Source organism: Euphorbia lathyris, chromosome 6, assembly GCF_963576675.1.
Source record: "Euphorbia lathyris chromosome 6, ddEupLath1.1, whole genome shotgun sequence".
Taxonomy (NCBI): domain Eukaryota; kingdom Viridiplantae; phylum Streptophyta; class Magnoliopsida; order Malpighiales; family Euphorbiaceae; genus Euphorbia; species Euphorbia lathyris.
The window spans coordinates 32,925,802-32,997,890 of record NC_088915.1 but is presented as its reverse complement, the minus strand read 5'-3'; the positions used below and the strand labels follow the sequence as shown (position 1 = coordinate 32,997,890).

At 37.3% G+C, this 72,089-nt stretch overlaps 2 protein-coding genes, 1 long non-coding RNA gene and 1 other non-coding gene across 4 annotated transcripts; 2 read left to right on the top strand and 2 right to left on the bottom strand.

Moving 5' to 3' along the window:
- Positions 1–33,775: 33,775 nt before the first annotated feature.
- LOC136234216 (serine/threonine-protein kinase OXI1-like) lies at positions 33,776–35,544 on the top strand. The gene is made up of 2 exons (XM_066024008.1): positions 33,776–34,314; positions 34,407–35,544. The coding sequence occupies exons 1-2, from the start codon at positions 33,938–33,940 to the stop codon at positions 35,299–35,301; spliced, it is 1,272 nt and encodes a 423-aa protein (XP_065880080.1). The 5' UTR covers positions 33,776–33,937; the 3' UTR covers positions 35,302–35,544.
- A 2,523-nt stretch (positions 35,545–38,067) lies between these two features.
- On the top strand, positions 38,068–40,014 carry LOC136233644 (omega-3 fatty acid desaturase, endoplasmic reticulum-like). The gene is made up of 7 exons (XM_066023366.1): positions 38,068–38,351; positions 38,430–38,519; positions 38,637–38,703; positions 38,796–38,888; positions 39,215–39,400; positions 39,476–39,694; positions 39,779–40,014. The coding sequence occupies exons 1-7, from the start codon at positions 38,068–38,070 to the stop codon at positions 39,968–39,970; spliced, it is 1,131 nt and encodes a 376-aa protein (XP_065879438.1). The 3' UTR covers positions 39,971–40,014.
- Positions 40,015–40,748: 734 nt separating this feature from the next.
- Positions 40,749–41,449, bottom strand: LOC136231990 (uncharacterized). Its single transcript, XR_010690219.1, has 2 exons — positions 41,316–41,449; positions 40,749–40,957 (listed from the first exon to the last, which is right to left on the bottom strand). It is a non-coding gene; the product is annotated as an uncharacterized lncRNA (long non-coding RNA).
- Positions 41,450–45,052: 3,603 nt separating this feature from the next.
- On the bottom strand, positions 45,053–45,159 carry LOC136234368 (small nucleolar RNA R71). The gene has a single exon (XR_010691254.1). It is a non-coding gene; the product is annotated as a small nucleolar RNA R71 (small nucleolar RNA).
- Between the last annotated feature and the right edge of the window lie 26,930 nt (positions 45,160–72,089).

Here is a 72,089-nt window from a genome sequence, read left to right as displayed (position 1 = left end):
CGCTACCCGACGCGACTAAGCATGATTGGTCACTGGTGTCAAGCTTGTTTTTGATGAAGTATCGAAGAGACCAAATACGGGCCGGGGAATATAGCGCAATGCAAATTGGGCCTATCAAACGTCCGTTTCCGACTGTCAGCAAGTATAATGAAGGGAAGGACCCCATGGAGCACTTACATTTTTATCTGTCGGCTATGGGTCCTCTAGGTTTCAAAGAGGGGGAGATCACGAGCTTGTTTTGCAACTCACTGGCAGGAGAGTCACTAGTGTGGTACATGTCTCTTCCAATGCACGTTAAAGTAGATTGGGCAAAAATGACTAAGAGATTCATCAAGAAATACGCCGCACGGGAATGTCCAGAGGAAATGCCTGCATTATCCGAAAAGGAGACGCCTGAAGCAGTAACAGCCATGTCTAAGTATAAGGGAGATGAGAACCCCATTGATCACATAAACCGTTTCCGTACCTACATGTTTGACGCGGGACTCTACCGAAGTGAGTTAGTCCAGCATTTTCCAAAGACACTCATAGGAGAAGCTTTGATGTGGCACCGAATGCTCGCGGCAAAGACAAAAGGGGACTGGGGATCCCTCATGGAGGCCTTTGTGCAGAGGTATGAGAGGTACATTCCGTGGATAGGGTCGTTGGAAGATTTAGAAAGGATCAGGCAATTCCCCAAGGAACCATTTGTGGATTATGCTAGAAGATGGAGGTTCAAGTATGCCTCGTGTCGGGTCACCTTGAGCGATCAGGAGCAACTCATGTGCATCTGGAAGGGTGCTATTCCACTCGTGGCTAGAAGAATGAATGGAGTGTTCCTCAAGGACTATGAAGAACTGATAGGCTGGGCTTGGTATGGATCATCGGACCCTTCCTACATAAATTCGAATGTCCCTCACATAATGGATCTGATGGTCGTGGACGTTTGGGGAAGTTCCTCCGACGAGGAAGGTATCAATCAGAGGGTTTCGATCAACATCTGGGATGAGTCTGATGATGAGTCGGAAGTGGCTGTTAGCGCCGAAGGAAAGATTCTGCCAGGATTTGAGATCTTTGATGATGTTGCCGACTGGGGCAGTGGAAAAGCGAGCTGCTTTGTCGAGGAGATTATGATGTTAGACTTGAATGCCAAGGAGCATGTCGTTACTATTGAAGCAACTGCAGGAGCGGGAGATGAGCCTAGTACCTCCAAAATTCATGAGAAGTCCGAAGACCCTGAGGATGAAAATTGTATTACTGCTTTGTTTGAATCAGATGATGTAATCACCCATGCTATCAATGAAATGAATTCTGATTTTGCTTACTTGCTTGATGTTGATCATGATCATTCCATGCATTCTCATTCATATAACATGCCTACATTTGAAATCAATACAATAGAAATGTCAACTTTCAATCTTGGTACGGATGAAAATCCTAAACTTATACAAATTGCTCAAGAATTAACTATTGAAGAGAGAAAAGAATTTGAGAGAATAATTAAAAAATACGAAATAGTGTTTGCTTGGACATACGAAGACATGCATGGAATTGATCAATCTATCGTAACTCACCGCATTCCAACTTACCCCGAAGCAAAGCCCGTAAAGCAGAAGCTCCGACGTATGAGACCAGAATGGGCAGATAAGATCAAAGAGGAGGTGAAGAAGCAGTTAGAAGCAGGATTCATCGAAGTGATCGACTATCCCCCTTGGGTCGCAAATGTGGTGCCAATCGCAAAAAAGGACGGCAAAGTGAGGATGTGCGTCGATTACAGAGATCTTAACAAGGCATGCCCCAAGGATGAGTTCGCATTGCCTCATATCGACGTATTGATCGACAGTGCAGCGTCAAGTGTATTACACACGAATGTGGATGGTTTCATGGGCTACATGCAAGTTCAGATGGCCGAAAAACACAAAGCAAAAACCTCGTTCACAACTGAGTGGGGGACATACTGTTACAGAGTAATGCCGTTTGGTTTGAAAAATGCCGGGACAACTTACCAGCGAATGGCCACAGCACTGTTCCATGATATGATACACAAGGAGGTAGAAGTCTATGTGGACGATATGATGGTCAAATCAGAGACAAGAGAAGGGCATTTTGCCGCGCTCGAGAAGTTTTTGGCCCGAATTGCAGAATTCAAGCTAAGGTTAAACCCGAAGAAGTGCTTTTTCGGCGTTTCGTCGGGGAAAATCTTAGGCTATGTAATCGGAAATAAGGGAATCGAGGTAGATCCTGATAAAGTGAAGGCTATACAGGAGATGCCGGCACCGAAAAATGAGAAAGAAGTGAGAGGGTTTCTGAGGCAGGTTCAATATATCAGTCGGTTCATAGCGAGACTCACCGCAATCTGCGAGCCAATCTTTAAGTTGTTAAGGAAAGACCAGCCCACCATCTGGAATGATAAGTGTCAACAAGCTTTGGAGAGCGTCCGGAACTATTTGTCTAATCCGCCAGTGCTGAGACCGCCTAAACTAGGGAAGCCGCTTCTCCTCTATGTAGCGATCGAGGAGCGATCTATTGGGGCAATGTTGGCTCAAGAGGGAGACACCGGTGTGGAGCACGCGGTGTATTATTTGAGTAAGAAGTTCCTGGAGTACGAGCTCAAGTACAACATGATCGAAAAGACATGTGTGGCAGTAGTATGGTTGACAAAGAAACTACGGCATTATTTTCAATCGTATAAAGTGATCATTATTTCTCGGATGGACCCCGTGAAGTATTTGTACCGAACTCCATCCTTGACAGGGAAGTTAGCCCGATGGTTGTTGCTTCTATCCGAGTTTGACATTGAATATGTGACGAAGAAGGTTATCAAAGGAAGGGCCGTGGCAGAGTTTCTGGCTAACCAACCCCTGAATGCAGAAGAGGAAGAAGAGATAAGCTATGATTTCCCCGATGAACACTTGAACGCAATCGAAGTTATACCGTGGAAAATGTTCTTCGACGGAGCAGTTAATTCGAATGGAGCTGGAGTAGGAGTACTACTCACCTCACCAGAGGGAGAAAGGATCCCGATGGCCAAGAAGTTGTCGTTCCCTCTTACCAATAATATGGCCGAGTATGAAGCATGCATTTATGGGTTAGAGTCATTAGCGGCACTGGGAGCATCATATGTCGAAATTTGGGGTGACTCAAAGTTGATCATTGAACATGCACAAGGAAACTGGGAGGTAAGAGAAGAAAGGCTACGTCCATATCTAGATCAGCTAGAAGGGTTGGCACAAAGATTCAAGGAGTGTCGTTTCTATCACATTCCTCGAGCGCAGAACCAGGCGGCGGATGCTTTGGCCACTTTGGTGTCAGTTTGGGACAACCCCCGGAACCTTGCCTCGAAACCGTTGGTATTAAGGAGATCTCACAAACCATGCTACGAAGACGTAATGCTGTTAGGGGCAGATGAAAAACTGTGGTATTTCGATATCGTGAACTTCATGAAGCATGGAACATATCCGGCAGAGTCAGAACCTAGGGATCAAGCTGTGATTAGAAGGCTAGCTCGTCAGTTCGTCATCCATAACGACTTGCTTTACAAAAGGCACATTGATGGATTACAACTAAGATGCTTGGATGCGGGAGAAGCCCGCGAGGCAATGGAACCAGTACATTCAGGAATTTGTGGAGCCCATATGGGGGGAGCAGTACTAGCTAAGAAAATTATTAGGCAAGGCTTCTATTGGCTCACCATGGAAAGAGATTGTAACGAGTATGCGAAGAAATGTCATGATTGTCAAATCCACGGCGATTGCAGTCATCTTCCGGCCATGGAATTACATGTGTTAGCACCTATTTGGCCATTCGCTGCCTGGGGCATTGACATCATCGGCGAAGTAAGGCCTAACGCTTCAAATGGACATAAGTTTATTGCAGTCGCCATCGATTACTTCACCAAGTGGGTAGAAGCAGAGTCGTTTAGCAAACTGGGATCCAAGTAGATGAGAAAGTTCATTGAAAACACTTGATCACCAGGTTCGGAGTGCCTCATCACATGATTACGGATAACGGGGTCCAGTTTCAGGGGGAAGTAATGAATCTTTTCCAAGAATATGACATTGAACATCACAGATCTTCTCCGTACCGTCCACAGGCTAATGGAGCAGTAGAAGCAGCTAATAAGAACCTTAAGAGGATTCTCGTAAAAACGGTGGAATCACATCGGAATTGGCATGAGCAGCTCCCACTCGCATTATGGGCTTATCGCACGACAATTAGAACCTCAACTGGGGCAACGCCATTCTCTTTGGTGTATGGAACAGAAGCAGTCCTGCCGATTGAGATCGAAAAGCGATCGTTGAGAATCGCAGTGGAGGCAGAAATTCCCGAGGCGGAATGGGCGAAGAAGCGATGTGAGCAGTTGGCTCTAGTTGACGAAAAAAGGATGGAAGCGCTTTACCATGTACAGTTATATCAAAGAAGGATGGCTCGGGCTTTCAATAAAAAGGTCAAGACCAGTCCTATCAAAGAAGGAGATTTGGTGCTGAAACAGATCCGTGTGACGCTCACCGACCCGAGGGGGAAGTTCAGGCCTAACTGGGAAGGACCATTCGTCGTGAAGAAGATACTAAGCAAAGGAGCGGTGAAGTTAACCACAATGGACGGCATGGAATTCTCCGAACCTACCAACCTGGATAGGCTTAAGAAATACTTTTCGTAAAGAAAAAAAAAGAAAAATTCCCGATAGGTTGAAAACCCGCAAAGGGCGACCTATGCAACAATAAGGGAAATCCCAATGGGTGAAAACCCGAAAGGGCACTCATTTAAAAATTCCGGGATAGTAAAAGGAGAGGAGAAAAATCGTCGGGATCCGAAAACCGAAAGGCGGGTCCTGGTAACAATAGTTATGACTTGAGCAATTATAAAAACAATGTATAAGAGACTAAGTATTTCTGTTGTTTGTAAATAAATAAAGGCATGAATATATTTGACGAGAATGATTGGAATCATCATAATCTACTGAATGCATGGTAATATGAATCACGAGTTATACATTTCCTATCCTACTTTTCACAAAAAGCCTACCTACTATACACCCCACTCCCTATACATCAGCTATACATCGGGGAAACTCTAATAAAAGCTACAAAGCAATAATGAAAGCTACAAAGCAATACATAACGAGCCTAATACGGAGGGAAGTCCCAATAGTCCTCAAAATCTCTCAGGTGTGATGCCCGCTCCGCAGATAGTGCCTCCTCGGCAGCACGCGCTCTCTCATCAGAAACTCGCGCTCTCTCATCAGAGGCGCGTGCTCTCTCATCAGCAGCTCGTGCTCTCTCCTCTGCAGCAAGGCGCCTGATCGACTCATCACGCGCCCTCTCCTCGACGGCGAGGCGACCCTCAGTCTCCCATCGCATCATCCCTGACCAGTGATCATTTCTCTCCTGATACACCTGACCAACCCGGGCGTCGGCCTCCCGCACCAACTCGCTCTGCCTCCGCTCGTGGGCATGCAGATCACTCTACAGAAAAAGAAAAAAAAAAGAACAGATAAAAAGCAGCATAGGCCAAAAACATAAATCATACATACATGCATACATTCCACTACACTAAAGTAAAGTAATGATACATACCAGGTGATCGATGCAGCGCAAGCTGAGGCGATCTCGTAGGTAACCAGACAGCCCCACGTAATCCGTACAAGTCTCCCTCGTGGTCAGAGAAGCGTCTGAGGGATCAAATGGGACCCTCGAGGAGAAGATAGGAGGAGCCGCCTCGAATCCCGCATAAGCTGTCCCGGACTCGTCATAGCAAATCGTGGCATAATCTCTCCCGTAGTCTGGTAGGGGCACGCCTAGGGAAGACCTCTCCGGTCGGGCAGCGCTGGAGGACTCGCCGACGTAGTAGGGCTGCTCGCACACAGACGTCTGAGCTCGAGTACCGTCAAAGAAATCAGATAAATGGGCACTCCTCCAGGACCCCTCCTGTAAAAAAAAAACACAATAAAAATCTCATGAATGAAAGGTAAAATAAGAAGGGGGTGGAACCACTTACCGGGACCTCCTCCTGACCGAAGACTGCCGCGACAGCCTCCCTCGAAAATACATCTGCCACCGGATCCACCTCCATCGCTGCCACCGGGGCATCCCTCGCGCTCAGCTGAGTAGATAAGTAAGGCTCACGGCCCCCGGCGTGAATTCACACCGCTCTACCAACAAACCGACGGGCCAAGTCCCGACGAACGGTCGATAAGGGCATGGTCCGCACCGCGAACATAGAGACGGGGATCTCACCCGGTGTCCAGTGAGCATCCCTAACTCCAGTGATGCCTCGATCCCCTAAATACCATGCCCGCACGCAGGGGCCGTGTTGGAAATAGGGCTAAGGTATAGCAGCGGAAATATAAAAATTTTAGGCTACTTCCTTTTAACCATAGGATCCGTTAATCGTTATTTCATATAAAGAGGGATAAGAAGATATACCTTTCGATGATCAATCTACCGTTGCAAACGAAGTGCCCATAACTTCAAAGGAGATGTAAACTGTTTACCAATCTGCCCCTATTCGAAATAGACCTTCCAGACCTCCGAACTACGATCCCTTCGGTGAAAACGTGGAAGAATGTGTCTAGAAGCTACTGTCCAAAAATCGCAACGATCCGACGATTCAATCTCCGGGAATCCTCGAAATAGTGAACTGACCTGATGTAGGCGAAGAAAAACGAATTTCTCCCTTTTGATTGTTTTTCTTCTTTCGTGAACACGGTGAGGTTAAATTAGAATCAACCCTTATGAGATGTAACCAAAATAGATTACCTCTAATTAACCAACATAAGATCAAGGAGAAAGAGGGATGAATTAGATTAATCAATCGATGGAATACCGAATGAATTCTTGTCCACGAACTTGGGGATGGAATTCACTTTCTCTCTCTAGCTAGTAGATTTCGAAAATCACAAGGGGTGGGGCTAGAGTGTGTGTCGAAATTCACTAGGTAAGGGGTATATATATTATCTTGTCTCTAAACCCTAGTTAGATAGGATTAGGTTACTTAATAGCAATCCAATTCGGAATAGGATTTCTAATTATTATCTTACTATATATCTAATATAATTAGGATAATAATAAGTAACCTAGTTAGATAATAATATGAGGACATTAATCCAATTAATAACTCCTAACTTGATTATCTCTTAATTAATTTAATTTCACAATCCTAATCCAATTAGGAAGAGTGGAATAAATTAATTCCCTTCCTTTAATACATATAATTTCGACCCCCTTTATCCATGGGCCTTACTGGGCTCAACTGGGCTTCCATCTATTAATCAGATCCATCTCTCTTTTGTTTCCAAGTCTTATGTGTGATCCATTAGGTCCTTACTACTTCTGACCGTATGCAACTATTAAATTAATTTCTTCAAGAATTATATTTAATCCTTGCATAACGGAATGATGAACAGAGCATGTTATCGGCATGTCCGTAATCATTCCCCCAGAGTCCGTTAAGAAGACAGGTTGATTCTGCCGTTAACCCTTCCGTATTAGTTACGGTATAATACGATCCTTTATCAACTACATCCTTGAACTGAATCTTATGACTATGGATAATGTCAAGTCACATATAGCGAGACGTTCATTTTACTTGTTATTGGCTGAGTCAACTCAAAAGATAGGTTAAGTGAAATCCGAATTTCTACTCTTAAGCTATCACCTTACAAGGGTTTAGAGTCGAGTCTTCCACAAGCGATCCTTGGATGTATCTCTCATTCATCGGGAGTGATAAATGCTCAATCCAATGTATAACTACCCTGACATTACCTCCTGTGACACCCAACCTTTGCAGTTCACACCCCAGAGTCATCTCTGTTAAGGATCGTGGGACCACGCGATCAAAGTCTCACATTCAGTAATTCAGGATGACCAATTAACATTCCTTTGAGTCTGAGGATTAGTTATACCTATTAATACCAATGAGATGAACAGATGACAAGGATGAATCTACCCATCCTGTTATCTCAAGTCGGATCCCCAATCCTAATGAACAACGTTTCACCGGATCTATGTAACTGTCCAGATATCTATATATGTGAAGCTTATGAGATCAGCTTTCTGTCAGACAGAAGACATTGTTACATACAAGTCTCAACTGTGATATATCAATCCCAAATATATCACTTGACTTGGGGTGGTTTTAAGTTTATTAGTTTATTATAAAGTTTTGTCTCACTTCATGCTTGTATGAACACTTTATAATCACTTTAAACAAACTTACGGATTTCCTTTTATTAGACTTTATTTAGTGCTTAAAAGGGATTGCCTTTATATAGTTATAAAACATATATCTCATTAAAACAAATGATATAAAGAACAATTCATTTACAATAAGTTTGTATCCTGCAACAATTGACTATAGGACACAAAACCCCAACATACTCCCACTTGGACTAAAGCCAATTGTTTCTAAAACTTATCCCAGTAGAAGTTAAATGACGATCATGTACTTTCTGGGTTAAAGGCTTTGTCAACGGATCTGCAACGTCGTCCTCTGTAGGTACTCTTTCTATTCTCACATCTCCTCTAGCCACAATCTCTCTAATGATGTGGTATCGCTTTAGGTAGTGTTTGGATGCATTATGAGACCGTGGTTCCTTTGCTTGGACAATGGCTCCATTGTTATCACAGTACAGAGTAATGGGATTGACAATGTCAGGCACCACTCCTAGTTCTGTAATGAACTTTCTAATCCAAACCGCTTCATTTGCCGCTTCCGCAGCAGCGATGTACTCTGACTCGGTCGTAGAGAAAGCCACGCTTCCCTACTTGGAACTCTTCCAACTGACCGCGCCCCCATTCAAGATAAACAGGTATCCTGATTGGGATTTAAAATCATTCTCATCTGTGAGATGACTAGCGTCTGAAAATCCTTCAATTTTCAGATCTCCTTCTCCGTACACTAGGAAAATATCTTTAGTCCTTCTCAAGTACTTAAGAATGTTCTTGACGGCAATCCAATGCTCGTCTCCCGGATTCCCTTGGTAACGACTCGTTACTGATAACGCGAACGCTACGTCAGGTCTAGTGCATAGCATAGCATACATAATCGAACCGATCGCGCTGGCATATGGGACTACAGCCATGCGTCGTTTGTCATCATCAGTTTTAGGACATTGATGATTGTTTAACTTCACTCCATGCACCATGGGTAAGTTACCTCGTTTCGATTCAAGCATGCTAAACCGATTTAGCACCTTTTCAATGTATGTAGCCTGTGAAAGACCAAGCACTCTACGCGATCTATCTCTATAGATCTTTATACCAAGTATATAGGCTGCTTCACTAAGGTCTTTCATTGAGAAGTTACCGGATAACCAAACTTTCACCGATTGTAATAGAGCAATGTCATTTCCCATTAACAGTATATCGTCCACATATAGTATGAGAAAAGCTATAGAGCTCCCATTTGCTTTCTTGTAAATGCAAGCTTCCTCGCAATTTTGTTCGAAATCAAATTGTTTTATGGTTTCGTCAAAACGCTTATTCCAGCTTCTAGATGCTTGCTTGAGTCCATAAATGGATCTCTGAAGTTTGCAAACTTTATTTGCATCCTTTGATATGAAACCTTCAGGTTGCATCATGTATACATCCTCAAGCAGGTTTCCGTTTAGGAAAGCTGTTTTCACATCCATTTGCCAAATCTCATAATCAAAATGAGCAGCAATTGCAAGCATGATTCTGATTGATTTGGACATAGCAACGGGAGAGAAGGTTTTGTCATAATCAACGCCTTGTTTTTGACGATATCCTTTCGCTACCAACCTAGCTTTGTAGGTGCTAACCTTTCCATCCATGTCAGTCTTCCTTTTGAAGATCCACCTGCACCCAATGGGTTTTATCCCCTCGGGTGGATCAACCAAAGTCCACACTTGGTTAGTATACATGGAATCCATTTCAGAATCCATGGCCTCAAGCCATGCTTTAGAATCTGGACTAGTAAGAGCCTCTTCGTAGTTTTCGGGTTCGTCGTCTAACACGGGAACCTCGTCATCATTTCCCACTAGAAAACCATATCTAACTGGGAGTTCACGAACTCTTCGTGATCTACGAATAGGTGCCACTGGAGTCTCATCTAATGGGACTTCTTTGGGTACTTCAACCGCTTCCGTTGTTTCAGCCGACGTCTCTTCCTCTTGAACTTCGTCGAGTTCAATCACGCTTCCCTTTTGTGTTTCTTCGAGAAACTCTTTCTCTAAGAAGGTTGCGTATCTGGATACTATTACTTTCTGATCATCTGGATGATAGAAGTAATACCCTACGGTCTCTTTGGGATATCCAATGAAGAAACATTTATCAGATTTAGAATCTAATTTGTCGGACGCAATGCGTTTGACATATACCGAACAACCCCATACTCTCATAAATGAGAACACAGGTTTCCTACCAACGAACAATTCATACGGTGTGGAACTAGCGGATTTAGTTGGTACTCGATTTAGGGTGAAGAGGGCAGTTTCTAAGGCATAGCCCCAGAACATCTTTGGAAGTAAGGCCATGCTCATCATGGACCGTACCATATCTAATAGGGTATGATTTCTCCTCTCGGATACACCATTGTGTTGTGGTGTATAGGGAGGTGTCCATTGCGAGCATATCCCACATTCAGTTAGATAATTCAGAAAATTATCAGAAAGATATTCGCCTCCTCGATCGGATCGAAGCGTCTTTATTTTCTTTCCTAATTGATTTTCTACTTCATTCTTGAAGCATTTGAACTTGTCAAAGGCTTCTGATTTGTGCCTCATCAAGTAGATATAACCATAGCGAGTATGGTCATCTATGAAGCTAATGAAGTATCTGAATCCTCCTCTTGCTTGGACTGACATAGGACCGCATACATCTGAATGAATGAGTCTTAGAGTGTCTGATACACGCTCACCTTTATTGCTAAAGGGTGTCTTTGTCATTTTACCTTTTAAACATGATTCGCATGTTTCCAATGATTCCGAATCAATTGAATCTATAAGCCCATCTGAATGTAGCTTTAGCATGCGTCTCTCGTTTATATGACAATGCCACAAGTAAGTTGAATTATCTAGCTTATGTCTTTTGGTATCAATTGCGAAAACAGAAATCTAACACATAAATCCCATTTTGTGATATTCCTGAAAAAATAGAAAATCCCATCTCTATAAAAATCACAATGTTTGTTCTTTATCGAAATATAGAACATACCAGATGTTTGGAGTACCGGCTTTTCCCTTCTGGAGGGTAGCTCGGTACAAAGAACAATTTCTCTTCCAATGCCCCATGTCACCACAATAGTGGTACTTTCTTTTAGGCTTCTTAACTTCCTTTCCCTTGGACACATCTTTCTTACCTTTCTTGGGATGTTTAGAATTGGGAAATTTCCCTTTTCTTTTCTATGATCCCTCTATGACAATAGCCGGTATTGCCTTGTCTTTCTGAATATTGGGCTCAACTAACTTGAGCATATTTGCAAGCTCTTCAAGAGAGGTTTGCAAGTCATTCATCTGATAGTTCATGATGAACTATGAATAACTCTTTGGGAGGGATTGACGAATTAAGTCTACACTTAGTTCGTTATCCATCGCGAATCCAATACTAGAAAGTTTGGTAATATAGCCAATCATCTTGACATAATGTGTCATGATTGATGTGCCCTCTTGCATCCTGCAACGATATAACCATTTGGATATCTCGTAGCGTTTGCACCTGGTTTGTTTCCCAAACAATTCCTTTAGGCGCATGATGATGGAACAGGCATAGTTGCCTTTGTAATTCCAATGTCATCGATGCAAGTATGATGCATCCGACATGATCGCCATCAGCCTTGTGCTTCTTGTAAGCATCGATTTCCTCGATTTGGAGCATCATAATTAGGGATAGGGGGTATCGATGTATCAAATACATACCCTATTTTATCGAACTTCAAAACAATTTTGAGGTTGCGATACCAGTCGGTGAAGTTTAAACTATTCAACTTGTTATCGGTAAATGTGTTTTGCAGATTGGTGTTAGTCATGATTTTAAGAGTGTTTCATTAAACTGAGAGTGAGAAAGAGTAAACGTATGTTATTCATTTGCTTTAAAGTATAACAATCTAAAATTATAGGCCTTTTAATTTATTTCAGATTGCTCCCACTATTTTGCCAAATTAATAACCCTCCATATTAATTCGAAGAATTTCATAAATCCTTTAGTGAGCTAGGATCCTAACTCCTGAGATTTCGCCTTAACTTTAGCCAACAAACTAGTCTCATTCATTAGGTAGATTCATTCAATCAATCACATCTCGAATGTGACTCCTAGGTTATTGGGTTACTAACCACATTAGTAACTAATATGTCATTCATATTAATCCCAACCATTTTGCCCATTAGTGTATGAACAACATGACTTTTGCCAACCAATTGTCATACTCTAATTTAAGTATTACCCCATATTCATGAAATAACTATTTTCGATAATCCAGGTGTTACCATAAGACCCCGAGCTTGACTTTTGCCAACAACCCAAAGGCCCCCAGTACTGCCGGCTGAATTATAATATTAGGGAGGGGCAACCGATTTTAATAACTTATTTATTTACTTAACTTTTTAATGAGGGATTTTTATTTAAGTCTCATAATCTAACTTAGTCTTGATTTGCTTTAGCATACATCAGACATACATTCACACATACATTGACGTTATGGACATATCATCTAAATTATTCCGTCGAGCCAGAGACGGAATAAAAAGGGCAAACCTAAGGAAATACTAACTATTACATATTTCTCTTTAGGTCCTCCGTCTTCTCCATGGCGCCTTGAAATTACATATTAATTTCTATACTACTAAAAGAAAACTTCAATTGAATTGAAGGGAATCAGATAAGAGGAGAAATTACAATAGATAGTAGAAAGGCAGGACGCGCAGGCCCTATTTCAAAAATACCAAAAGACTAAAAGAGGGTCCAAATATGTCCATAACTCCAAACATGCAAAGACTCAATTAAATAAATTTAATTGGTTGATTACATAACTGTCTTATGTAATATTTAGGTTAATCACATTAACTTATCAAATTAACTTTCATCCAATTTTACTTCTAATCGTTTTATATCTTTATATTAATTCTTAGATTAATATAACCATACAAAACGTTGATTATGCATGTCCCAATTATTTTGATTTCAATTCATTTAACGCTTTGATTTACAACTTGGTAAAAATAAACTTTTAAACGAATTTTCATTTGATAATCAAAATAGAAAACTATTAATTTCCGAAACATGTATATATATTTTATATTCAAAACTAATTTTAAACACATATATATCAGTTTTTCAAAACGGTTGAAAAGCGATTTTCAAAAATAGGAAAAACTACAATAGATTTCCGTTTTATCTTTAGAATCAATAAAACTAATTTTATTAATCTAACCATAAAACTAATAGATTTTGTTATAATGATTATCAACCGAAATAATTAGGAACATAAGCATAATCAGTTTTAATTAACAATTAATCAAAACTTTATTTATCTTTAGAATTAATCAATCAATACTATTTGTCAATTAATCCTAACCATAAATATTTATTCAATCCTATTGAAAACTTCTATATTTCCATATATGAAATAACGGATTTAACGATGGCTCTGATACCACTGTTGGAAATAGGGCTAAGGTATAGCAGCGGAAATATAAAAATTTTAGCCTACTTCCTTTTAACCATAGGATCCGTTAATCGTTATTTCATATAAAGAGGGATAAGAAGATATACCTTTCGATGATCAATCTACCGTTGCAAACGAAGTGCCCACAACTTCAAAGGAGATGTAAACTGTTTACCAATCTGCCCCTATTCGAAATAGACCTTCTAGACCTCCGACGGACGATCCCTTCGGTGGAAACGTGGAAGAATGTGTCTAGAAGCTACTGTCCCAAAATCGCGACGATCCGACGGTTCAATCTCCGGAAATCCTCGAAATAGTGAACTGACCTGATGTATGCGAAGAAAAACGAATTTCTCCCTTTTGATTGTTTTTCTTCTTTCGTGAACACGGTGAGGTTAAATTAGAATCAACCCTTATGAGATGTAACCAAAATAGATTACCTCTAATTAACCAACACAAGATCAAGGAGAAAGAGAGATGAATTAGATTAATCAATCGATGGAATGCCGAATGAATTCTTGTCCACGAACTTGGGGATGGAATTCACTTTCTCTCTCTAGCTAGTAGATTTCGAAAATCACAAGGGGTGGGGCTAGAGTGTGTGTCGAAATTCACTAGGTAAGGGGTATATATATTATCTTGTCTCTAAACCCTAGTTAGATAGGATTAGGTTACTTAATAGCAATCCAATTCGGAATAGGATTTCTAATTATTATCTTACTATATATCTAATATAATTAGGATAATAATAAGTAACCTAGTTAGATAATAATAGGAGGACATTAATCCAATTAATAACTCCTAACTTGATTATCTCTTAATTAATTTAATTTCACAATCCTAATCCAATTAGGAAGAGTGGAATAAATTAATTCCCTTCCTTTAATACATATAATTTCGACCCCCTTTATCCATGGGCCTTACTGGGCTCAACTGGGCTTCCATCTATTAATCAGATACATCTCTCTTTTGTTTCCAAGTCTTATGTGTGATCCATTAGGTTCTTACTACTTCTGGCCGTATGCAACTATTAAATTAATTTCTTCAAGAATTATATTTAATCCTTGCATAACGGAATGATGAACAGAGCATGTTATCGGCATGTCCGTAATCATTCCCCCAGAGTCCGTTAAGAAGACAGGTTGATTCTGCCGTTAACCCTTCCGTATTAGTTACGGTATAATACGATCCTTTATCAACTACATCCTTGAACTGAATCTTATGACTATGGGTAATGTCAAGTCATATATAGCGAGACGTTCATTTTACTTGTTATTGGCCGAGTCAACTCAAAAGATAGGTTAAGTGAAATCCGAATTTCTACTCTTAAGCTATCACCTTGCAAGGGTTTAGAGTCGAGTCTTCCACAAGCGATCCTTGGATGTATCTCTCATTCATCGGGAGTGATAAATGCTCAATCCAATATATAACTACCCTGACATTACCTCCTGTGACACCCAACCTTTGCAGTTCACACCCCAGAGTCATCTCTGTTAAGGATCGTGGGACCACGCGATCAAAGTCTCACATTCAGTAATTCAGGATGACCAATTAACATTCCTTTGAGTCTGAGGATTAGTTATACCTATTAATACCAATGAGATGAACAGGTGACAAGGATGAATCTACCCATCCTGTTATCTCAAGTCGGATCCCCAATCCTAATGAACAACGTTTCACCGGATCTATGTAACTGTCCAGATATCTATATATATGAAGCTTGTGAGATCATCTTTCTGTCGGACAGAAGACATTGTTACATACAAGTCTCAACTGTGATATATCAATCCTAAATATATCACTTGACTTGGGGTGGTTTTAAGTTTATTAGTTTATTATAAAGTTTTGTCTCACTTCATGCTTGTATGAACACTTTATAATCACTTTAAACAAACTTACGGATTTCCTTTTATTAGACTTTATTTAGTGCTTAAAAGGGATTGCCTTTATATAGTTATAAAACATATATCTCATTATAACAAATGATATAAAGAACAATTCATTTACAATAAGTTTGTATCCTGCAACAATTGACTATAGGACACAAAACCCCAACAGGCCGGTGAGCACACACTGCTGCTCCTGGATCATCGATACATATGTATAATCGGGGCCGAAGTCGAGGTTGTCCCATCTGAACTTAATCTAAAAAATGCACAAAGAGAAAGTCAGAAAGACTCAAACAAAAACCGAGCATGATTAGGCAAAATCTACCCGTGTGAGGGTCAGCGAGTCGATCCAATCTAGGAGCCGTGGCACCGTCCGACTTCTTTCGGCGCTCAAGTCAAAATCCCTCCATCGAGTCATGAAAGGCGGCCTCGGTACTCTCGGTCGAGATCGAGACTGGCTGGGAAGGATGTGCCTCTCATACGCCCACACCTGCGGTAAAAACAAGGACTAGGAGTGTGAAAAATGCGAAGAAGATAAGACGGGCAAGTCAAGAAGGCGTCACGTACCAGCAGAGCAAAGGTGTAACCACCGAAATCCTTGCGCTTCCGGCAAGTCAGATCCAAAAACTTGTAGAGAAAGGCTAAGCCTGCCCCTGCCCAATCGTAGGAAGCCGCTGCATCCAGATCGATGAGCGCCTGAATGAGACCTGCGTGTACCTTTCCGCCCTTCGTGCGGAAAATCGTCTCACTCAGAGTATACACTAAGAAGCTGCGAACCGCCAAGTCGGTATCATCTGTCTCGCAGAAATCTCGCCGACTCAAGAGGCTCGCTGTGGAAATAAACTTCGCTGGAGTAGATTTGGCGTATAGGCGAACTCCCGGTCCAATCAAGGCAGCGAGCCTAGCAAGGTCGACCCGTGGTCACATCATACCGAAATGGAAAGGAACGGGAGTGTTGCTCCCTCGCAACCCTGTCAGCAGCGAAAAATCTCGGGGCGAGATGGTCATCTCCCCAAAGGAAAGGTGGAAGGTGTGGGTCGAGTCAACCCACCGCTCACATAAGGCCCGTAGGCCAAAATGATCGCATACCCCGTTGGTGCGGGGCAGCGCTGCAATAAAAGGCTCGAAGCCCAACTCGCGCACGCGGGCTCTTGCCGCGGCACCTAGCCTATCGTACCACGAGTGAATCTCGGCGGTGGTCCCCAAAATCTCAATGAACTAAAAAGAACAAGACAAGAAAATTTAAATACAGCTCCTAAAGCATGCAATTGATAAGAACGCGTTAAGACTAGGTATTCTTTCATAGAGACATCCGGTCAGTTAGGACCAATTTTCTGTAAAAATCTCTCCTGTAGGGTCATTCACGTAGGGTTTAGTCAATTCTTTAATCCACCCTCGTCTGCGGGGACGAGGAGCATAGATTAGGTTTTACTATTCACGTGCATTAGCTAAGTTTTTACTATTCACGTTTTACTATTCATGTGCACTATTCACGTGCACTATTCATGTTTTTACTATTCACGTGCATTAGTTAAGTTTTTACTATTCACGTGCATTATTCGCGTTTTCACTATTCACGAGCACTATTCATGTGCATTAGCTAAGTTTTCATTATTCACGTTTTTACTATTCACGTGCATTATCCACGTCTTCACTATTCACGTTGTTTTTTACTGTTAGCATGCATAAATTCGCAGTGTCACTATTCACATGCATATAACGCGCGTTCTTACAAAAATAAACAAGTGCTACTTGTAAATAAAAGAATTCACGTTTTCTAGCTAGAGTCCTCTAAGGCAGTCTAAGGGTTAGCATGCAAATCATGTTCGGATAGGAATGCTAAAGCCTAGAGTTCGAATCAAATAAAAGTGAGAAATTACTTACCTCGTTGCAGCGTGTCCTGCTCAAATGCGTCGTAGGGTCGTGGAATGTATCCATTCTATCCAGGTTTACGTAAACCTCGTCCATGCCTCTAGTGCCATCCCATTCATCTAAATCCATCCCGAGAATAATCCAAATTGAAGTCTAGTGAGAGAAAGAAGAGAGAGAAGGTGTGGGGTTGAAATGAAACCCCACCACCTTATATAGGAAAAGGGAATGGCATTTCCGTAAATAGTGAAAAAGTACGATTTGACATAAAGGTAAAAAGTAAATAATTAATTACTAGGTGCACAGACCTCCGATTTGCAGTCCGTTTCAGTCTGCATTTCTCCCAGACAACGACCAACATTGCCAAGATATGAACTCCAGACAACAGCCAATTTTTACAGAACAGTGACACCAGTCAAAATACAGACAATAGTCGATAGAAAAATAATCATTAGTCTATATCATTCCAGACCAAAACACGTTCCCATTAAACCTCCGAGACACTAGCTCCAGACAATGGTGTTTTAAAAGAATTCAGAATCGTTAGAAAGAACTTTTCTGCCCTTGAGCCATCTTACCTACGGTTCATGACCGAGGTTGCTTCTTAGCCCTCTTACCTATAGTTCACGACCGAGGTAGCTTTTTAGGCATCTTACCTACGGTTCACGACCGAGGTAGCTTTTTAGCCATCTTACCTACGGTTCACGACCGAGGTAGCTTCTTAGCCCTCTTACCTACGGTTCACGACCGAGGTAGCTTTTTAGCCATCTTACCTACGGTTCACGACCGAGGTAGCTTCTTAGCCCTCTTACCTACGGTTCACGATCGAGGTAGCTTTTTAGCCATCTTACCTACGGTTTACGACTGAGGTAGCTTTTTAGCCATCTTACCTACGGTTCACGATCGAGGTAGCTCTTTAGCCATCTTACCTACGGTTCACGACCGAGGTAGCTTTTTAGCCATCTTACCTACGGTTCACGACCGAGGTAGCTTTTTAGCCATCTTACCTACGGTCCACGACCGAGGTAGCTTTTTAGCCATCTTACCTACGGTTCACGACCGAGGTAGCTTTTTAGCCATCTTACCTACGGTTCACGACCGAGGTAGCTCTTTAGCCATCTTACCTACGGTTCACGACCGAGGTAGCTCTTTAGCCATCTTACCTACGGTTCACGACCGAGGTAGCTTTTTAGCCATTTTACCTACGGTTCACGACCGAGGTAGCTTTTTAGCCATCTTACCTACGGTCCACGACCGAGGTTGCTTTTGAGCCATTCTTACCCATAGTCAACGTACGCTAGATTCCGAGAAAAGAACATTCATCGACGGCCACTCCGAAGATGACGATGGAAGGAATCAGAGGACGACACCGGAACGCGCAGCGCAAAGGTCAGGTATGATCCCTCCTACTCTTTACGTGTCTTTTACTTTTATATGTTTTACATTGCATGTGTTATGTTAGCAAAAAACGTTTTCGAAACACACACATCACTTTCAAAATAGAAAAGTAGGGGCAACTGTAGACACCGAGTCGGAGGACCTGTGACGAAAACCTGAAAACAAGACGGTTGAAGCGATTGATTCCGGAAGTTTTGAAAAAATATATAAAGAATAATAAGCGAAGGAAAATCGGCGGCACGGGACGTGCGCTCAGCGTCCGTCGGACGCACCGCGAGTGGCACGCTCTCGACGTCCGAACAATGCCCGGGTCCGGTGGCACGGTGCGCGCTCTCATGGGCCGCTGAGCGCACGCGCCCGGTAGCGCGAAGCGCGCATTCGGCGGCCGCGACGTGTGAGCGTCCGACGGCGTGGAACGCGCGCTCGGCGGCCGCGGGGTGCGCACGCCCGACGGCGCGAGGCACGCCCCGAGGGTCGTCGGGCGGGCGCCCAACCACGTCGGGCGAACGCCCGACGAAGGTTGGGCGCGGGCGCCCAACCTTGCGTTGGGCGATCGCCCAACAAATGTTGGGCGGCCGCCCAACATTGTTGGGAGGTAGCCCAACCCAAGGTTGGGCGGCCGCCCAACCCCAATGGGCGACGCCCAATTTCCTTTGGGTGTCGGCCATTGGTCCGGGGACCCGTTGGCCTATAAAAGGCACGGATCCCCATGCAAAAAAGGTGAGGGGATTTTTGGAGAGACCTTTCTCACTCTAAACATTTTAGAGAGAGAGAGGGAATTTTTTTGAGAAAAATATTATTTTTCTCAAAAATTCCAAATTTCCGAAAGTTCAATTTTTACTAAATTTTCATTAAAAACGGAAGATCGTGGTTCGTGGAATCAATCAGCTTCGACTGTCAGATACCAAATTTAAGGTATTATCCGAGGACTAGACTCTCTTTTATTTTATTTTATTTATCTTCTTCTCCTATTTATTTTTATGTTATAGTTTTTATTTATTTAGTTATTTATTTATGTTGTCACATTTTATTTAATTAGCGTATTTATTTAATTTCTATTTCGTGTTGAATAAAATTCGGTTTTGTTTTAAAATAAAAAACCTCGTTTTGATATCCCAATACGAACCGTGATCCGATAAAAAGGTAGTTCGGGTATCAAAAACGTTGTAATTATAAGTTTTTAATTTAAAAAGAAATTTTCAAATAATGTTTTAAAATAAAAACATCGTTTTAGGAACTTCCGTTTTCGACTATGATCCATTTTTGGTAGTTCGGAAATCCAAAACGATTGAATTAGATTTAATTTTAAAGCTTTTGAATAAATCTGGAAACACTTAGGAGTGCTGCTGTAATTTACCTATTCTGTCACTAAATGCTGTTTACCGATGGATTTTCCGTCGGTAAATCTGCCAAAACGTAAAAAATGCCATTTCAGTCCCTTTTTCCTAACTTTTAAGCGTTTAACCTTTAATGTATATATGTATAATTATGTAATATATGTTTTTCAAATTATTTTGGACCTTTAGCATATATAATTATTTGATAATATTTGTATACCATTTTTATACTATTTTCTAAATATAAGTATAATTATGTATATGTATTTCCTTTTTATTAATTTAGGCTATGTTTTAAATGATAGTTATTTGATATTTTGAGAAATAATTGATAGACATTAGTATATGTTATTTTTGGTATTTAAAACTATATTAGTTATGTGTATATATATAGTGTTGGGACATTTGGGTTATTTTGTTGATTATTGAATGAAATTATTTTTGGGTAAATGTTATTTCCTTATTCATAAGATTTACCTATTATTTTCATATACATATAGTTTCTTTTGTGTTAACTCTTATTTTCATATCTTCTTTTTTGATTTAAATGTATATACATATATGTCTAAATTATTTTCTTTATTCTTTTGGCCCATTCATGGGTCCATGTTCCAAATGAGTATTATTTGAGTGTGAATATTAGTTTAAATGGGTTTATTAATGTAATTATAATAGGTAGAGAGTCCATTAAATAAGTGGGGAAAATAAATCACAAAAAGAGAGTTTTTCAACTTAATCATTTAAACTAATGAATTTTTAGAGATTCCTAATGTAAATAAATAGAGTTGTTTTTTTTGCAATAGTTCAAATCGTTTTCAAAACACCACGTTTTAAAACCTTAATCCGTTCCAAAGGCGGATTAAGCGAACATTGTAATTAAAATCATTTTCTTTGTGAATAATAGAATTTTTGAATCACTTTCTTAAAGGATTTGTACAAAATAAAATTGACTTGTATGTTTAACCACGTTTTCTCATTAAAAGGTTTTTATCTCAAACGTTTTCAAATACTTGAGTCGTTCCAACGGTGATTCGGGTAAACCTCATCAAACGGGGTTTTAAAACGCACCTAAGTCGTTCCAACGGCGATTAAGGTGCGAACCATATAAATAAACTCGTTTTGGGGGAATAAGTTAGTGTAGAATAAACACACAACATGACCTTTAAATGCGGTTGTAAATAAATCACTTCTTTCTCCCCCCTCTCTGTGTATGTATAACGTAAATGAGTGATTCTTTACTAATATGGCTTTTCAATAATATATGCTCAAAACGGTTTCTAAAAAGAGAAAGAAAAGGGTTTCAAATGAATTTTAAACTTAAAGAAGTATACGATTAGTCCGTTATCGCCTAACATGCTGAGTAGGAGGCTGGTGGTTCATAACCGGGCGATGTCGGGGTGCCTAGTAGCCTTTCTCCGAAAAGGAGCTAGCCTTCTCGGCTCGTACCTAAGTTTCCCGAACCCACACCGGTCTCCCGCAAGGGATCGGTGTTCATTTTCCCATTCGTGGGTGGCGACTCTTCCATATCTCCGAGCTCCGATCCTGCCGAGCAGCTTGATTCCACGATTGGTTGCTTTCGGCGCCAATCACCGCTTACGTCGCCATGAGGTTGTCCACCCCCCGGTCCGCCCGGGAGATTAGGCCGCGGCACCTCGTCTAACAAACATGCAACAATATTCAACTATCTTAACTTGTGCTGTTCAGATGGGTTAGTTCTATACTTCTGCCCCTCAGCCTGGTGATGCTGGCAAAACGGGGGAGAAAGATAAGCAGCCAGCTCAAGGAACTCAAAATCTAACTCAGCAGAAGCCTCCTGGTTCGACTTCTGCTAATCCGGGCAAACAAACTCAGCAACAAGGAACTATCAAGCCAAGCCAAGTCAAACCCAAAACTAATCAAGTTCAAGTCAATATCAAGAAGTAGAACTATAACTAGACTTAGCTTGAAACTTGTATTTTGTATCTGGCAAGTTTTTTTTTTGCTGACTATCTATATACAAGAATCTATTCTACAAACTGTATTTACATATGTGATGCTTATATGCTGTGTTTTCTATGTGCTGACCTTTCTCATATGACTACTCATTGAACAACAATAAATTAAAACTTGTGAACATGGAAAGTAAACAAGTAAAATATACTCAGCGTACCTCAACTCTAATACCTGAACTTAACTAAGTATCAAAACTGAGTAATAACAAAATGTTCCATGTATTGACTTACTTCTGAAGCTGACCTTAGACTTATTTCGATTAAATCTTAGAAGGTTTAGAATTGAACTAAGTCAGTGGATTCAAGCCTTGGTTTCTCTCGATTAGATCTTAAAAGGTTTAGAGTTAAACTAAGTCAGTAGATCCAACCCTCACGGGGGAGTATTTTCAGAAGAACATAAAAGGTCAACTATCATGGGGGAGCTCAACACTGAGTTCCTTGTTGAATATTTTTTCCAACATCAAAATGGGGGAGTTTATTGAAACACATTTCCACATGATTTTGATTTGACAAAATTATTTGAGTTAATCCCATGATTAAACAATTAAATTTAAGTGCTTTGATTTAATTGTACTAATGAGTTTGTTCAATGTTGAGTGAGTTAACTAACGAGAACAGGAACTAAAAGTCTATAAGAGAAAGACAAGACAAAGTCAGCAAAAGCAAGTCACACAGCAGAAGCTGGGTAGAATGCAACTCAGCTTTGCGAAAAGAAACTTCAGAAAAGCTTGAAGGCAAAGCCGCTAAGTCAAGCTGAGTAGACGTCAGGTCAGCATCAATGATCCGTCAACTTGGAAGACAAGGTCTGACAAATTTCTAAAACAAATCAGAAGCCTCAGAAATCTGTCTTGAAGACTTTTTCGAGAAAGAGCATGGACCATCTGACTTTTGGCTAGAAGACAAACCTGGCGTAAGAAGACAAATCTGGCATAAGAAGACAAACCTGGCTCCTGTCTAAAACAGAAGACAGGATTGGCTTGCAGCTCTGAAAGCTGACCAAGTGATGATGAAAGGAGACCGTTTCCCCACAACGGCTATGTCGGAATTCAAATCATTGGTGCCTCAAGATCACTATAAAAAGGCCAATTCATCACTTGGATAAGACACGCATACAAGAGATACAGACAGACAAGCAAATCTTCTTCAAGTCAATTCACTTGTAAAATCCAAAATAGAAGCTGTCTGAAAAGAAAAAGCAAGCTCTTACACCAACTCCTATCAATGTGTAAAAGTCTAGAGTGATTTTATTCATCTAAAGTGTTCTTCATTAAGTAAGAACAATTCTTGTATCATCTGTAAAAGGTTAGAGAAGCTGAGTACTCGGTTATAGTACTCAGTGGTAGAGAGAAGCTGAGTACTCGGTTATAGTACTCAGTGGTAGATAGGATTGAGTAGACGAATAGAGGATGGTACTCTTGCATACTCAGTTGCTATTGTAAAAGGTTTGTGCTCTACCTTTAAAGAGCTCAGTAGAGGATTGAACAAGCTCGGAAGGATTCCGGGGACTAGACGTAGGCGGAGAGGCCGAACCAGGATAAGTCTGCTGAGTAACTTCTAACCCTTTCTCTTAATATATTTATGTATGTATTGCTTGCTTAACACTGCTCAGTAAAATAATCTGTACACGCTAAAGCTGAGTAATCCGAGTGCTGAGTTGGAAACCGACTTAAGTGTTGCTTCCCAACTCACAACTTAAATAACTCTAGTTAGTAAACTGACTAAAGCTGTCTCAAAACACACTCAGCGGAGCTGACCTAGAAACTGAGTAATATCATTAAAATACTAAAATAAGTCAGCCTTTAAAGTAAAAAGTTTAATTAGTTCCTAACCCCCCTTGGAACTAATACTATCACGTTACACGGGACCAAAAGTTATGCATTATATAAAGAGGAAAAAAGGTACAAAAAAGGGTTATATTTCTGAAGTTAGACCTGGAGAAAGCATATGACCAAATTAGTTGGGCTTTTTTAAGAGATACTCTAAAGTGTCTGGGTCTCCTTGAGCACTGTGTTCGCTTGATCATGTTGTGTGTCTCTTCACTGAAAATGGCATGCTTAGAATGGAGAGGCATCCACATCTTTTTGCTATTCTCGAGGCCTCCGCTAGGGTGACCCTCAATCTCTTTATTTTCTTTGTTCTCTGCATTAAGAGGTTAAGCCAACTCATTATTGATGCCATCTTATGAATACATGGAAGCTTATTTCAATTTCGAAAGGGGATCCACCCCTCTCACAAATTTTCTTTGCTGATGATATTATACTGATGTCGAAAGCGTCAGTCGAGTAGGCACGTGTTATTAAACATATTCTTAATGTATTTTATAAAGCATCAGGTGAAAAGGTTAGTTTCTCGAATTCCCGTGTTTTATTTCAGATAACATTTTTGGTCGGTTGGGCAAATAAATTAGTGTAGAGTTGAATATTTCTAGTATGACAAACTTGGACAAATATCTGATGGTTCAGCTTATCCATGAACGAGTATCGAAAGAAGCATTTCACCATGTGGTGGATAGGGTGCAAGCTTACTTGAACGGGTGGAAATCGCGTTGTTTTTCAGTTGTAGGATGGACGATATTGATTACGATGGCGGTGGCCTCGATACCAACATATTCCATAGAGACAACCTTATTGCATGTAAGTGTCTTTAGGAGACTAGACCTACTGAATAGGTGTTTTTCTAGAGGGGTCTGACAGTCGGCATAGGCTCCATCTGGTGAATTGGGAGTTGGTTTGCCGCCCTCGAAGGTGTTGTGAATTGGGGATCCGACATTCTGGGCATTTCAATCTCGCCTTAATTACGAAGCTCAGTTGGCGAGTACTCATGGAGGAGAATACACTTTGGGTTCAGACTCTTCTAAAGTGGTATGTAAGAGGCTACTAAGGTGTGGAAAGGTTTCAGGTTGGATCAAATCCGATTTATATCTGGTGTTGTATTGTAAAAGTTTCTACACTTCTTAAGGCATGAATAAAAAGGCTCGTGTCTAATGGAGCTACAACTCGGTTTTGGACTGACTTGTGCAAGGGAGGCTATACTCTTACTGAGATATGTAGTTCTTTGTTATTTGATATCGTTGTGAATCATTCGGTGTTAACTTATTGGAGAGTTGACGGAGGGTGGGATTGGAATGCTATCGGGATGTTTCTGCCTGCTACTGATCTTTTACAATTTGCGTCTATGGTTGTTTTCCCCGATAATAAGGCTGCTAATTTATGGAGATGGAAACTGAAGGATTTGGGAATTTTTACGGTTAAAATGGCTTACCAACTGACACAGGCTCATACGAGTGGCTTTATTGACTCCCTATCGTGGAAGCAAGTGTTGATTCTACCAGTTTCGGAATGGCTCCGTTTCTTTATCTGGCTTATCCTGATGAATGGAGTTTTGTCAAATTTTAATAGGGTGTGGGGATGGTTATGTGACGACTACTCCTGCTCTTTTTATGGTCTGCCTGAGTCGACATTGCATATTATTCGGGATTGCCCGTGGGCCAAGACAGTGTGTATTCTGTGGATCCCGGGGGACGAGAGAATGGTGTTTTTAGTAGTAAATTAGAGGAATGGATATGGTGGAACTGTTTATCTTAGGATTTGAAAAAGAGTGGGGATTGGCTGGTGACCTTTGTAATGATTGTATGGTGGTTGCGATGCTAGAGGTGTCTGTGAATATTTGAGCGATTAGGGGATATCTGCACGGACAATGCCAGTTTTCTGTAAAGTCAGATTGTCGGGTTCAGGGCTGCTTTCCTGTTTGAATAGTTGTTATAAAATGGGACGAGGATGGAGGTGTTAGTAGGCTAAAGACTGTCGGATGTTGGGTGGATTAAATTGAATAGTGATGGTGCGGGTAAGGGTAACCCCAGCCCGACATCAGTTGGAGGTATATTTCACAATGATAAGGGAGGCTGGGTAGGTGGCTATGCAACTAATTTAGGAGTTTTCACAGCGGTACTAGCAGAGTTATGAGGTCTTTTCTCTCTAGGTGTTATACGCATGGTGAAGGAAGACGTTATGAGCGCGTATCGGTCCTATTAGCTTATTGCTAAATGTCCTGAGATGTATGCGCTAGATTGGGAAGTGAGATTGATTCATGTATTTCGTGAAGGGAGTCATGCAGAGGATTGGATGACAAACTACGTACGGCGATTGTCTTTGGGTCTTCACAAGTGTGATGAGCCTCTTGTAGGCATCCAAGATATTATATTTTCTGATATTAGTGGTTCGTGTCTTCCTCGGATGACTCGAATCTAGTTGTTTTGTCTTTTTGATCTCGGGCATAGCCCCTCCACTTCATAAAAAATTATTATTTTAATATATTTTAAAAATTAGAATTTATAAATTAGGGGTCTAGGATATGTAATCTAGGGTTTCTAATTTTTATTTGGACGAATTTTCTCCCTCATTATCATCACCGTCACCCTTAGACATCGACTTATTAGAATTTTAGAAACTTATAATTCTATTAAGTCCATATCTAACCGTAACTTGGTTAGTCACTATCCAAAGGATCGTTACCGCAATTTTATAAGGGAAATTTAGCTAAATAAAAGAAAATGTAATTCTTATTCCAAATATATTAAATATGCGCATTATATGCAAAATACCATAAATCAAACCAATATTCTTAAAATGTCATTTTTCAGCATTTTTTAAAATATCAAACATTATATAAACATGTTTTAAGCAAAATAATTTCATATTGCTTCCATATGAGAATTCAAGCTATTAAAATTTCAAGGAGAAGAATGTTATCGGTGTTGAAGGATTCGAAAATGTTTATAAAAGTTACATTGATGAATATGAGAAAGTTGCAATCAAAAAGATCAAACCCTCAATCAGAACAAGGGATTGATGAATTCAATATGGAGATCGAAATGCTTTCAGATTTGAGACATAAACATTGAAGTACTATGAAGAAGGTATAATATTTGTTGGAAACGTGTCTTAGTTAATTTATTAGCAGATAATGTTTTATTTAATTATTTGAATTCAGGAGAAGTTATTCAGTTATTGCTTATGTTTAGGAGAAGTTATGGAAGTCAGTTGTAACTGATGTTTGTATTGCTGTATAAATTTCCTGTTCAATAGAAGTTAGTGTTGGTTCCAAACTCTTAAAAGTTAATTACTACAAATTGGTATCAGAGCATTTTTTTTTATCTTGAGGGACTTGTGAGTGAGAGGGAGAAAGATGGTAACAAATAATCCATCAAATCTTTCACCTCCAATCTTTGAAGGAGAAAATTATCAAGTTTGGGCAATCAAAATGAAAACCCACTTGAAAAGTATTGGCTTATGGCAGTGGGTTGAAACTGAGAGGGAAATACAACCTCTTGGAAACAATCTGACACTCAATCAAATTCGAGCTCATGAAGATGAAGAAACGAAAGGTCCAAGAGCCTTGTCTCAAATCCATGCCGGTGTTGCTGAGTCCATTTTTCCAAGAATTATGGGCTGTGAAACTGCCAAACAAGCTTAGGATACTTTGAAGGGTCTCTATCATGGCAATGATAGAACAAGAAGAATGCAATTGTTAAATCTCAAAAGAGAGATTTCGAGATTTTGAGAATGGAAGAAAAGGAGGCTCTACAAGATTTTTCTGATAAACTAATGACGGTGATAAATAAAATCTGATTGATGGGAGAAGATCTACCCGGTAGCCGGATCGTAGAGAAGGTTCTTGTAAGTTTGCCCGAAAGATTTGAGGCAAAAATTTCATCTCTGGAAGATTCCAGAGATATCAGTCAAATTTTCTTGTCTGAATTAATCAATGCTCCACATGCACAAGAGCAAAGAAGAAGTTTAAGAAAAGAAGGAACTCAACAAGTAGTTGAAGGTGCTTATATGGCAAAGGGTTCATCTTCAAAAGGAAAAGCTCAGTCCAAATGTGCTATCTGTAGCAAGCCCGATCACCATGAAGATGATTGCTGGCACAAAGGGAAGCCTCAGTGTCACAAGTGCAAAAGGTTTGGGAATATTCAAAAGAATTGTAGAACAAAGTCTGAAGAAAGTGTCAAGTTGACACATGTTGCCGAAGAAGAAGAAGAAGAAGAAACATTGTTTTGAAATTTGTGAGATGTGCACCAATATAAAGCATTTGGAGAGAAGTGCTCCAATTCTAGAATGGTGATGGGAAGTACATCATCAAAACAAACTTTGAATCAAGAGGGAGTGTTGAGATTTGATTAAAATACGCTTAGCAGATTTAGATATGAAGCAGTTTCAGCCAACATAGATATTTGTAGACAATCAAGCAGCTATTGCAATCTCTAAAGATCCCATTTCCATGGGAAAATGTTAAGCGATTTCCGCAAGTGCACGGTTTCGCTTGTAGTAATAAAAAGATATCGATCCCACATGGAACACTTTTTAACAAAAACTTATTTTAATTCAGTTTGACTCACGTTTTAGGTTTATAATATGGAAAATCGTTAATTGAATTTTGGTTTTGAGATTGAATTAATAAGAATCAGATTAGAATATGTAGAATGTTAGAAATCAATTCTGTTTTGAATATGAATTGCAAAACAGAAACGTTTAGTGTTTAGAAAAAGAGAATAAATGTATTCGTTTGCATTAAGCAAAGAAAACAACTTTAAACTTTGTGTAAATTATAAAAGTGTAATAACGTAAACTCCTTTAATTAAAAGGCTTTGAACCGCAGACAATCCTCCTACGGTCGGGTTAGATTGCTACCTTAACCAAATTAATACTTATTTGCATAAGAATTAATTTGCCTAAGTGTTCAACAAAGTTTCCTTGTAAAGATATTGAATTCAACTACATATTAATGAAAACACCAGAACTCACTTCGGATCAATTACAGAAGTGCTACATAAAAACTTATTGAATTGCATGAACTTTATTAGATGAAGTATGAATTTGATACAAGTTTATAGAGAACAGAAAGCATGGAAGCATTCAAAATGACATTCAAGTTCCAGGTTGTCAATCCTTTCCTCAAACCTCGTTAGAGTTTGTCAGGCTCCGGCGTCGAATCCGCTACTTAATCTTCTCGCTGAATCTTCAGAATAGAGATGGATCGTCAACTACCAGAATGTAAACTAATATAAACTGATCTTAATCTAAATCTAAATGCTACTGTGTATGTAATTATTTGATAAACAATGTGTGTACGGCAAATTACTTTACAGAAATGAATCTAATTTCTGACTCATTTCTAAGTCAGAGTTTCTGCATAACTTCTGCACTAATCTTACAAATCTCACTCTCTTATATTCAACTCTGAATCAATACTTTATTTATAGATGTTGAAGAGTCGTGTTTGAAAGGTCGTGTCTACTGCGAAGAGACGTTTCTATCCACCCGAACGAACGCATTTCTTAGAATTTAAACATGTGAATGTAGTGCTGCCAGAATTTCCGATCTTACCGAGAATGGAAATTCTCAGCCGAGAATAGGGAACTGTTGATTTCTCTTCGAAATAAAGGAGAGAGGCGCCAGAATTTAGCATGTCGCGACCGAAAATTTTGATTCTCAGTCGCGACCCATAGTCTCTACCGAGAATTTGAATTCTCTACCGAGAACTTGGAATATTTTTCTCGGCTCCTCGTATTGGTGTGCTGAATTCTTCGTCTTTTGGCTCCTAACTTAGGGTTTTTCCTTCGTTTTTGACCTCTTTTCGTTCCTATTTGGATTTTACCAAATATTTAAGTACTTTACATGAAAGAAACATATGCGAACGTAAAAGTACTCGAAATAGATATAAACAGCACAAATTCGTAGCAAAACTGATGTAAATATTAATGATATTTTAAGTATATTTTGGGCTTAACAGAAAACAAAGCATTTCAACATCAAACTCTATCACTTCAAGCAGAAAGATGGTGAAGTCAAACTGATTTATTGCAAAACAAAGGAGCAGATTGCAGATGTGCTTACCAAAGGTCTTCCAAAAGGAAGATTCGAATATTTGAGAAACAAATTGGGTGTTTGTAAATACTAAGGCAATGAGGAGTTTGTTGGAAACGTGCCTTAGTTAATTTATTAGCAGATAATGTTTTATTTAATTATTTGAATTCAGGAGAAGTTATTCAGTTATTGCTTATGTTTAGGAGAAGTTATGGAAGTCAGTTGTAACTGATGTTTGTATTGCTGTATAAATTTCCTGTTCAATAGAAGTTAGTGTTGGTTCCAAACTCTTAAAAGTTAATTACTACAATATTGATAATAATTTACTTGTACAACAAATGAACCTAAGAAAAAGAAAGTATGAGTGTTTTAAATTTTTTTTCTTAACTTTATTTTTTTGGTACATGAGTATCTTCTTAATCCTTAAAACTAAGAAATCGAAGAGTGGTAGAAGAGAGAGAATGCAAATGAAAATGAGAGAGAGTTGAGATTTTAGTGGGTCCTAAATTTTTGTGTAAAAATGGTCAAACTCACTTTGACCGGTCACTTACCGGTCAAATGTACTTAATTCTCTACTCATTATTACTTAAGATGTATTTTTAAATCAAAATGAATTCAGGTATCAAAGTGCGAATATGAGTAAAGTTCAGGTTCCATTGATGTAATTTACCTGTCAAACTCGTGTTGACCGGTTAAAAGTACTAAATTATCCAGTTATCTTTAGTGAAGTATAGTTTTGAGACAAAATGAATATAAATACCAAAGTGTGAACTAAGATAAGGTTTAGGTACCATTGTTGTAATGTTTTTTTTTTTTTTTTTTTTTTTTTTTTTTTTTTTTTTTTGTAAAATGGAGGGGCTAGGTCCTGAGTAATGTACTCTATTTACATGTATAAAAAAAATAAAAAAGATAATAATAAAATATTATTTGATGTTGTATCAAATTTATAGGAGAAAAACTATATTCATCAAAATGAGATACGGTTTGATAATGGTTTGAAAGCTAACAACCATCAAATCTCATTCTTATTCTCAGTATAAATTCAATTCGATGTTGGGTTGAATTGAAAATGATATAAGATTGGTGCATTAAAATAGTAATTATCTATTGACAAACCTCTGAAAAAATGGAAAAGTGTAAAAATAAACCCTATTAAAAAAGTTGACAAAATGTACCTTGGTATTAATTCCGTTAGCAAACACAATACAAACTAAGCAACAGTATAAAAAAAGTCCAATAACAGTTAAAGTCAAAGGACAATATGTTATTTTTGTCTTTATATTTATTTATTTTATAAATTAATCCCGTTGTTATCTAATTATCATAAAGGTCTAATGCTCCTTCAGCCCTCTTAACTTGTCCAAATTGATCATTTTATCCATCCAACTTATCGAATGTCTTATTTACCTCTTAACTCCATAAATATGGTGTTTCTCATCCCGTTAACTTGTCCAAATTTGTTTTTTTATCCTTCCCCAATTTATCGAATGTTCTATTTACCATTTTAACTCTATAAAAAGTGATATTTCTTACCCCTTTATAGTGCAGAATTAATAGGACTTATTCAAATGAGTTTAAAAATATATTTTTTTAATATCAACTTTTTATTTTATTTTAATTTGATAATTATATTGATCCTTCATGTCTTTATTACAATAATATTGTGTTACAATAATTAGATAATCAAAATTTAACTACCCAAAAAAGTTAAAAAGAGAAAGAATGTATAAAAGATACAAATAATAAATAATAAGAACATTAATATAAACAAGTTAAAAGATATTATATATAGGGATAATGTACCAAAATAGACCAATGGTTTTTGGGAAGTATCAATTTATGTTCCATTTACAAAATAACACCAATATAGGTTTACGTTTAAAAAATTGTATCAACTTGGATTGTAAGGGGTGAGAAAAACTACTTTTATGGAGTTAATGGGGGTAAATAGGATATTCAATGAGTTGGAGGTAAATGGACAAGTTGAGAGGTGAGAAATACCGTTTTTATGAAGTTAAGGAGGTAAATAAGATATTCGATAAGTTATGGATAAAATGACCAATTTCAATAAGTTAAAAAGGATATGAGAGCATTAGGCCTATCATAAACAAACCCTCCGAACAAGAACTTTTGGATCTAAAATTCCACTTCTTCAATTTAATCCCGTCCACGAGAAAATCTCAGTTCTCCTTCATAATGGCAAACCCATTTGGTCTCTTATCATTGTTGAATATATTGATGAGTTCTGGTCTACTTCTCTAATTGGGCTCCTACTTTCTCTTCTCATCCTGCTGTCTAAGTACTCCGATTTCACCCTCAAATGGAATCTTGAGGGGGTTTAGGAATATAAATAGAAAAGCGTAAATCGGAATAGGAGAAGATGCAATCATTGTTTGTTGATGATGAAAATAAGATAGACGAATGATTTGTTTTACGGGGGTTTGGTATTCTATTGAGATAGAGATAATGATAAATAATTAGGATGAGATAAACATATGATAGTCGAAAATTATTATTTAATGTTTGGTATGCATGATATCAATAGGGATAAAATAATATGTTTTACTATTTTAACCTTATTTAAACTACATAACATTAATTTGAGAGATAATATAAACTTTTCCATCCTATTAAAATCGCAGGAGTTCATCTCACTTCCTTATACCACTCCGCTAGTATAGGATTTGAGGGATAAGACGCATATCACTTTCTTATCTTCCTGACCTCTAAAACAAATATGAGATAACTCATCTCAGTTTTTTTTTATCTCTATCCTCGTGTCTTTATCTCCTCTAATAAATACTTTGTTAGTTCTTATTTTGGGATTTATTTGCGACAATTAGATAATAAATGAGTTAATTTATAAAATAAATAAAGATAAGAGTTAATTTTAAATAAAACTCCGCGGTTTCATATTTTTACAGATCGGTACATTTGGTTGACAATTTTTTTATTTTTTCAATTTTGACCGATAACGATCTCAAAATAAAAAATTTTAAGAATTAAATGATATTTTAAGTAACTTTAATTCTTCGACTTTTTAGGTTTGAGGTCATTTAGGTGTATTTTTTATGAGAGGGAAAGTTAATATTTAGAGACCGAAAACTCTAAGAAATGATGATTTTGAAAAATAAAAAATGCGGTTTCATAGTAAATATAATATGAAAAAACTTTAATTTTTGAAATTTTTTTAAAGTCGTTAGCTAATTTAGAAAAACAAAACTTTTACCAACTACAACTACAGAAACCGATCTAAAAATAAAAATAAAACCATAAGAAATTTATTTTAAATTAACCTTAAACATAAACCAAAAAAAAAAAAAAACTCTTTACACTTTAAATTTAACTGTCATTTGATTTTGTTTAATACCGTTAATCTATTTACACTGTATTTACTAAAAAAAAACAACTTCAAACTAAATGTTTGTCAGCTTTTAATGATTTATTATTGTACTTAAAAAAACAGATATACATATTCACGTGTTGTAATTCCTTATTATCAATTCAAAATTGGCATTAGAAACCGCAAATTCAGTTTATAATTTTGAAAAATACAAACAAGCCAAACCCACCCACGCATATTTTGCTATTTTTATCTACCGCTCAACTTTCAACATTCTTCTTCCTTTCTTTCTAGAAGCTCAATGAATCACAAAACTCCTAACTTTTTGCCACGTCATTCAAAATAACAGAAAATACTTACGTGTTTTTCAATTTGACTTGTAAATTACGAAATAATAAAATATATAATTCCTGGATTCACCCGTTCTCTTAGCTATTAAGATATTACTATTATTTAAAATAAAATAATAAAAATACAAATTCACAGCGCAACACTTACAAATTCATAGCACAAAACACAACTCATCAAATTTTCTAAGTTTGCCCTTTTTCCTTTATAAGAGGCAACACCATTATCAAATTAAGAATCGTCTCCTGGTTTGTGGTTTTGCTCTTGAGGAGGCGATCGGTCTCCAATCGATCTTATAATGAACAGTCTTGATAAAATCGTTCCTATTTTGAATTTGGAAGATCTCAAGGTTATATCTCCTCTCGGTCGTGGAGCCAAAGGCCTTGTTTTTCTGGTTAAACAAGATCAATGTCCTCAATTGTGGGCTTTGAAGGTCATTCTGAGAGATTTGATTGAGAAGAAGAATAAAGATGTATCTACCGGAAATGAATATAAAAGAGTTTGTTTTGAAAGACAAGTTCTCAGCCATTTTAAGCATCCTCTTTTGCCTAGTTTGCGTGGTGTTTTAGCTACAGATAAAATTGTTGCCTACGCTATTGATTTTTGTCCCGGACGGGATCTTAATTATCTCAGAAAGCAACAGACGGAGAGCACGTTCTCTGTTGATATTATAAGGTCGATATTCTTTTCTTCTCATTGTTATTTTTTATTTTCAATTCTAAGCACTGATTTGTTTGCTGAATTCGATTATGAAATTTCAATTTCAGATTTTACTCTGCGGAATTGGTTCTCGCATTGGAGTATCTGCATAAAATCGGTATAGCGTACAGAGATTTGAAGCCTGAAAACATCCTAGTTCAGGAGAATGGCCATATAATGCTCGTCGATTTCGATCTCTCGACCAAAATCTCACCAAGCCGGCATAAATCTCCTTCATCTGACCTAGGCGCCAAACAACACCCCTTCCGGAGAAGACGCTCTTTTTTTAGCCGATTCTGCAACTCCGGAATCACACCCGATGATTCCTCCGATGACAATCCCATAGTTCCGGAACCCGAAGCGACAGAGAAGTCGAATTCCTTCGTCGGGACGGAAGAGTATGTAGCGCCGGAAATCATCCAGGGTTACGGCCACGATTTCGCTGTTGATATATGGTCTTTGGGAGTGGTTATTTATGAGATGTTATACGGAGTGACGCCGTTTAAAGGGTCGAATAGGAAGGAGACGTTTTTTCGAATATTAACAAAAGCACCAGATCTGGTGGGTGAAGCGACGCCGTTGAGAGACCTGATAAGAAAATTACTGGTTCGGGAGCCAAGAGAGAGGATAAAGCTTGAAGAAATAAAGAGGCATGAATTTTTTGAAGGAATAAATTGGGAAATGCTAATGCAATTGTCAAGACCACCTTACATTCCGCCGACGAGCCATGAGTTTTGGGTTACGGAGGGCAAAGAGGGAATAATGAAAATAGATGTAGAGTCATTTGTCCAACGAATATTCGGAGGAGATGAAGTTGGAAACCAGAAAGATAAAGAAGATGAAAACGAGAAGCAGAAGCAGAAGCAGCTTCCTCAACAAGATGAAGGTACTAATACTAATAAAGGGGTGTGGGTAAATGGACTAGATAATACTCCTGAAAATCACAATTTTCTTGTTTTTTAACTTCTTTTTGTTCTTTTTTATCTTAATTGCATACATTAATTTTTGATTAATTTTTTATTTTGATATGTAAATGCAAAGCCAAAGTATATATTGTTTATATAATCATCAAATTATTAACTGACTTCCTTATAACTGAATGTATTACTTGTCAAACATTAATTATATAAGTTGTAATTGGTAAGTTAATATATTGTACTACAGTATAACTCGATAAATGCATATCCTTGGGACCGGAAAAAAATATTCATTAAACGAGATTACGAAGTTGCTTTGAACATGTAAGCAGAATCAGGTAACCAGTTATCACTGGTGCCGTGAACGTGGAGCAGAATTGTCCATGATTATTCAGATTATTTAGTCATGCTTACATCCAGTGGGATCCCCAATATCAGCTTTTGACGGAGGAAACACATGCATGATTATTGACGGAGACGCGATTAGTTATGTATTATGGTTTTCATTTATGAAATGCTTTCTAGAACTTAATGCTTGAGTATTAATAATGCAAAGAGACTTGGTTATTCAATATTTTTAGTATCTTTGGAGTATGAGAGACCAGACCTTACTGACTAGAGAATAAAGAAACATGGACCTTATGCATTAAAACATTCTTGTATGATTAGAACACATGTATGAGCAAACACATATTCTTGTTTATCTTCCCACTATATGGTTTGTATCTATTAAGGTAATCTTTTACACAATTTCCATCTCAATCCATGTGGAATACGACACAGTCGGCACTTGGCTTAATCTACATCCAACCTAGTGCACTTGCTAGCGTCCATATCCAACACACCAGTAATATAGTAAAATATATTATTTTATCTCAATCTTTATCCCACAAAATAAACATGAAATAATAATTTGCAATTATCTTATTTTTTATCTTTATCCTTATCCTTATCCCAACACTTATTCTTATCTCTATCCTCATTAAATACTAAACGCCTTCTTAGGTTACTTAGGTCATTACATCTCTAAAGGGTTCCACTTTTTTTACTTTAAAGTTATCAAAAGTGTTTAGGTGTCATATTGACCGGTCATAATTTTCAGCTACACACTTTAGTGAGAAGTCACCATAAGGTTGTGACATTTTGTATGTCATGAAGGTTATACACTAAAGTGTGAAACATGGTAAATGTTGTAAAACTCGTATGTAATTTACCCAACTTGTGTTAATAATATTAATTCAAAAAGAATACAATAACAATAATAGAACATACAATATTATTAATCTAAATTTACAGTAATAAAGATTATACACTAAAGTGTCCCAACTTATGTTAATAATATTAATTCAAAAAGAATACAATAACAATAATAAAACATATAATATTATTAATCTGAATTTACAGTAATGATAACAAAATTATAGAAAGCCTTAAACCTTTAGTGAATAGAAATGAAGAAATCTAGGACTTTATGAAATTCGTGTCCTTAAGATAATTTTTGCCGCAATTAGAAACCATCTCCCAATATACAACATATGTGTAATTTGTACTAATCATCTGTTGATAATCATCATCGGAATTAAGAACACGAAACGAATAGGGGAACATAAAATGAAAATGTAGGGATGAAAAAGAAATTTGGCAGAGAATTTTCTCTATCTCGTTTTTTTAATAAGAGAAAATGACAAGATATGGACATATACGTAGGAGAGTGGAAATGTTTTTGGCCCATTAATTAAAAAATTGATTTTCCTTAATAAAGTACTAAGTCTATGAATTAATTTGAATTAATGAGAATTAAATCTCAAACCACTCAATACAATGAAAGTTTAGAATTAATATGTGAAATTAACTCTATTAGTTAGATTCATTAAGCTTGACAGTTTTAGAAATCGAAGAAATTTAAATAATAATAATTTTAACTAACATTTTTCTAACAACTTGTACTATGAACATATTTCATTTTTCTTTGTTCATTTTGCTAAGAGGAAGAGGCAAATTAACTTATACTATAGACTAGAGTTAACAATTAAAGAAATGTTAAGAGGCAAATTAACATTTTTGAACATTAATGCCTTAAAAATGAAAATTAGATAATCATTAAGAACTTACCAAACTACCATTGAAACTCAACTCTCCATAAACAAATAAATATTTCAATTATATAGAAAATGAGGATTGATATGTAGCGTCCTAAAAATCCTACAAATTGAGCCCAAACATCAAACAAAACAAAATAAAGTACACAATAAACAATTATAATGTAGGTAAATGAAAGGAAATGAAAGAAATTACTTTATTACTGTATGAAACATTCAAATTGAAGCAATCTCAAAAAATTCTCTAATGGTTGGTTATGATTTATAATTTACAGAGAGAGTTTATTATAGAAGAAACGAAAAAGATAGGGAAGATGAATGAGGTGTTTGGTTGCTCATTTTTATACTCATGTTTGCATTTTTACTTCAAAATGGAGGGTTCCAGGTTAAGAGACTTCAACTTTTAAATATATACATATATAGGTGGAGAAGTTTTAATATGGACCAGGTTTAATATAACATGATTTGAGTTGATGAAATAATGATATTATGAAATTTTGGTGTGAGTTTGGAAATGATAATTTAAGAAAAAGCAAGATAACGGTTATGGGGGTGAGAGATTTGCATGGATATTTTTGACCCAGCATTATAGCAATCAGGATCTCATCTGCATTTTTATTAGGAGGAGAGAATTACATGGATCAATACTAATTTGTTTAATTAATTATATATAACTCTGCTTCAACTTAATTTGCTTTATTTTATCATCAACTATGACTGTCCAAGATCCCTCTTCTCTCAACCCTGATGGTGATGATAATGATTTTGATCCGAGCAACCCTCCTCCTTTCAAAATTGCTGAGATTCGAGCTGCAATTCCTAAGCATTGTTGGGTCAAAAATCCATGGAGATCTCTCACTTATGTTTTAAGAGATGTCCTTGTCGTTTTTACTTTGGCTGCTTCTGCTCTTTTCTTCAATTCATGCTTGTTTTGGCCAATCTATTGGATTTCTCAGGGGACCATGTTTTGGGCTATATTCGTTCTTGGTCATGACTGGTAATATTAACATTAATTAATAAGGATCCTTTCATTTTTAATTATTCCACTAATTGTGTGCTTTTGGATTAATTACAGTGGACATGGAAGCTTTTCTGATAGCTCCTTCCTAAATAATGTAATGGGCCATTTTCTGCATTCCTCAATTCTTGTACCCTACCATGGATGGTAAACTCATCTTCTTCTTTTTTTTTATAATTAATCTCATCCGAGTTGAGCGATTTGAGATCCATAATTCCTCAATCTAAGCCATTTTTGTTGTGTTCATTTTTCTATTTTTTGCAGGAGAATCAGCCACAGAACTCACCATCAGAATCATGGAAATGTTGAGAAGGATGAGTCATGGGTTCCGGCAAGTTCTTTAATCTTTTTTATGGATCTAGATTAAGCAAATAAATGATGAGGAATTAATATTAATTAATCTCTATTTATCATACTAATCAGCTTCCTGAAAAGATATATAAGAGCTTAGATCTACGTACTCGGGTGATGAGATTCACTATGCCTCTCCCCATGTTTGCATACCCTTTCTATCTGGTAAGCCACTTGTTCATCCAATTTTATCAGATCTACTACTCATTTTTTACCTTAAGCCATCACAGATTATATCCTAGAGTAATCTTAATTTGAGTCGGACAAAGCTCTCCCACCAATTATTTTAAGAGAAAAGTTAAATAGAAAGTTTACACGTGGCTATCATCTCATACATAAAAATAAGTTTTTCCAACATGGCTGCTATATCAGTTTTTCAGTGTATTAATTAGCCGGAAAGACTTTATTGAAATAAAAATGAAAGTTGAATAAACCATTCCATGACTACGTTATATATATTAATAAATCTTAATTATATTTGGCATATACAGTGGACGAGAAGTCCAGGAAAAGAAGGTTCACATTTCAATCCATACAGTGAACTGTTTTCTCCTAGTGAAAGAAAAGCTGTGTTAACTTCAACACTATGTTGGCTTATGATGGTAGTTTTGCTCCTCTCTTCCTGCTACATTTTTGGTCATCTTCAAGTCCTTAAGGTCTATGGTGTCCCTTATGCAGTAAGTTCAAAACAATTAATTTGCTCTTAATTATTGAATTCATAATCATCTAATTAATTTCCAAAATTTTGGAAGATATTTGTTATGTGGTTGGATATCGTTACATACTTGCATCACCATGGACATGATCGTAAACTTCCCTGGTACCGCGGGGAGGAATGGAGCTATTTACGCGGGGGACTTACAACAGTAGATCGAGATTACGGAATTTTCAATAATATCCATCATGACATAGGAACACACGTCATTCATCATCTCTTTCCTCAAATCCCACACTATCACTTAGTAGAAGCGGTAACTACAAACGATTATAATTGATTGAGAGCTCAACAACAACCGTAAGTTTATAAAATATGATTGATGTAATGTTTTATGCAGACAAAGGCAGCAAAGTCAGTGCTGGGAAAGTACTACAGAGAACCAAAGAAGTCAGGGGCATTTCCATTTCATTTGTTGGACAGTTTAGTAAGAAGCATAACAGAAGATCATTATGTGAGTGACTATGGAGAGATAGTGTATTATCAGACTGACCCTGCAATGTATAAATTAAGTAAAGCGAAGATACTCTGATCACTCACAACTTGTAATGGGACTCATCATACTATAGTCTATAGTGTAGCATATTAAGGATTTAGAAAGCACTTGTGGTGCTTTTGACAATTATTTTAATAATAATGTCTCCTTTTTTGGGTTTCAATACCAAATTAATCTAAAATCATGCATTTTTAGTTTGGTTTTTCTTTAAGAGGATGAGTAGAAACACACAAGCTTCCACCTCTGAATTCAGAGGACTAATCGCATTATTTAGCCGATTATAGGACCCTAATGTATTAAGCTTTGAAAAGTTGTCAATAAGAAATTGTGGCATAAAAACAAGTTCAGAGGACTAATCGTATTATTTAGCCGATTGCAGGACTCTAATGTATTAAGCTTTGAAAATTGTCAATAAGCAGTTGTTGTTGCTAAAACTGTTCCAGCATAAACTATTAATTTTTGAAGCAAAGAAGCTACTGCTGAATGTGATTTATCATTTACATAATTGAACAATCATGCCTTTTGTGTTCAGAATTTCAACATCTAACTATGGTTCATTTGAGAGCAATAAGTTTTAGAAAAAAGCCAAGAAAAGATGATTACAGGGACATGAGAGTCTAGCATTTTCTCTTAGCATCAGTATCACAACACCAAGCCCATCACCCATATTGTACCCATGAGCAACAACATTTTGAGAAATACCCAGAAAACCAAGGAAAATAGAAAAGTGTCGATCCATCAGTAAAGACAAATAATTCTCAAAATGCAATGCCGATTGAACATATTGAGTTTTTTCACATGAAATTTGACAAAATTTGCAATGCAAAGATGTAAAAATAATATATTCAATAAGAGTATATTAACAAACAGTGTCACATACATTTAGCACATGATAGAAAACAAGAGTACTAATAAAGGTGTATGCTCATGTTAAGAGTGAAAATCTATTATATATTAACTAAGTTGTCTTTCACTAGAGATAAATTACCTGAAAATCTTGAGCATTATGATGTCTTCGTGGACCTGAGCAGAGAAATGACAAAAACAACATTAGAAATGAGGAAATTTTGCTACTCAACTTCAGTAGTTAATACATACAAGTATAGCACTCTTGCTTTCTTTTCTTTCCTTCAAAACTCAAAATGGGAAAAGTTGCTCCAAAAAAAAAAAATTCATCCCTTAACTATTTTAAGAAATTGGAAAAACTGAATAAGCTATCAAGCTAGTAAACTGATAAATTTGGAAAATCCCAATTCAAATTCAAAATCCATCACACATATAACAACAAAACCTGAACCCAGGAGAACAAAATCAACAGTAAAAAACTTAATTGGGTAATTTCGAATTGCCAGGAAAAAAAAGAATAAGAGCTGTAAGAAACCTATCTGACCAGCAGAACTGGCGGCGATGTCTCCTTTCCGTCATCTGTCTCCAGTCTCCTCCTTTACATTCTTCGATTCCTTTAGTTCCTTACTTCCTCTCTCCCTCAATTTTCTTTCTTTATTTGTTCGGAGTTGCAATTTGGAATATTGGGTGGGCTATCTACACTTTTGGGCAATTAATAAAAAATGGGTCAAATACATGAATATCATAATTAATACAAAATCACAACTAAGTCATATCATCAAACTTAATTCTTAATATGTCATTATTTTCTATATATTATGATTTTACACCATGATTTAGAAGTTCCAGACTCCAATTCATAAATCATAAACCCTAAAAAATATATTATAGACTTATAATTTATAAATTCTAATCCTTAAATTATATTAAAAGTACTGATTTTACTGGTTTGATATAATCCAAAATTATGACTTGACATAGTTATAAATAGTTTTTAGAAAATGAATTTCTGTGTAACTTTCCCATAAAAAATTAGGGTACAGAAGGCCCGGCGACTCGCCGCTTAAGCGATGGTTTAAGAGGGATCCACCACACGGATGTACTGGACGCATTGGCTTGTCATTTTTTTTTTTGCAAGAAAGATAACAATGTTTACCAAGGCTCGTCTTCTAATAAAAAAATTAGGGTAATTAGAAAAAATTAGAAGAAGATGGGGCTCAGCAATCTTAAAAAGAGCGAAGGCAGAGACGGTTACCTTCATTGAAACAAAACGGATCCATGGAGGAAGAACCACCGTTATAGTTCAGTGAAGGATCACCAGCACTGCTGGAACGATCTGTCACCGACGTATTGAAGGAAGTGCCGCCGTTTCAGAGATAGCGACGATGAATTTTGCTGCTCATTTTTACGAACATGTATAGATTTAGTGACCGATGTCGTTCTATTTAGCGACTAAATTGGGTCGCCGATAGGTGGACTGTTGACTTTTTGTCCAAGAACTAGCCTGAACTTTATCCGGAATAAGATCGATAGCTGAATTGGATTAGATGAGACCGGATTGAAATGAAATGTGTTAAATATACAGTAAAACTTCGATAAATACATATCATTTGGACCGAAAAAAATATTCATTAAGCGAGATTTCGATAAATGAATAAATTATTAATTTATCGATAAATCAATATTTATTATTTTATAGATAATTTTTTATTGTAAAATGCATACAGACGAAGAAATTATTCAATCAATAATGATGGAAATGATCCTGAACCAGATGATAATTACATTATCGCAAATGTATCGTTAAAAGAGGTATTTCAAGCAATGATCACCTTAAAAAACTACTTGCTACGATATATACTAAAAATTGTGTTTGCACTACAAAAAAGTTAAGAATGGTGTTCATTTTGGTTTAGGTGGAAAGAAAAAATAATCAACAATAGATACATTTTTTCAGAAGAAATGTGTTAAGCCCAAAATATACCTAAAATATCATTAATATTTACATCATTTTTATTACAAATTTGTGTTATTTATATCTGTTTAGATTACTTTTACTCTCGAATATCTTTCTTTCTTGCAAGGTACCTAAATATTTGGTAAAATCCAAATAGGAACGAAAAAGGATCAAAAACAGAAGAAAAACCCTACAAAAGGAGTCAAAGACGACGTAAATCAAAAGCGTCAAGTCAAGGACACGAACGAGAGCAAAGAAGTGAAAAAACGCACCGTGCCGCGACCGCGAATCCACCACCCACGGCCGCGACACGCGTCCTTCAGCTACTTCCTCCCTTCGTCCAAAGCTTAACTTGATGTTCCCCCATTCACGGCCGAGGATCCCCATTCTCGGTAAGTGCAGAATTCTGCCAAAGGTGCAATGAACACATGTTGAAAATCAAGAAACGCGTTCGTTCGGGTGGATAGAAACGACTCTTCACAAAGAACACAATTCTTAACAACGGACACGACTCTTTACCAACGAATACGTCTTTTCACAAAAGGACATATCACTTCAATCACAACCCTTCAACATCTATAAATAAAGAGTTGATGTTGAGAAAAATGCGATGTAATGTTATGTAATATAGATATAGAATCAGAGCGTAGAACTAATGTATAAGTTCTAAGTAAAAACAATTCGAGAGTTAGAAATTAGATTCTGTACAAAACAAGATGAGGTACACATATTGTTTATAGTTTAATTACAAACACAGTAGCGTTTAGACATTGTTCCAGTTTTAGTTTGCATTTTGGTAGAGGCCGACCGAATCCCTATTACGAAGTTACAGCGAGAAGATTGAGTAGAGTGTTCGCCCCTGAGCCTGACAACCTCTAAGGAAACCCAAGGAAAGGACTGATCAGCCATTCACTTGCACGCCCTCGAAGAACTCGATGCTCCATGTTCTCTGTAAACTTGTATCAATTTATATTTCATCTAATAAAGTCCGTTCTATTCGATAAATCGTTATGCAACACTTATGGTAACCAACCCACTAAAGTGATTGCTGGTGTTTTCATTAAAACGTAGTTAATTCAAAATCATTACAAGGAAACTTTGTTGAACACTTAGGCAAATTATTATCTCGGTAGAGTTTTAATTTGGTTAAGGACATTATGCCGGCTAAAGGGTTTTGCCACGTTCAAAGCCAATTAATTAGAGGTTCCGTCATTTATTTCATCGTCATAATTAATACAAAGTTTAAGTTGTTTTCTTTGCTCAATGCAAACGAATACATTTATTTGTTTTTCTAAAAGTTCTAAATGTTCCTGTTTTGTAAAATTCATCCCTAAATCAGAAAACTTTTCTAACAATCGATATATTCTGATATAAAATCTTATTCTAGCATTTTCAAATACTCAAAGTCCACAAACTCAATTAAACAATTATTTTTCCTAAATTCAATTAGACAAATTTCACTTTTCATTAACATTCAATAGTAAATCTAACAAGTTCGAAATTAATAGATTCAAAAATAAGTTTTTCGTTAAAAAACGTATCCCTGTGGGATCGATATTTTTATTACTACAAGCGAAACCGTGCACTTGCGGAAATCGCTCAACAAGTTTTTGGCGCCATTGCCGGGGATACGCCAAAATTTTTGACAAAATTTTTATTTTTCGTATTTTATTTTCGAATCTAGGTTTACACATTATTTTTATACAACTTTTACATTTTATTTATTTTCAGTTTATATAACATATTTGTTTTCAATTTTGTTTTGAAGGTAGTTTGGTTCGTGCAACAATTTCAAGTTCATGCGCAGTTCGCGAAGTTCGGGCACGCCACCAGACCCTCTTGATCCAGAAATTGAAAGAACACTTAAGAAAAACAAGAAAGACAACAAAAACAAAGACAAAACACCCTTAAAACCCAAAGTAGTCCAGCCAGAAAATATGGCCGATCCACCGATACTTATGGATTATGCTAGGCCAGGAATGGCCGGTGTAACTAATAGTGTAGTTAGACCCCCTATAAACGCAAATCAATTTGAAATTAAGCCTGCTTTGCTTAATATGTTGCAAAACAACGTAATGTTTTATGGACTACCTAACGAAAACCCTAATGCCCATTTGACAAATTTCTTAGAAATTTGTGATACTTTTAAAATTACTAATGTAACAGCCGAAGCAATCAAACTTCGCCTCTTTCCTTTCACTTTGAAGGATAAGGAAAAAATTTGGTTAACTTCTATGCCTGCTGCAACATTTGAAACTTGGGACCAATTAGCCCAAGCGTTTTTATCAAAATATTTTCCTTTAGCAAAAACCGCAAGAGTCATCAAAGAATTGACATCTTTTACCCAAAATGATAATGAAACTCTTTATGAAGCTTGGGAACGTTTTAAAGAACTTCAACGTTTATGCCCACACCACCAATTGCCAGATGCACTTTTAATGCAGACATTCTATAATGGATTAAATCCTACGACTAGAGGTTCATTAGATGCTATGTCTGGAGGGTTATTTATGAAGAAGACGTCCGTCCAAGCAAGAGAACTTTTGGAGGAAATGGCAATCAACAGCAGTATGTGGCCCGCAGAGCGTGGACATATACCAATGGCGAAACCATCATCCTCAGGTACATCATCGGTTAAAGGTATAATGAATCTTGATCCAATTACGATGTTACAAGCCCAATTTTCTGCCTTATCGCACAAAGTTGATAGGTTTATGGCACCGTGCGATCCTAATGGTAATCCGATCCAGACAGACATTGATTACGAAGGTATGAATGAGATAGAACAGGTAAATTTTGTCCAAGGACAAAACCAAACTACTAATCCTTATTCTAATACTTATAATCCTGGATGGAGAAATCATCCTAACTTTAACTGGAAAGATAGTAATAATAATAATAATAATGCAAATGCTAATCAATATCGTGTAAATAATTATCAAAATCAAACAAGAGATACGATTAGCACTTTATCTTTAAAAATCGACAAATTTATAGATGCTATGAATGGAAAGGTAAGTAATCAAGACGATGGTTTTAAACGGATCGAAAGTAAATTCGATCAACTTATCAAAAACCAATCATCTAGCATCCATAATTTGGAGGTTCAAATTGGACAACTTGCTAAATCAATTCCATCCCGCAAAGAGGGAAGTCTTCCCAGCCAAACGGAAGAAAATCCGAAAGAGCATGTTAAGGCTATCACTCTTCGCTCAGGGAAAAACTACTTAGGTCCGGAAATGCCCGGAAATTCAACTTTACCTGGAAATGATTTACTAAAATCCAAAGAAGATACATTAAAACAAAAAGATACACCAATTGACTCTAGTACGAAACCTTTTGTACCAAAGCCACCTTTTCCACACAAGGTCCGAAATAAGGACCATGATAAACAACTTTTATCATTTTTAGATAAACTTAAAAATTTGCATATAAATTTAACATTCATGGATGCAATTACGCAAATTCCTAACTATGGAAAATTCTTGAAAGATTTAATTTCAAAAAAGATTAGTTGGGAAGGAATTTCATCCATTTCACTTACTGAAGATTGTAGTTCGATAGTATCAAGCAAATTACCTACTAAACTCAAAGATCCCAGATGCTTTACCATTCCGTGTAAATTGGGAAATATGGAAATCCCAAGTTGTCTTTGTGATTTAGGAGCTAGTATAAACTTGATGCCATTGTCTATTTTTGAAAAATTAGGTTTAGAAGAAGACATCAAACGTACCAATATGGTTTTGCAATTAGCGGATCAATCCACTAAAAGACCATATGGTATAATTGAGGACGTTTTAGTAAAAGTTGACAAGTTTATTTTTCCTACTGATTTTGTTATCTTAGATTTTGCTTATGATGCTAATTGTCCGCTAATCTTTGGTAGACCGTTCATGAACACGGGACGTGCTCTAGTTGATGTGTCGGAAGGAAAAGTAGTTTTAAGAATAGGTGACGATAAGATCGAGTTCGATATGAATCAAGCAATGAAATATCCTATGGAGGATTTCGCCTGTATGAAACTTGATTTAGTTGAAGAATGTGTTAATGACATTGTTCAAAGAGAAGAAATAATAGAACCTATAATGGGTGAAGAATTAGAAGATAAGGACCCAGAGCCTTTGATTCGAGAAGATGGACCAGTTCCGCCTTCAGTAGTAGTTCCACCTAAATTAGAACTTAAAGAATTACCAAACCATCTGAGATACATTTTCCTAGGCGGAAGTGATACTCTACCTATAATCATCTCTAACAAATTAACAGAAAATCAAGAAGAAAAATTGAAAGAAGTTGTTAGAAATAGAATAGGAAGTATGGGATGGCAGATTTCAGATTTAAAAGGAATTAATCCTAGTATTGTAATGCATAGGATTCACTTAGAAGAAGATAAGCCACCTAAAGCGGATAGACAAAGACGTTTAAATCCGAATATGAAAGAAGTAGTCAAAAATGAGATTACTAAACTTTTAGACAATGGAATCATTTATCCTATTTCGGATAGTGAATGGGTTAGTCCAATCCATTGTGTACCCAAAAAGGGAGGCATAACTGTAGTAAGGAATGATGAAGGTGAATTAATACCTACGCGAACCACCACTGGTTGGAGGGTTTGTATAGATTATAGGAACCTAAATAAGGCAACTAGGAAAGATCATTTTCCTTTACCTTTCATTGATCAAATGATCGAAAGGATAGCCGGTCATGCATTTTATTGTTTTCTTGATGGTTATTCCGGATTCTTTCAAATATATATTTACCCGGATGACCAAGATAAAACAACCTTCACATGTCCTTATGGAACATTTGCATATAGGAGAATGCCTTTTGGTCTATGTAATGCACCAGCAACTTTTCAACGTTGTATGACTGCAATTTTTAATGATTTCATTGAAGATATCATGGAAGTATTTATGGATGATTTTTCAGTTTATGGAGATTCTTTTGATGCATGTTTAAAAAACTTAGATAAAGTTCTTTCTAGATGCGAAGAAACGAATTTAGTATTAAATTGGGAAAAATGTCATTTCATGGTTGACGAAGGAATTGTTTTAGGTCATAAAATATCTGAAAAAGGATTAGAAGTGGATAGAGCAAAAACTTCAGTAATAGAAAAATTACCCCCACCAACAACTGTCAAGGGAGTAAGATCATTTCTAGGACATGCAGGTTTTTACAGACGATTTATAAAAAACTTTTCTGTGATTTCCAAACCACTTACTAATTTGCTTATGAAGGATTCAACCTTCGATTTTAATGAAGATTGCATTAAAGCTTTCGAAACATTGAAAACAGCCTTAGTCAGTGCACCCATAATTGCTAAACCCGATTGGGATTTGCCTTTTGAAATCATGTGTGATGCAAGTGACCTAGCTGTAGGATGTGTTTTAGGTCAAAGAAAGGATAAAAGATTACATGTTATATATTATGCAAGTCACACATTGTCCGGTGCACAGTTAAATTACACAACAACAGAAAAAGAGATGTTAGCCGTAGTATTTGCATGTGATAAGTTTAGGTCATACTTGTTAGGATCTAAAGTTATTATTTATACAGATCACGCAGCTTTACGTTATCTATTTGCTAAGAAAGATGCAAAACCGCGTCTGATTAGATGGGTTTTGTTGTTACAAGAATTTGATATAGAAATTAAAGACAAAAAGGGAGTAGAAAACCTTGTCGCCGATCATCTATCAAGACTAGAAGATGAAAACGGTCCTATAGGTGAAACTATCGGTATACGAGATGATTTCCCCGATGAACATCTCTATCAAGTAGAAAGTGTCATGTCACCATGGTATGCAGATATTGCTAATTATCTTGCAACTGATATTGTTCCGGAAGGATTATCTTTCCAACAAAGGAGGAAATTTTTCTTCGACATTAAACAGTATTTTTGGGAAGATCCCTTTTTATTCAAATCATGTGGTGACGGGATAATTAGGAGATGCGTTGGAGAAAATGAATATGAATCTATAATATCGGAATGTCATTCCAGCTCATACGGAGGACATAATGGAGTTAATAAAACGGTAGCTAGAATATTTGAATGTGGTTTCTTTTGACCTACGATGTTTAAAGACGTTGGTTCATTTATCACTCGTTGTGATAAATGCCAAAGAACAGGAAATTTAGGAAGGAAAGATGAGATGCCCCTCACAAACATATTGGAAGTTGAAATCTTCGACATGTGGGGAATAGATTTCATGGGACCTTTTTCGCCTTCCAATGGTAAAACTTACATATTAGTAGCCGTTGATTATGTTTCGAAGTGGGTTGAAGCAATTGCAACCCCTACGAATGATTCTAAAGTAGTTGTTAATTTTCTTGACGATATATTTTGTAGATTTGGTTGTCCTAGAGTCGTTGTTAGTGATGGCGGTACCCATTTCATGAATCGAAATTTTGATATACTTATGAAAAGGTATGGAGTACGCCACCGCGTGTCAACGCCATACCATCCTCAGTCAAATGGTCAGGCGGAGATCTCAAATAGAGAACTCAAATGGATTCTAGAGAAAACTGTTTCATCATCAAGAAAAGATTGGTCACAAAAACTCAATAATGCGCTATGGGCATACCGTACTGCATTTAAATCACCAATAGGAATGACTCCATACCTTTTGGTGTATGGAAAGGCATGTCATTTGCCAGTCGAATTAGAACATAAAGCCTATTGGGCTATTAGAAAACTTAATTTTGATTTACAACAAGCAGGAAAGAAACGTTTGCTCAATTTAAATGAGTTAGATGAGTTACGTCATCTATCGTATGAAAATGCGAGGATTTATAAAGAAAGAGTGAAAAAATGGCACGATGCCAAGATCAAAGTCAAACACTTTAATGTTGGAGATAAGGTGCTGTTATTTAATTCACGGCTTCGTATATTTCCAGGAAAACTTAAGTCCAGATGGACAGGACCGTATTTAGTCGTCAAAACATTCGACTATGGTTCTTTAGAACTTGAGGAAACTAACGGCAATCGTTTCCAAGTTAATGGTAATCGATGTAAAATTTATTACGAAAATATTTCTGAAATAGGAACTGATTTCGTAACAAGATTACCTGACATATAAATCATTTCGTTTTTCTACACATAGTTTATTTTTTTTATTTTTTTTATTTATTTTATTTTGTTTTAAATTATATCACTTTATGTTAGAATTTTAGATACATAAAAAATATATTCAAGTCGTGATTTTAATTAAATTTTAGGGATTTAATGTGAGTTAGAAGAAATTTAGTGATTCTCAGTTGAGATTTTGGAATTCTCAGTTGAGAATTCACATATTTAGAATTCTTAAAAAGATAAGGAATTTTCTGAACTTATAGAGAATTTAAAATTCTCAGTTGAGAATTTGGGTATTTCTAGTTAGCTAGGGAAGTTCTGAACTTACAGAGGATTTGGGATCCTCAGTTGAGAATTCTGATTTCAATTGATTTTCAAATAGACAGGAAAATTCTGAACTTACCGAGGATAGGGATTCTCGGTAGAGGATCAGAAAATAGAGGTTTTGACGCTTGATTTCCGTAAGGAAATCAGCGTGTCGCGACCGCGGCTCAGAATCCTCAGTCGCGACACGGTGAATTTCTGCAGAAATCAGACCTGTGTTCTTCATCTTCCAGCAGACACAACTTTTCAGAAACGAAAAATTGAGTTTCTTCATTTTTAAGAGGTCTGATTTTATGACTTTTCACTTCAAAACAACACCTCTTTTCATCCTAGGATTTTATAAATAGGTTCTAGAGGTTTAGTTTTCTGTTACATTCTTTTCATCTCTGTCAGAACAATTCTCTGATATTCTTACAATTCATCAAACCAGAAACTAAGTTCAGAACCTTTTGCTTCCTTACTCATTCCAAACACCATGACTTCTCAAACCACACCATCTAAGAAAGTTATTGCTTCACGCAATAAACGTACTGACATATCAGAGCGATATGGATGTAACTTTCCTATCTTCAATCATGATGAGGGAAGGCGCTTCTTGAGGCATCGATATACATTCTTTGTAGGAATGTTATACATGGATGACTTTCTTAACGATCAACTAGGAATTAGAGACGATATGAGTCGCTATATGGAACGTTTAGGATGGACCAAATTCGTTGATATGAAGTTTCCTATAATTGGAGACTAGATATTCGAATTCTTCTGTACGGTTCGTTTTGTTAACAAGCGTCGGGTGCGTCTTAGCTTTCGTCGGGATGGCAAAACCTTTACTTTTGGATATCCTGAATTGCATGCTTGGTTTGGTTTTCCCTTAAAGGATACTATCAAACGTCATCCTGGAAGAGACATGACATCCACTGATATTTGGAGAATGCTCACCGGATTCTGGCATTTCAATCCTAAACTTGCCTATAATCAGTCTTTTCACTCCAACTCTATGCTGTATTTGCATAAATTTCTGAGTCACAGTCTGTTCGGTCGCACATTCAGTAGTGTGGTCAAAGACACTGATCTTTATGTTCTTGGAGATTCTGATGGAGGGTCTTGTTGCCGCGTCTAGATCCAAGGCTAAGAAGGTTGGATTCAGGAATATCATATGTGGAATAATTCTAGGGACCAAGGGAAGTATTTCTGTTCCTTGGAGTGATGCTGAATCTTTTCCGACGCTAGACTATGAATTTTTAGAATATGAAGGTCTAGTGAAACGAGTATTTCGATCAGGCCCACATTTTCTTTCTGCACCAGAACGTCAAGCTTTCGTGCAGATGAAAATAGACCGCTATAGGGCTAAGGAAATCCCGATTGAAAGGGACAAATTTATAGCATAGCTTTGTTTGTTTTGTTTGTATATATGTTGTACATATTTCCAATAAATAAAAATTTCTCTTTTGCATTATATCCTGATTTTGATTATATGGTTAAACTATCATTATTTTCATTATTCTACACTAATGAATCTATTAAATGAAACTTTAGTAAATTCATGACTAGTTAAATGTTAATAACTAAGTTTTAATTCCTTAAATAAAGATTCATTTAACTTACATTATTGAACAAACATAAATGCTTCAATTAATTTTAGTTCAAAACCTTTAATATTCTTAACTTACATACATTAATTAAAGCATTTACGTTTATTTTTCCATTAATAAGGATAAACCTTTGGTTTTCCTTATCATTTAATGTTTTACACTTATGTTTTTAAGTACAGATTACATTTTCAAGGAGTTCAGGATAAAATTTATCAAGGAAATACACAAAATGGAGTTAATCTGCAGAATTTGGGTGACCAGGGGCTGATCCGCGGTCGAGAATGGCAGATTCTCGGTAACTTCAGCAAGCAGCACACAGAAATTCGGAGAAAAATTCTCTGAAAAACGCGTGCCGCGGCCGCGGATGTGCGTCCTCGGTTGCGACACGCGTGGTTAAGGCACTCATCAGTCCGGATTTTTGCCTATTTTCAGCCTATTCCTATTCCTAATCTAACTCTTACTCTTCCTATTCAACCCTATATATCCCTATTACTTACACAAACCTCACATCACCTCCAATTTTAACCAATCCCTTACTCTAACCTCTTCCCAATTTATTCATTACCCTTTTCAATCACCTACACCTTTCAAATTCAAGACTGAATACAACTTCTACTTCATCTTCAACCTCAAGCTTTTCTCTTTTCATCTTTTATTTTTCTAACCCTAACCACCATAACCATGCCTAGAGCAAAGCGTGTTGGACACAAGTCGGCTGTCACCGAGGCTAATCGCCTTCGTGTTGGTTGCGGGGCTTATTTCGATATTCATTCCGAGGAAGAAGTTGGACGTTTCAAGCATTTTTCAAACGCCACTCGTAAGTTCGTGGACATGCAGTTTCTTGACTTTGATTCGGTAAGGAAGTTGAACTTCGCTACTCAAATTGATACTTTTATTGAGACTTTGGGGTGGGCAACTTTTGCTTCTATGCGTTTTCCCCAAATTACAGATTATGTGGTTGAGTTTTTGGTTACTTTGAAGATGAACAAAAAGAAAACGGAAATTTCTTTTAGGAATAATGGTACTACCTATACCATAGATTATGAGGCTATGGGGAATATGTTTGGTTTCCCTACTAGTGATTTTTATGATAAGCCTAAGGATTTCGACAATAACTCTTTTTGGCAAACTCTTTCGGATCAAACTTCTTTCGACTCTAAAAACACTTCAAGCAAATTGATTAAGGACAATTGTGTGTTCTTCTTTCACAAATATTTGAGTTTTTCACTATTTGGTCATGTTGAGAGTTCGAAGATTCAAGTCCGGGATTTGTTTGTTTGGGATTGTTTATTCAAAGGTTTAAAGGTTGATAGCATTGGAATGATATTTGACAATTTGTATCGTGCTTCGAGGGCTCATACCAATCAAGTCCCTCTCGGTAATTTAATCACCGCTATTGTTTTGGGAGCACGAGATGAATTGGCAACTTATGACATGTCCACCTACCATGGGTATGTTCCGGTTTTGGACATTGCGGCTCTTGAGCGGGCTCATTTATTGGTTTCTGCGGTTCCTCCCATTTTTATTTCTTATGCTTCCCGTATTGCACATCTTCGTGGCACTATGGGTGGAGGTACTTCTAGTTCCCAAAATGTAGGTACCGAAGAAGGAGGTGCGGAGGAAGGAGCGGACGATGCACCACAAGCCCGAGCAACTCGCGATGATGATCAGGTGGATTTAAAGCGTATTTTGAACCAAATCAATGCAAATAATAGACAAATGAATTTAAGAATTGATGATTTGGTGGAGAACAACATGGTGATGAATGACCACCTCAATACTTTGAGGCGTGAGCATAGATCGACTCGGCATCAGATGCTTTCATTTTTCCGTCGTCGAAATGTGGAAACTTCACCAACACCTCCGGATTCCCCGCCGAATGTTTAGGTTTTATCTTTCATTTTCTTATTATATTGTTTTAATTTCAGTTTCGTCCATTTCTATTTATTATGTTTCGTACAATTCCAATTTAATTTTATGTTGAATGTTTTTCTTTGCTAATCTTTCTTTTATTTTCGTATGTTTTATTTTTAATGTTTTATCTCAATTTTACACCAATGAGGACATGGTCCAATTTCAGTGTGGGAGGAGATATATACATATATCATTTTATACAAACGAATGAATGCAACAAAACAAATTTTTTTTTTATGCAACACTTGTTTTCACAAATACAAATGCAACGTATATTGCAACACTTTTATAAACTTAACATTTTTATACATTTATAAATTAATCATAAGTTAAAATTTTTTTATGATTATTTTTAGGTTATCATTATCGATAGAAAGAATATATTTCTATACGGGTAATATTTTTCAAAAAAAAAAATTTTTTCTCTTCAAATCTTCGACACGATTTTAAGTAAAAATTGTTTCGAGTGAATGTATTTAAGTAATAAATTCTTTAATTTTAATCTCTATTTTATATCATAAAATTCATGATACAATAGATCTTATTTTAAATTTTCAATTAGGTTTATAGGCATTAAATTGAACTAACAATTTTTTAGCTCGGTTTTGATTTTGTCTTACATTAACACCAATTGAAGTTTTTAAGGAAACTATAGCCATAATACATGTTGAATTTTAAGTCAATATAGGATGAATGTGCTAACTTTCTTTTTCCCAAGTTACAATTTATAATTCATAATCAAAGAAAAAAAATCATATTCTTAACTTTTGGCCACGATTGAGACCAACCTTATCACAGTCGAGGTATGAAAGGGAAGAAATAAATAAATAAAAGCGTGCTTTTGGTCACGATTGCGACCACCCTTATCACAATCGAGGTATGGAAGGAACGTTTAAATAAGAAAAATTAAGCGTGTTTAAAGTTTAAAGTAACGATTGCGTCCACCCATGGCATGGTCGATACCTCTTAAGCGAACACAAATAAAATGCATATAAATTTACGGTCGAGACCACCCTTATCACGGACGTAACTAAGCAAATAAATTAAACTTAATAAATCATATATAATAATTCAAGTTTGGGAAAGGAAATTTGGTGCTTTGAAATGCCTTGAGATGAAAGACTCAATAACATGCGTGCTTACATCGTCCCGAATACTTCAATTTAAACATTGAAATACAAGACGAATGATATATCGTATTTATACTAAGTTAGTTTGATATTTTGCGTATAAATTTGCCATGCGAATTTAGTATTTTCGGCTTAACTAATTTAAAAGGTAAACACAAAGATATATATTTTATTTTCATAAAGAGATTAGTTAAGGAATAAATTCAGTGAAATTTTGCTCGGGACTAGCAAAAGATTAAGTGTGGAGATTTGTTAAGCCCAAAATATACCTAAAATATCATTAATATTTACATCATTTTTATTATAAATTTGTGTTATTTATATCTGTTTAGATTACTTTTACTCTCGAATATCTTTCTTTCTTGCAAGGTACCTAAATATTTGGTAAAATCCAAATAGGAACGAAAAAGGATCAAAAACAGAAGAAAAACCCTACAAAAGGAGTCAAAGACGACGTAAAGCAAAAGCGCCAAGTCAAGGACACGAACGAGAGCAAAGAAGTGAAAAAACGCACCGTGCCGCGACCGCGAATCCACCACCCACGGCCGCGACACGCGTCCTTCAGCTACTTCCTCCCTTCGTCCAAAGCTTAACTTGATGTTCCCCCATTCACGGCCGAGGATCCCCATTCTCGGTAAGTGCAGAATTCTGCCAAAGGTGCAATGAACACATGTTGAAAATCAAGAAACGCGTTCGTTCGGGTGGATAGAAACGACTCTTCACAAAGAACACAATTCTTAACAACGGACACGACTCTTTACCAACGAATACGTCTTTTCACAAAAGGACATATCACTTCAATCACAACCCTTCAACATCTATAAATAAAGAGTTGATGTTGAGAAAAATGCGATGTAATGTTATGTAATATAGATATAGAATCAGAGCGTAGAACTAATGTATAAGTTCTAAGTAAAAACAATTCGAGAGTTAGAAATTAGATTCTGTACAAAACAAGATGAGGTACACATATTGTTTATAGTTTAATTACAAACACAGTAGCGTTTAGACATTGTTCCAGTTTTAGTTTGCATTTTGGTAGAGGCCGACCGAATCCCTATTACGAAGTTACAGCGAGAAGATTGAGTAGAGTATTCGTCCCTGAGCCTGACAACCTCTAAGGAAACCCAAGGAAAGGACTGATCAGCCGTTCACTTGCACGCCCTCGAAGAACTCGATGCTCCATGTTCTCTGTAAACTTGTATCAATTTATATTTCATCTAATAAAGTCTGTTCTATTCGATAAATCGTTATGCAGCACTTATGGTAACCAACCCACTAAAGTGATTGCTGGTGTTTTCATTAAAACGTAGTTAATTCAAAATCATTACAAGAAAACTTTGTTGAACACTTAGGCAAATTATTATCTCGGTAGAGTTTTAATTTGGTTAAGGGCATTATGCCGGCTAAAGGGTTTTGCCACGTTCAAAGCCAATTAATTAGAGGTTCCGTCATTTATTTCATCATCATAATTAATACAAAGTTTAAGTTGTTTTCTTTGCTCAATGCAAACGAATACATTTATTTGTTTTTCTAAAAGTTCTAAATGTTCATGTTTTGTAAAATTCATCCCTAAATCAGAAAACTTTTCTAACGATCGATATATTCTAATATAAAATCTTATTCTAGCATTTTCAAATACTCAAAGTCCACAAACTCAATTAAACAATTATTTTTCCTAAATTCAATTAGACAAATTTCACTTTTCATTAACATTCAATAGTAAATCTAACAAGTTCGAAATTAACAGATGCAAAAATAAGTTTTTCGTTAAAAAACGTATCCCTGTGGGATCGATATTTTTATTACTACAAGCGAAACCGTGCACTTGCGGAAATCGCTCAACAAAATGACTTCTAGTTGATTGATTGAAAGGTTTTGGTATATATATATATATATATATATATATATATATATATATATATATATATATGGGAGGGATCAAGTGAGAATCCTCCCCTAAGTGAGAACTCACCTTAGGTGAGAACCACCCAAAACTACGTAGTTTTGAGTAGGAAAATTAAGCGAGATTTCGATAAATGAATAAATTATTAATTTATCGATAAATCAATATTTATTATTTTATAGATAATTTTTTATTGTAAAATGCATACAGACGAAGAAATTATTCAATCAATAATGATGGAAATGATCCCGAACCAGATGATAATTACATTATCGCAAATGTATCGTTAAAAGAGGTATTTCAAGCAATGATCACCTTAAAAAACTACTTGCTACGATATATACTAAAAGTTGTGTTTGCACTACAAAAAAGTTAAGAATGGTGTTCATTTTGGTTTAGGTGGAAAGAAAAAATAATCAACAATAGATACATTTTTTCAGAAGAAACGACTTCTAGTTGATTGATTGAAAGGTTTTGATATATATATATATATATATATATATAGGGGAGGAATCAAGTGAGAACCCTCCCCTAAGTGAGAACTCACCTTAGGTGAGAACCACCCAAAACTACGTAGTTTTGAGTAGGAAAATTAAGAAAAAATATTGCTGCTTATTAGGAGGTTCAAACCTAAGACCTATTCATCTACACTACATGTTGTTTACCACTAAGCCAATTGCTCTTTTTGTATATTATTTCGCGCGCTGATTAATATACCATCTCTCTTTTAGCTTCTATTGTTTTTTTTTTTGTTTAATATTTGACGCATGCACTTATTAATATCGATTAAATATGCATAATAATGAATTATTAATAGAAAAAAGGAAATGTGCATAATAATAAATTATTAATAGAAAAAAAGAGAAATGTGCATAATAATGAATTATTAATAAAAAAAAATCCAAAAACATGCTCTAATTTCTTATTTATTTAATTCCTTTATATTTTTGTAATTTATGTTACATAGGAAAATATATTTTTTTAAACATACGTTAGGACATATATTTTAACTTTTAAAACACGAACTATGAAGTTTAGAACGTACGATATATTTTTTAGAACATACGTTATGTTTTTTAGAACATGTGTTATGTTTTTTCGAACATGAGTTATAAATTATATTATAGAACAAATGAAAAAACGATCCAGATATCTACTGATTTTTTAGAACATTATACTTAATTTTTAGAACACAAACTATATATTTTTTAAAACATACGTTATAACATATATTTTAACTTTTAAAACACGAACTATGAAGTTAGAATGTACGACATATTTTTTAGAACATACGTTATGTTTTTTAGAACACGTGTTATGTTTTTTCGAACATGAGTTATAAATTATATTATGGAACAAGTGAAAAAACGATCGAAATATCTACTGATTTTTTTAGAACATTATACTTAATTTTTGGAAAACAAACTATATATTTTTTTAAACAAACGTTAGAACATATATTTTAACTTTTAAAACACGAACTATGAAGTTTAGAACGTACGACATATTTTTTAGAACATACGTTATGTTTTTTAGAACACGTGTTATGTTTTTTCGAACATGATTTATAAATTATATTATAGAACAAATGAAAAACAGATCGAGATATCTACTGATTTTTTTAGAACATTATACTTAATTTTTGGAACACAAAATATAAACTTTAGAACATGCGTTATGTTTTTTAGAACATACATTATGTTATTTAGAATATGAGTGTTATAAATTATATTATAGAACAAATGTAAAAATGGTCCATATATTTACTATTTTTTTAAACATTATACTTAATTTTTAGAACACAAATTATAAAGTTTAAAATATATGTAACAATATTTAGAACATCGTCCTTAACATTTTAAAATATAAATTACAAAAATATAGAGGAATTAAATAAATAAGAAATTAGAGCATGTTTTTGCATTTTTTTCTATTAATAATTCATTATTATGCATATTTCTTTTTTTATTAATAATTTATTATTATGCACATTTAATTGATATTAATAAGTGCATGCATCAAATATTAAAATCCCAACCATAAGGTTGAAGATTCCGGCGCACCATTTCCAGATTCCGGCCACAAGGTTCCAGATTCCGGCCACTGATGAGTGCCGAATCCACCAAAAATAATCCCAACTTTTCCTAAACAAATAATTTGTAATAGAGCAAGTAGAGGTCGAACCCAAGGGAATAATATTGATTTAAAACTTCTAATGACCTAACCAAATAATTAAATGGGGGTTTGAAATTGTGAAGCTTATTAAATTAAATGTAGCAAGTAAAAGATATGGCAAAAACAGAACAGAAATTGAAGATGGTTTGTGAATAATATTTGGAAAAGTTCAGTTAAGGGGAATCGCAGGATGATTCATTCGTTAACGATCATTGACAGATAAGGTTATATTCTCTTGTTTCTGCCGGGTCAGTTTGAATGTTCTTCCTTAATAATGAACTAGCTAAGCACGACAAATAGCTTGTTCCTAATCAATAGACAATCCTATCTCAGCGCCTAAGATTTAATTTACTGACAGCTTAAGAAATAGAAGAACCTGATCTTAGTTAATCGTCTCTCAGCGTCGGCGATTATAAACTAACTTATCTGTTCATTTGACTTAAATAAACCTAGCTTGATTCGTGTTAATGTCACGCGGAATACGAACTCAGGTTTGTCAAACTTGGATCCGTTCTTCCAAACACGAAACTAGCTTGGTTCAAACAGTCAATAGCTACTTAGTTCGGTTGTCTTAGGTGAAACTCTAATAAACCGAATCAGCTTTATGATTATTCAATTTGACAAACAACCTGCAGTAATCATTCATGGAACAAATAATCAATTGAGGATAATTCCCTGAACACAATGAACAAATAAACGACTTAATAAAAGGAGAAAAGTGAAATACTACGATCTCACGATAACGAAGAAGAATCCCTTGAACTATCCCTTAACCGAAATTAAAAAGTTAGCTATCAATAGCCATGAACGTATGTGTTTTTCTGCTGGAAAATAAAATGTAAAAAACTGATATCCTCGACTTGGAAAATCTGCCGTTCTTAAGTCTATTACGACTCCTCAAAATAGGGAACTAAATCCCTTCAATTCGCTTTAGAATCTCCTTTCAAATTTGAAATTAATTGCCTCCTCATTTGTCTCCTACAAATTCGTGCTCTAGCTGAAAATCTTGTTCTCAAATCTTCCAATCCGGATCAGGAAAGCAATCCTATTTGAAGTAGGAAACTGTCAGCCCGTAACTGCCTTAGTCTTGTGCAAGACTAACTCTAACTCAAACCAATATCTGCCCAATCAGCTCCGGATCACGACCCGACATCAGCTCGGCCCAAATTAAGCCCAATTTATCTCCCTTTAGTCATCATTGGCCTGTAGAGATGAAAATACCAAAAACAAGCAATAAAACCCGCAAAAATAACAAAACATGAGAATTATAAAGAACAAAAGTGGGGTTATTTATTTTTGAATTATGCACTTATTAAACACCTCACACTTGCCCAATGCTTGCCCTCAAGCATACCAGATCATGGCATTAGCTCCGCTTACTCTTAGGTTGTCTTGCCATTCGTTCCTAATTCCCCTAAGCGTTATAAAGACATTGACTACCAATCATCCAAGTCAAGAATCTTTCGGATTTTAGAATACTTCTAACTCCCAAAAACGTCTCAACAACACTGCACGTAATGTGTAAAACAAGAAACTAGAAGCAACAACACCCTCACGTGATCACTCTATGCACTCTTGTGTTTAGGCTTATAATTCATTTTAGAGGATTCACTCAAGTCACAATCATATAATGTAGTTACCATAGGCTTGCCAATCAATCGAACCTCCACCACATAGTATGAATTCAAACAGAAAATCAAAGAGACTTAACAAGGGTGTAACGTAGGTTAGGCTCATGGGTTGGAAAAGAGAGAGGGGAAAAAAACTTTAGGGGATCCGAGAGTAGTAAAATAGTGCAGACTACTCCAAACTAGACCAAAACAAAAGTAAAACTGCATATTTACAAGACGACAAACTCATAATCTCACATGAATATCTAGAAAACAACTCGAGATAATCATGGAAACTAACGAGAACATAAACAAAAGAAACTAAAACAGTAGACGAACTAGGACAGACAAATGACTGTAACCTATTTATCTTTTTTTTTTCTTTCCTTTTTTTTTCTTTGAGGCTTTTTCTCTTTTTTTTCTTTTTTCTTTGAGGCTTTTTCTTTTCTCTTTTTTTTTCTGCCTCTATTTTCTTCTCTCTTTTTTTGAACAAATAACCACAACAAGTAATTATGGAGCACAACAGTTTTGTTGTCTCTTCTTTAAAGAACTTGTGGTTCAAAATATGACACGAAACACAAAATCAAACGACCCAACATTTTTGTACAAACACCAACTGGACTCTGAAGGCTTAAAACTTATCCTTGGCCAAAGGAATAAACAAGGTATCAAAAAATAATGGGGAAAAAGGCTCAAATTGGCAGTCTAAAGGCTGGTTAAATTTTTGGTAAGTTTCCATCTTACTTTTTCAGGGTTCAAAAGTGTGGAAAGGTTGACATCAAAAAAAACCTAATGCCCTTATCATTTTAACAGTTCGAATTCATCAATCGGGTCTTGAAACGTATATCATGGCAAGTTTTAGAACTAACATACTATGCGGACACACTCAGAAAAGAAAATAGAGCAAATGCGTAATGTGTTTGCTCTTTCCATTAGGCTCAAATGCTTATCAGAAATAGGGTGTAAAGTGGTGATGCTGCTTCTAAGTCAACTTATTAAAACGGTTTTCATGCAATGTTGGAAACAATTCAGTTTGTCAGCGTGTAAGCAAAGCATTTACTTGACTCCGACTATTCAGAAAGGTACTCGCAAGACTCGATAACACTTATGGGACTCAGTACTAAAACAACAAGTAACTTTGTCAAGCATTTGGAAGATAATGAGCTAGCAATGGTAAAATCTCGAAGAGACAAGGCAAAGGGCAGCCACCTCACACTATCCTAGACTTGTACCAACAGTTGCACAAATTTTCAGCTTAAAGAATGTGTGTTAAACATGCACAAAACTACTAACAAAATGGAAATGGACAGCAAAACATCTATAGAAAGCAACAACCATATTCACATGAAAGCACTTCTAACATCTCATCCCTCCCCCTCTTTTCTCCTCGCACCGTCCTCGGTGCGGAATTAATCAATTAGGGGCAAGGGCAGCAATCTCAACAACCAATTAAATGAAAAGATAAAATTTAAACAAGTGATTGAGAAGCTTATTGCCCTTTTTAAGGGGAGGGGACCCCGAGCCTCAATCCTTTCGAGGAAAAGGTGGGTCAAAATTGACCGTCTTGAAATAGGCCTCTTGGTTAGCACGCATCTCTCGGATTTCTTGTAATATGCGCTCTTGGGTGTGTTGAGAGGCTTCCACGGTGGTCGTAGTATCTTGAACGAGTGCTCCCAAGGTTTGTAGTTGCCCTTGCACAACCCAAAAATCTGAAACGGGCGACTCAGTTGGGGCTTTCCTTGCCGCTGCTGCCTTGGTGAAACGAGGACGTTGGCTTGCTGTCCCGTCAGTACCATCATCTGGCAGTAGCTCCTTATCTGTTGCCAATTTCCCTGCATCCACAAACACAAAATTTTGCCCTTCTCGGCGTAACAACTGCATGTTCTGTAAAACTTTCAAGCTAAGAGGCGGTGTAAGGCATGAAACGTGTTTATCAGTGTGTGCAACATCAAATTCACATAGGTGCACTGCCAACGATGTTATCAAGTGTCCTAGATAGATGCACTTGGGTTTTTGGACTAGCTTTTGGAATTTGTCGGCTAGCCAATAACCCAAGTTCACCTTTTGACCTGTAACCATACACCACAAGATAAACATCTCAGCTTTTGAAACTTTGGTTGAATCCCTATTCCTGGCCGAGTAATTGACCGCCAAAAACCTATGCATCACTCTAACAATGGGGTTGCGAAAATAGTGGGCCGATGTTTTAGAAGGGAAAAACTCTGGTGCAGACTCAATCATGTACTCATTAAAAATATGTGCGTCATCAAAGTTCGGGGGATAGTCACATAGCAAGTCAAGGTAATCATCAGAGGCAGCATAAGTGGCATTCATCAGTCCCAATGCAACATTGAACTCGGTTATAGATAAGTGATGATCTTTATCTAACAACCTAAAATGAATGCATTTAGAGTGTGTATCTAACTTCCTTGTATCACAATGAAATGCATATATGCTATAGAACTCGTGAACCAGATCAACAAACACAGGAAATGTCATGGCAAACAATTCTCTCCAACCAATCCCATCCACAAATCCATAAAAATTAGCATGCATTTTTAAATGAGTCAAAGCATCTTCATCAACACTGTAAGCATGGACAATTTGTAGGGATTTTAGAAATTTATACCTCGCAGTGTGTTTGGAGTTGGAGAACTTCAGGTCACTTACATACGGAGTGGTGAGTGAACCGTATTTGCTCTTCCCGTGTCCGAGCCGAGCACGTTTCTTTGATGGAGCTTTCGGTTCTGGACTCGAGTTATCCGAACTGTCAGCCTTGTCCGAACCAACCGAACTGTTCGAACTGTCTGAAGCAATCGAAACTTCTGTGGTTTCGATGTCTGAACTGGAGGCTGGAGCTGGAGTTTTCACTTTTGGTGGCTTTGGCTTGTTTGTTGTCGTCTCTTTGCCAGACTGAGATCTAGTAGACCTCCTAGTTGTTGTGTAAGGGACGGGGTTCGGCTTCTGCTGTCTTGAGGTTGCCGTGGTTCAAGCAGGAGGTTTTCTTTGTGTTTTCGCCTTCTCTGTTTGAGTCGGTAGAGTGGTCGGCATTGGAGAAGGATTCGGCTTCCGCTTCTTCGAAGTTGTTGCGGCTTGAGCAGGAGGTTTTCTTTGCATTTCAGCCTTCTCCGTTTCAGTTGGTAGAGTGGTCGGCATTGGAGAAGCGCCAACGGTCGGAGCAGGTTCGCTAAAAGCTACCATGCTCAAGTTCGCCGGTGATAGGTGTTCAGGTGATGGTGGCACTATCGACAGAGGCGGCGGCTTCTCCTCCATTTGACGTCGACGGTATTGATTGGAGGAGTGAAGTGGAGATGGCGGTAATTTTTTTTGTTGAGTGGAGGAAATGAAAGGAAGATGGCGGTGGTGTTTCTTGAAGAATCAAAAAGAAATTAAAAGAAGCTAGAAGAAATTAAGAGTGGGAGCGGGAGAGCTAAGTGAGAGTGGGGGAAGTTAAGGAAATGGCGGTGATCTTGAGAATAATGAAATCAGAAAGTTGTTTTTAGGGAGTGGAAGCGGCGATGTTGCGGAAATAGGATAGGAGGAGAGAGAGTGAGTGGTTGGTGAGTTCAAATTGAATGAGAAAGTGGTAAATGAAAGGGGTAAAAGAAAATGGCGGTGATTTGGATAGGTAATTAGGGTTAAAAGAGCCATTGACCCCCTCTTTTTTTTACCTTTATTTTCTCAATGTTGGGCCTCCTTTGCTTTATTAAATTTCAAACCATCTCTTAGCCCATGTACCTCAAGTCACCATTTTTAACCTGCAAAAAGAAATTATCAAAGGAAAGACAGAGCCCACTGAGGAAGAAGATGTCAGTTAAGTTAGTTAGTCCAAAATAAAAAATAAAAAAAATAAAAAAAACAAAAGAAACAAGAACAAAGGATACGTGTTAGTCTTGAGCAAGACTAACTCTGGGCTGGCTCCCAGTAGCGCCTTTAGTTAACGTCTTCGGCTAGACACATCCGAGCACTAAGGCTCATCTCCTGGGTCAAGGTACTGCACTGTTTCAGGGACTCCAACGGTGATGTTCTCATAAAATAATTTGAGTCGTTGACCATTCACTTTCTGCACTTTCCCATTCTCCAAACTCTGAATTTCCACAGCTCCATGTGAATAAACTTGGACAACTATGAAAGGCCCTATCCACTTTGATTTTAATTTCCTGGGAAACAGTCTCAATCGAGAATGGTATAGTAATACCTTCTATCCTACCTGAAATTGTTTCCGGACAATCATGTCATCATGGAACTTTTTAGTCTTCATTTTGTATATCCTTGAGCTCTCATAAGCATCATTCCTCAACTCTTCGAGCTCCTGAATCTGAAGTTTCCGGGCTTCCCCTGCTTCATCAAGGTTCATATTACAGCTCTTTATTACCCAGAATGCCTTATGTTCGAGCTCAACTGGGAGATGACAAGCCTTCACGTATACTAGTCGAAACGGAGTGGTTCCGATGGACGTTTTGTACGCCATCCGGTAAGCCCATAAAGCTGCTTCTAGTCTGGTACTCCAATCCTTCCTTGTGAAATTCACTGTCTTTTCCAGGATGGACTTCAATTCTCTGTTTGACACTTCCGCTTGGCCATTTGCTTGGGGATGGTAAGCTGTTGATGTCCTGTGTTGTACGCCATATTTCTTTAAGAGGGTTGTCATAATCCGGTTACAGAAATGAGTTCCTCTATCGCTAATGAGTACTCGAGGCGTACCAAACCTGCAAAAAATGTTAGCTTGAACAAATTGAATCACTGTTTGAGCATCATCGGCTCTGGTGGCCTTGGCCTCAACCCACTTAGACACGTAAACCACAGCAAGCAATATGTAAAGATTACCAAACGAAATGGGGAATGGACCCATGAAGTCTATTCCCCAAACATCAAAAATTTCACAAGAGTAAACCGGTGTAAGTGGCATTTGATCCCACCGTCCTATATTTCCTGTTTTTTGACAACGAAAACAAGATTTGCAAAATACGTAAGCATCACGGAATAAATTAGGCCAAAACAAACCACTATCTAGTACTTTACGAGCCGTTCTCTTTGGGCCAAAATGGCCTCCACAAGCCTCTGTATGACAGAATTTCAACACTGATTCCACCTCGCTTCCAGGAATGCACCGTCTTAACAACTGATCCGAGTAGTGTTTCCACAGGTATGGGTCATCCCAAATTTAATATTTGGCTTCAGCTCTGAGTTTATCTTTTGTGTGCCTGCTGAGATCATCCGGTACAGCACATGTGGCCAAATAATTCACTAAATCAGCTTACCATGGGGTTATTTCACTTACGCTAAATAAGTTCTCATCCGGAAATTCTTCACTCAGCGGTGGTGCTTCAGCATTGTTGGGTAAACGACTTAGGTGGTTCGCCACAAGATTCTCGGACCCTTTTTTGTCTCTAATCTCGACGTCGAATTCCTGAAGGAGTAAAATCCACCGTATTAACAAGAGGTTTGGACTCTTTTTTCTGCATTAGGTACCTAAGTGCTGCATGATCAGAATAAATTATGACTTTAGTACCCAATAAATATGAACGAAATTTTTCTAAAGCAAAAACCACGGCTAAGAGTTCTTTCTCTGTTGTTGAATAATTGCATTGAGCATGATCCAAGGTTCTCGAAGCATAGTAAATCACGTGTGGACTCTTGTCGATTCGCTGTCCTAGCACGGCTCCTACCGCATAATTACTTGCATCGCACATGATCTCAAAAGGACGATTCCAGTCGGGTGGTTGGATAATCGGTGCTGAAACCAACTTGTCTTTCAACAAATCAAAAGAATCCTTACATTCCTGGTTGAAATCGAATGGTACGTCATTTTGAAGCAACTTACACATCGGTTGAGTGATCTTCAAGAAGTCTTTTATAAACCGCCGGTAAAAACCTGCATGGCCAAGAAAAGAACGAACTTCCCGAATACTAACGGGGTAAGGTAAAGTTTGGATAACATCTATCTTTGCCTTATCTACCTCAATTCCTCTTGCTGAAACAATATGGCCTAAAATTATTCCCTGATCGACCATAAAATGGCATTTCTCATAGTTCAAAACCAGATTAGACTCTAGGCATCTTTTTAAAATTTTAACGAGGTTAGACAAACAGTGATTAAATGAGTCTCCATATACTGTGAAATCATCCATGAACACTTCAATTATTTGTTCAATATACTCAGAGAAAATACTTACCATGCATCGCTGGAACATCGCTGGTGCATTGCAAAGTCCGAACGACATCCTCCGATACGCGAAAGTGCCAACGGGGCAGGTAAAAGTGGTTTTCTCCTGATCTTCCGGTGCCACTGGAATCTGGTAAAAACCCGAATAACCATCAAGACAACAATAAAAACATTTTCCGGCTAAACGTTCTAACATTTGATCGATAAATGGAAGCGGGAAATGGTCTTTTCTAGTTGAAGTATTTAACTTCCTATAATCGATACAAACCCTCCACCCATTCTGAACTCGGGTGGGAACCAATTCTCCTTTTTCGTTAGCAACCACAGTGATTCCGGTCTTTTTTGGCACGACATGTACCGGGATCACCCACTTACTGTCGGATATCGAAAAAATTACACCGGCGTCGTACATCTTCTGAACTTCCTTCTTAACAACTTCCATCATAGGCGGATTCAATCTTCTTTGTGCTTCCCGTTTAAGCTTTGCATCGTCTTCGATGTGAATTTTGAGCATGCACGTAGCGGGGCTGATTCCTTTAATATCCGCTATGGTCCACCCTATAGCCTCCTTATACTCTTTCAAAAATTCAACCCTCCGCTCCTCTTCATTTGGCTCTAGTTTGTTGGAGATGATGACTGGAAGAGTGTGTTGAAACACCTTTCCACATAATTTTGATTTGACGAAATTGCTTAAGTATAATATTCTAAACACACTAAGTTTAAATGCTTTGATTTATACTACTAATGTGTTTGTTCAATGTTGAGTTAAAAATTGTTTATAAGACACAAGGATTAAAAGGCCCAAGCCCAATACGGAAGTCAAAGCCCAAGTCAAACAATTCAAGACAACTCGGCCCGCGTATGTCAAAACGCTGTCGTAATATACAAAACGCAACTCAGCGGAAGAAGGATCTAGAAGACCTTCATGGAACAACTTCGGGACGAAGCTGCTGAGTTGATTCGACAAAGCGTACAAGACAGCAGCTGGCTAGGAAAAACTTCCAGACACTTTGGGTAAAGTTTAGACGACACAGTATGCTGTCCAGTTGACTTTACCATAAAAGGAGAGACATTATACCGAGCTGACCAAAAGCTGACCAAGGACAGAAGATACTCAAATCTGATTGGCCGAGAGCTCTGAGCAAGTCAGGATGACAACGACAGGAAGTCCTTTCCCTCCAACGGTTATTTCGAAATTCGAAATGACCGATGCCTCAGACATCTCTAGAAATAGTGCCATCAGTTGCTTCATTCAACATAGAACTTGATCAAGCCATTACGCTGACCAAATCTCTACACAAAGTTCTGCAAGAAAAAGCAAAGCAACCTTACACTACATTTCATATCTTTTGTGTAAAAGTCTAGAGTGATTATTCAATCATCTAAGGTGTCTTAGCAATCATTGTTTAGGACAAACACTTATCATTTCTAGAGATTAGAAAGGAGAGGCTGAGTACTCGGTTATAGTACTCAGCAAGAGATTAGGATTGAGTAGAGGTATAGAGGAAGGTACTCTTGTTATACTCAGTTGCTAAGATTGTAAAAGGTTTGATGCTCTACCATTAAAGAGCTCAGTAGAGAATTCGAAATCTCGGAACGTGTTCCGGGGATAGGACGTAGGCTTGGAGGCCGAACCTGGATAAATCTGCTGAGTAACGTATTTCTTACCTTAAACTCCTTATATATATTGATTGCTTAAATAATCCAAAAACTGACCAAGTAAAGAGGTCAAGCTGAGTTGTGCGCTTTAAATATCTGAGCTCAGGAATAAACTTTAAGTGATATCTCCTAACTCAAGTCAAGAAACTGACCTAGTCACCAGTTGATTAAGTCAGTATCTTGCTGTTTACTCAGCGCCGCTGTTAAAACCTTTTTCTTAAGAAAAAGAAGTCTGCCCTAATTACAAAAAAGTTTAAATAGTTCCTAACCCCCCCTTGGAACTATACTTGTAACATTATAAGGGACCAACAAGTGGTATCAGAGCTTAAAAGCTCACTGTAAAAGGCTTAACCACCTTGAGCTGATCCCCACGATGGGCGAAAACAGCACTCGGTTTCTTCCAGGAAACCAAACAACTCAGATCTTACCTGAGGAGCTGTCCATTACTCGGCCTCCCCTATTCTTCGGGTCTAACTATACCTTCTGGAAGAATATGATGAAAAATTTCATTCAGGCTACAAATATGAGTGCCTGGCTATCTATAGTTCAAGGCCCATTTGTACATGTCGAAGTTGTGGCTGGCCAAACAGTTATTAAAGCTGAGGCCAAATGGACAGAGGATGATCTCAAGAAGCTACAAAATCATGCTTCGGCTATAAATATGCTTCACTGTGCGCTCGATGCTACAGAATATAATAAAATCTCAAGTTGTGAGTCGGCGTAAGAGATCTGGAAGAAGCTGGAGGTCACCTACGAAGGAACCAATAAAGTAAAGGAGTCCAAGGTGAACCATCAGATGAGACTGTACGAGCTGTTCGAAATGAACAATGATGAGGGAATATCTAACATGAATGCAAGATTTACCAACATCATAAATGAGCTCAAGAGACTTGGGAAGATCTTCTCTGAGGAAGAACAAGTCAAAAAGATACTCAGGAGTCTTCCTAAAGACTGGCAAGCAAAGAAGACCGCTATTGAGGAAGCTCAGTACTTAACCACCTACAAATATGACGAACTCATCGGCTCGCTGCTGACCCATGAGATATCAATGAAAAACTTCGAGGTGAAGGAAAAGTCTGAAGACAAGAAGCAGAAGTCTCTTGTCATGAAAGCTGACTCCACTGATGGGAGGTCAACAGATGATGAAGAGATGGCTATGTTCACAAGAAAAATGAAAAGGCTATTTAGGAAGAATGACAAATATTCTAAGAAGCCTTACAGAAAGTTTGATAAGTATAAAGTTGAGTCCAGCGACAGCAAATACAAGAAAGACAACTCAAAGCCCATTACATGCTTTGAATGTCATCAAACTGGCCATATCAAGTCAAGCTGCCCCACGCTGAGGAAAGATAAGAAGAACGGCAAAAAGGCAATGGTGGCTACATGGAGCGACAGTGATGAGTCTTCATCAACAGAAGCTGAGGCCACCGAGTCAGCAAAGATATGCTTCATGGCTAACGAACTTGCTGAGCCATGCGTCTCTGAGCATGCTGACCCCTCCGTTGCATCTGACGATGAGGAGCAATCAAATGAGGTAATATCACTTTCCCAGCTCAGAAACGAAATGGGTAATGCCCTGAGTGATCTCTATGCACTTGTCAAAAAGTGTAATAAGAAAATTAGAGCACTCAGCAGGCGCTGTGACGAGGTTGAAGAGGTCAAGCTGAGTGACCTCAGATACCTTCTTCAGGACAACTCAACTTTGCATGATAACATGAAGATCATACATGAGTCTGTCTCTGAAGTCCAATCAGATTCAAAGAAACTGAGAAAGGACGTCACAACTATCCAGAACCAATTAAAGGTTCCAAATAAAAGAAACATTCCTCTAAGAACTCAGTGCCAAGGTACTCAGCAGAGATGGAATCCCCAACGGAATGTCCAGTGTGACTTCTGTGGGAAGAAAGGTCACACCATAAAGGTGTGTTGGCATGCTCAGCACTGGGGTGCTAACCAGTCAGTGAGACAACCTAAACAGAAGGTCAGCTGTGACTTCTGTGGAAAGAATGGCCATACTGTCCAAGTATGCCGCCATAAAATAAAATATGACGCTTTACCTGTTAAACCTAACAAGCCAGGACCCAAAAAGAATTGGGTACCTAAAAGCAACTAGTTACAATGCAGGTAAGCCTGAGGTGTGCTGAGAAGTCAAAGATGTGGTATATTGACAGCGCATGCTCGAGGCATATGACTGGTGATGAAACTCAATTCATCACGTTTGAGCGTAAAACGAGGAGGAAGCGTAAGTTTTGGAGACAACAAAAAGGGTAAGATAGTAGGGTCAGGAACCATTGGAGGTAATCCTACTATTGAATCTGTCTCCCTAGTCAGCGGACTCAAATATAACTTACTCAGCGTAGCTCAGCTATGTGACAATGGGAGAAAAGTTATATTTGATGCTACTGGATGTAAAATATACGAGGGTAAATCAAATGAGTTAATTTTAACTGCCCCTCGCATAGATAATGTCTTTATGCTAGACTTAGAGAAAAAGTTTTCAAAAACTGTATGCTTAGTATCAAAGGAAGAAAATTCCTGACTATGGCACAGGAGACTTGGTCATGTGATGCGGATTCTTGGAAACCTCACTAAGGGATAAGTGTACCCCGTCGTTATCAAGTAATAAATTTCTGGGTTTAAGTCCAGGTTATCGTCCACATGATTTATTTCTGCAAGTACCGAATTACTAAGTCTCGGATGTTATCTAGGCTTAAGGGGTTTGAGTTGGTTTTGTTTAATTAATCTACTCCTAGGTTGGATTGCACTAATCCTAACTAGATTATCTAATTCTGACTAAGTTATTCTAACCCTAACTAAATTACTCTACCCCTAATTAAGTTAAACTACTCCTAAGTGATCTTTTGTCAATGCAATCATCTAAAGGATCATGGAGGGATACGATGATAATGGAAATATATTGTTTAAACAATTGAATTAAAACCTAAGTCACTTGTGTTCGAGGCGATTAACCCGACCTATCCTCCTAAGGTTCCTAGTTCGTGATTCCCTTGTAAGGCCGAAACTAGCTCTAAGGCTCAGTAATTTGGGCTTAATCTTCTATAGGGTCGTCAATCCTATAGGCACTGACTAGGTCAGATTCAGCTCGCAATATGTGCCAACTTGATTTTGGGATTATCGAATGAGTTAAACCAATCAAACAAAGTGTAAGACAAAGATTCAAAGCATTAAAACAATTGAAGAAACAAAACTATTATATTGATCAAAGATGGAGAACATTGTCACGAAGTTACAATAAGCCTAAGATTCATAGCATGTATCATAGGATAAACAAGTTATAAAAGAAGAAAAATCCCTTTCAGGGAACCTGTCAACCAATGCAGGCGTCTTCCTAGGACTTAAGGATGGAGCTCGAGCAATCCTCGGTGAATGGAGCTTCGGAGGCGTCTTCAATGGAGGTTTGAAGGTTTTTGGAGGAGGTGGAGAGGATTTCTCGAGGTGGAAGATAAGAAAATTACAAAAACAAAAGATATCTAATTTATAATTGGAAATTCCTATTTATAGCCGCATCTCGGGTCTCGTTTTGACCTAATTTCGTGTCCTTGTTGGTGTAGGAAGATGTGGGGCCGAACGTGGCTTCGTGGGGGCGGAATTGGTCTTTTTGACCAATTCCCGCAGGTCTGCTCGCCGAGCAGGAAAGGCTGCTCGCCGAGCAGGATTACGACGAGCAGCCCCTGCTCGCCGAGCAGGCGCCTGGCGCCCTGCTCGGCGAGCAGGCCTCCAGAGGCCTGCTCGGCGAGCAGAAATGGCCCGGGGGGCCCTGCTCGCCGAGCGTTTTCGCCCAAAGCGCGC

Excerpts from the sequence above, each read along its gene's own strand:
- LOC136234216 (XM_066024008.1), top strand. The coding sequence starts at position 33,938 with ATGAACAGTCTTGATAAAATCGTTCCTATTTTGAATTTGGAAGATCTC. Across the intron at positions 34,315-34,406 it reads TTCTCTGTTGATATTATAAG|ATTTTACTCTGCGGAATTGG; the intron begins GTCGATATTCTT and ends TTTCAATTTCAG.
- LOC136233644 (XM_066023366.1), top strand. The coding sequence starts at position 38,068 with ATGACTGTCCAAGATCCCTCTTCTCTCAACCCTGATGGTGATGATAAT. Across the intron at positions 38,352-38,429 it reads TTCGTTCTTGGTCATGACTG|TGGACATGGAAGCTTTTCTG; the intron begins GTAATATTAACA and ends GATTAATTACAG. Across the intron at positions 38,889-39,214 it reads TTGCATACCCTTTCTATCTG|TGGACGAGAAGTCCAGGAAA; the intron begins GTAAGCCACTTG and ends TGGCATATACAG.